The 72,089-nt window shown below is 43.6% G+C and overlaps 2 long non-coding RNA genes and 1 pseudogene across 2 annotated transcripts; all 3 read right to left on the bottom strand.

The window, feature by feature from the left end:
- Positions 1–12,222: 12,222 nt before the first annotated feature.
- On the bottom strand, positions 12,223–19,513 carry Gm31501. Its single transcript, XR_386194.2, has 3 exons — positions 16,712–19,513; positions 14,423–14,535; positions 12,223–12,356 (listed from the first exon to the last, which is right to left on the bottom strand). It is a non-coding gene; the product is annotated as a predicted gene, 31501 (long non-coding RNA).
- Positions 27,260–27,818, bottom strand: Gm16415 (predicted pseudogene 16415; annotated as a pseudogene).
- Positions 34,976–70,398, bottom strand: Gm31438. Its single transcript, XR_386193.3, has 3 exons — positions 70,330–70,398; positions 42,297–42,412; positions 34,976–36,221 (listed from the first exon to the last, which is right to left on the bottom strand). It is a non-coding gene; the product is annotated as a predicted gene, 31438 (long non-coding RNA).
- Positions 70,399–72,089: the final 1,691 nt, after the last annotated feature.

The following is a 72,089-nucleotide window of genomic DNA, read 5'->3' as shown; positions in this document are numbered from 1 at the left end:
ACTATCTGTGTATGCACACATACATGTATACATAGCACACACAATTCTTTTTTAAAACTGAAAATAGCCAGGTGGTGGTGGCACAAGCCTTTAAGGGATCTATCTCTGTGAGTTCAAGGTCAGCCTGGTCTACAGAGTGAGTTTCAGAACAGCCAGGCTTACATAGAGAAAGCCTGTATGGAAAAAACAAACAAAAATTTGAAAATATAGCAACCATTTGAAAGCTGTTTCTGAATAAAAGAAATTTATCCAGAATAAAATCCACGTGTGCGGTAAACCTTCCGTGATGGCTGGGACCCTGTTCTCTTCTTCCTGGTCTTTTGTTTGTTTTTTGTTTTGTTTTGTTTTTGTTTTTTGTTTTTCGAGACGGGGTTTCTCTGTATAGCCCTGGCTGTCCTGGAACTCACTTTGTAGACCAGGCTGGCCTCGAACTCAGAAATCCACCTGCCTCTGCCTCCCGAGTGCTGGCATTAAAGGCATGCGCCACCACTGCCCGGCTGGTCTTTCTTTCTTATTACTCTTGGCTCCCATTCTGAGTTCAGGGACCACTATGTTCTTTTCTGTCTCTGGAGTCCCTGGGCACTACTCTAACTCCTGGAAAGCTCTTGGCCCAAGCTCAGAACACAGGGCTTTCTTCTACCCTGCCATTTAAGTAGATCCATCATAAGAAGCCCTATTCCCACTTCAGAGCACGCTAAACACCGTCAAAACGTCTCCTGCCTGCTTCCTGAGCTAGAATACGAGCTCCACCAGAAGAGAGACATCACGCACACTTTCAGCCCGTGGGCCCTGCCTCACACAGTACAAGCCATAATATTAAGCTCTGAACAAAAAGCCAACCCTTCTAGTAAACCACCTGAAGTTTTCATTTCTGTCAGTAGAGGGCAGCAAAGACCCTACGTTGTCTAATTTCTGGTATTGCTCTTAAAACTTTTCTAAATTGTTACATCTTGCTCCTTATCAAAGAAAAAGCTGGAGTTCGTCAGGACTTTAAGGAACATATTCGCCCATACAGACTCTTCCCTTTCCCTTATTCACGGAGCACTCTTCGCTCGGAGCACTCTTCGCTTGTGAACCAATTACAACGCGTTTTTGTTTGTTTTAAAATTCCAAGTTGCCAACGTATCCTTAAGAAACAACGGCAGATGTTATACAGCCTAAGCCAATAAGGAGCCCAAAGGCCTGAAGCCTGTACCTGCCTGCCCAACAAGCCGGGAATGGGAGGAGATACGCAGCACTTCACAGTCCCCAGCTGTTAGGATTTAGAGATTTACAGCTTTCCCTTATGGCGTGCGGGGCGGAGGGGGTGGGGTGGGGGTGGGGATGGGCTAGGGCTAGAGGGGAAGCAGGTCCCAGCTAGGCTGCTGCAGTTTGTGCTTCAGTTCCAGTAAGAACAAACTGTGCGTCTGCTTTGGTCTCTTCTCTGCATCTGTCTCTGCTTACCCCACCTTCCCTTTTTTATTAACGTCTTGAACACCCGACCCCTCAGGGCAAGAAAGGTCTAAGTCCCCTGCCTTTGTGGGCTGCTGGTGCACTATCAGTGACTTCAGACTGAACCTGGATCATCAGACATAGAATGCTTCCAATGCCTAACTCTACCTTCGATTCTAATAGGCCTCAGACATAGGTCAGTGTTCTGTCGTTTGGTTGAAACATCAATAAATATAATCAAAAAAACCAAGAGGAGCCAGGCTTTCTAGCTCAGTCCTTATAATTCCAGCAACTTGAGAGGCTGATGCAGGAGGATCAAAAATTCAATGCCTGCTTGAGCTACAGAGTCAGTTCAAGACCAAACTGGACAACTTAGTGAAGTTCTGTCTCAAAGGGAAAAATACAAAAAGGGCTGGTGGTGTAGCTTGGCATTAGGGCAATTGCTTAGTGTGCACAAGGTACCACGTTCAATCTAAGTACTGCTGATAAAGAATGGGCTGTGGGGATTGTCAACCTCAGCAGTGCTGACATTTGGGCTAGACATTTGGGAAACCCTGTCTCAAAATAAATAAATAAATAAATAAATAAATAAATAAACAAACAAACAAACTACCCTGTCTCTAAATAAATAAATAAATAAATGAACTACCCTGTCTCAAAATAAACAAACAAACAAATAAATAAATAATATAGGAGAACTCTAAATTGCTCGTGACATCCTGGGTTTCCACCAATAGTGTCTTAGTTAGGTTTACTATTGCTGTGATGAAACACCATGACCAAAAGCAAGCTGAGGAGGAAATGGTTTGTTTGGCTTACACTTCACATCACACAGTTCATCATCGAAGGAAGTAAGGACAGGAACTCAAACAGGGCGAGAACCCAGAGATAAGCACTGGTGCAGAGCCATGGAGGCGTGCTGCTTACTGGCTTGCTCTCAATGGCTTGCTTGGCCTGCTCCCTTATAGAACCCAGGACCACCAGCCTGGATGGCACCACCCACAATGAGCCGGGCGCTCTCATATCTATCATTAATTAAGAAAATGCCTCACAGCAGGATCTTATGGAGACATTTTCTTAAAAGAGGCTCCTTTCTCTCTAGTGACTCTAGATGGGGTCAAGTAGACATAAAAACTAGCTAGCTCAGACAGGCTGCAATAAACACAATGTCTCCAGATGTTGCCAACCATCCCCTGGAAGAAATTTTGTCTCCAACCCTTTGAACAGCTACTTTAAGGAGACTGTGCTAGAGCATTCAGGGATACTGTTGCAGCCTGGCATCAGGATCTTTGTGTCTAGTTATGCTCCCCTTACTCCATGTGTATCTGTTGTCACTTGAAGCCTCTGGACTTGGTGGACTGGACACCTGACCTCACCTCACCGCTCTGTTTCTCTCCCTTGGGAATTTGAAACTCATACTACATGGGGTCCTAGTGGAAGTCAAAACTTTAATGCAAATTCAGGAGATGGGAGGTGTTAACAGGGACGTGAAAACAGAGTCTCCCTCATGCAATTATAAAAATAAGAAAGAGGCAAAAGGCACAAAGTAGGCACCTGGTGTGAGCTCCAGCTGCCCCCAATACTACAAAGTGCAACTACACTTGAGACTTCGGAGGCTTAAGACATCCCTGTGCGTTTATAACTACTGCCTCTTTTGTGAGAAGATGGTGAATTTGGTTTTTTTTGTTTTGTTTTGTTTTTTTGTTTTTTAATATTTTCTGTTACTGGCCAATGTGGGGCTCTACTCGGTACATTCTATACGTGGCTTGGAACTGAAATTGCAAGCAGAAAACATCAAGGTACAAGTAGCTGATAGAGCCCATTCTTGGGTTTTGCCTGACCTGGCCTTGTAGCCTCTTATCATTGACTCAGAGCCAGCTTAGCTTACCTGCTGACAGCAACGGCCACTTGGGTTTCTTCCTGTAGATTCCTGAGCAGGTGAATCTGATGAGCGTATATACAAAGCATGGTCGGCTGCTCACCCAACAACCATCCGCCATTAGTTTTGTATTGGCAAATGTTCCCAGGTGGTGAGTGATAATTAAACTGTATGGGTGATGAGGGAAATCGTAGGCGGACAAGGTTTATGGGAAAGAATATCATTCATGATGCATGAGGATAAACCAGAGAGGGTTCTAACCCGTGCCCTTCCGATCTTCTTTGGGTATGTCATGTGAGGACACGATACATAAAGTTGGATGGATGTCTTGCAACAGAGGTAAAGCTGGAAGAAATACAGAAAACATGACAGAGGAGAGCTTTCTATCCCGGAGCTGGTGGATCAACACTCCTGGAGCTCTTTACCTTCGGACTTCTTAGTACATCAGGTGTCCTTACAGTTTCAGCTTCCTTGACTCAGATGTCTTGTTACTTGAAGCCCAGGCGATCCTGACCAATGCAGGTCAGCTCGTCTTTTCAGGCCAGGTCTCCTAGGTCCTAGGACAGACTCTGGCTGGTAGGTCTGTAAATAGAGGAAATTAGAGACTCAATGAAGCTTCACTGTGGAGTTCTTCTCCACATATTTCCTAAGAAACAAGGGCATCCTTTTATAGAACTGAATTATTCTTATCATCATCATTATTTTTACTATTATTATTGCTGTTACAGATTTAACACTGATTAAGCTCTTATATAATACAAAAATCTTAAACTCCAATTGTCGGGCTAAGGAGATAACTCAGTCAATATTGTGCTATTTTGCAAGCACAAGGACATAAGTTTGATCCCCAGAACCCACGTAAAGAGTCAGGGTTGGGCACACAGTCTTATAATCTCAGCCCAGGGAAGGAAGAGATGGACACCCGGAATTCACTCCCCAGACAGCGTAACTTAATGGGCAAGCTTCAGGCCAATGAAAGACACTGTCTCAAAAACACAGTAGATCATTCTTTTGAAAAATAGAACCTTAGGTTGTTCTTTGCCCTTCCTACCTATACGAACGCACTCACGCGTGTGGGTATACATGCTTATATACAAAGCAGCCTATATAAACTTACTGGAGGAAGAGAAAGCAAAGGGAAAACAAGTTGGCAGGCATCACAGATCATCACCTTGGCAGCATGGAGGTTGGCAGACATCATAGATCACCTTGGCAGCATGCAGGAGGCAGATGAAAAAGGTGTAGCTAGGCCTTTTGAGCTAAGGTCAGAAATGGAGGTCTACAAGCTGCTGTGGAGAGAAGGAGGGTCTTCAGAGAAAAGAGTGGGAAAAGCCCACAGTGTTGGCAAGCATACTCAGGTGGCACTGGGTAGACATCTAAAGAAGAGATAGAAGGGGAAGGTACGCTTGAGTTAGAACGCTTGAGAGCCCAGGGACTTAGTCATGCAGATCTGTGAGCAGCTGCCTGGAGTCCTTTTCAGTCTTCATTTTGTCTGATGACTGAGATGCCTTCCTTCGCCTTCTTTTTATATTAACTTTTCCTTATTTTAAATCCTTCTCCGCTGTGTCTATTCCCCCTTCTGTTCCTTCTCTTTGAGTCTTCACTTCTAAAATGATTACTATCAACTTGAATTGTACGTCTTACCTTCTGAGGTTTTTAATTCTGACTTGAATCATCCGCTCTTTCCTAGTGCTCCTCTACTCGATCATCTTGAAATAGCAAGTCACGTTTGTTCTCAGTCTTTGTAAGCATTTCATTCTGGTTTGTCTTCATTTTTTTTTTTTTTTTTTTTTTTTGGAATGCTATTCTGACCAGGGCTTCCTTTTCTTCTTATAACAAGTTGTTTGAGGGCTCTTTTGTCATTTTTATACAAACTTCAATTTTCCTTTACGATGAAAGATAGGTCAGAATAGCTTCTCTTATAATTCCCTCACTTCCTTTTTCAGTGTCCTTACAAGAACTTTAGGGTGTGTGCCCCTCACCTTTAACCTGGGTCTATTTCCTTTCATACTGTGGGTTCCTGTCTTAGAATTCGCTCTCTATGCAGAGTCTGCCTTTAGTGTGAAAGTTTTAGTATAAAGGAGTCTTTTAGTTTTGAAGGGCCACGGAGCCAAGACTGCCTCTTCTTCAGGCCTTCCCTTTGGCACACCCACATATCCACTGCAGTGTTCAGCCGTGTTTACAAACTGCCCTTCGCTGCTCTTCAGTGATGACTTATTTCCATTGCTGAGTTCTGTCTCAGCTCTGCCACCCATGTGTCTCCTTTCCTTGTTCTCTTCTGTGTACACAGACACAATATACATCTTTCGTTATCCTTGTTGGCTTTCTTAGGTCTCTTCTGATTTGGAGATATCTTATCTATTGAGATAGCTTTAAGCTGTTAACACTGGGCCATGGACATTGCTGTGTAATCTTTCCTTTAAATATATATTTATTTCATTTTATGTGTTTTGTCTGTATGTCTGTATGTGTACCACATGCATACCTGATACCCTCAGAAGCCAGGGGAGGATGTAAGGTTAACTGGAGTTGCAGTTGGTTGTTGTAGAGCCACCAACAAGGTGAATATTGGGAATGGAACCTGAGTCCACTGAGCCATCTCTCAAGCCCCTAATCTGTTCCCTTTTTTATGGGAAAAGAGGATTTGGAAGAATTTACAAGCCTTGCTGCCGCTGTTACTATGTTTCTCGACTGGCTTATTCCCTGACTCATTGTTTAAACACAAAATTTGTGGCCTGAATTGGAGCAGTTGGGCTTCCTCCGATTCTCTTGGTGCCATTAACTTTCAGAGTCTAGCTGATGGTTCAGCCCCAATTGCCACTGTGAGTCATTTAGGCCCGTACAAAACTGCCATCTGAACTGACCAAACACTTCCAGGACCCTTCTTCTAACTGCCTTTGTGGGCCCTAATAGATAGCCTGTGTTTTAATGCTATTATACAATATGATCATCTGCAACATTGTATAATAAATGCTGTTAGATGGGAAAGACTATAGATTACAATATAACCATGATACAAGCTACATTTTATGACTTCATTTATAATTAAGTCTTTTTAGGTATAACATTAAAGAGTTTGAGCAAATATATCCAGCTATATAATCACTAACATTAATGTAGAAAATTTCCATCACTGCAAAAAGAGTCCTGTGATATTTTCTATTCAATGTCCCTCCCAACCTCCAACAACCATTAATCTGGTTTTGTTTGTTTGGTTGGCTGGTTTTTGGTTTTTCAAGACAGGGTTTCTCTGTATAGCCCTGACTGTCCTGGGACTCACTTTGTAGACCAGGCTGGCCTCGAACTCAGAAATCTGCCTGCCTCTGCCTCCTGAGAGCTGGGATTAAAGGTGTGTGCCACCACACCCGGCTTCATTAATCTGTTTTTTAAAAATTATTTATTTTGGGGAGCTGGAGAGATGGCTCAGTGGTTAAGAGCACCGACTGCTCTTCTGAAGGTCCTGAGTTCAATTCCCAGCAACCACATGGTAGCTCACAATCATCTGTAATGGGATCTGAAGCCCTCTTCTAGTGTGTCTGAAGACAGCTACAATATATAAACAAAATAAATAATTTTTTAATATTTATTTATTATTATAATATCTAAGTACACTGTAGGTGTCTTCAGATGCACCAGAAGAGGGCGTCAGATCTCGTTACAGATGGTTGTGAGCCACCATGTGGTTGCTGGGATTTGAACTCAGGACCTGGGTGAGAGCAGCCAGTGCTCTTTACTACTGAGCCCCGACTAATCTGTTTTTAACCATGGCATTTTCCTTTTGCTTAGGATCATATAATCCAGTGGCTCTCACCTTCCTACTGCTTTAATCGTTTAATACAGTTCCTGATGTTGTGGTGACCATCCCCCAACATAAAATTACTTTGCTGCTACTTCATTGTTATGATTTTGCTACTTTTATGAATCATAATGTAGACATCTGATATGCACCCCCAAAGGGTCATGACCCACAGGTTGAGAACCATTGAAAATAGAGCCATATAACATAATAACCCTGTTTAGGCATCCTCCACCCAGCATAAGGGACTCAGCTATGTTGTAACACATATCAGAAGTTTGTTAGCTTTTTTTTTTTAAAACAGCTGTATTGTTTTAATGTATGATTGTACTACAACTTATGTATGTGGTCACTTGTAAGTGGACAAAAGGATAGTTTCTAGATTTTAGAGATAAGTCCGTGAACAAATCCGTGATGAACATCTGTCTGTTTACTGATTTTTCTGTAGGCATACTTGGTTTTTTCCGTAGGCAAACAAGTGAGGATGGGTTGTTGGGTTATGTGTTAAATGTTTGCGTAACTTCATAAGCAAGTACCAAGCTGTTTCCAAAGAGGCTATGGCATTTCATACTCCAACTCACTATGTAAAATAATATTTTTATTAATTTTTAAGATTTCACACATATTACATAAATCTATTTTTTAGCATTTAAGTAAGTTAAGAAATACACAAATGTCAAAAGCTCCCATTACCTTTTTCTTTAACTCCTCTCTACCCCTGAGACTCCTGGTTTTTGATGTATTTGCAGATTTGGTCCTATATTCAAATGACCCTTGAGGCCTCACTGAGTCCTAATTGCACATAGAATGTATGGTTTAGGGACACTGGGATCAGCCAAACCTGAATCTTCATCCTGGATTGGCTTCAATTTCCAAAGCACATATATGTTTCCAATCTTACTTATGTCTATATGGATTATATATGTAAGCATGTATACATAGTATAAAGATATTGTTATCTGTCTCAATATATAAGATACTTGAAATATTTATGTATGTAAATATGTATTTCCATGTAACATTTCTTATCAATCTGAATTTATAAATATTTTGGTAGCTAGCATTTTTTTCCTTTGGGAGTTAGTATTCATCTGCTTTGGGTATCAGACAGATTACCTAATGTAACGTTTTCATCTATAACTTAATTGTTCATAAAATTCTTCAGAAGATGAAAACTATGAGTAAGAACTAAGCAATTTTACAACATGCATATGTTGTATATATTTATATGTGTACATATGTATATATGTATATGTGTATATACATACATTATATATGCACACATGTACTGTATATAAGCATATACATAAATATATTCATTCATATTATATATAGATATAATATATATATTTAGGTCCTAATATTCATGCATTATTTAAAATTGGCCAAAAGCAGCCATGAGCTTAAACACAGAAAATAAGGTCATCTCCAAAGGATATTTGTCATATTATTTTTATAATGATAAACTTGAAGAAAAAAGTCAATCAAGAAGTAATGGTTGAAATCTTACTGATATAATAAGATAAAGTTAACAAATGTTTAGTAGCAATATGGATAGTGTTATGAAATGTTTTAAGTGGAAATGAAGCTCATCAAAGCTTTTATATAGTAATCTTCCTTGTCTATTTAAAACACACACACACACACACACACACACACACAAAGCTGGGCAGATGAAGGTAGATCCCTGAGTTTGAGGCCAGCCTGGTCTACAAAGCAAGTTCTAGGACAGCCAGGGATTTACAGAGAAACTTTGTCGTGGAAAAAAATATAATAATAAATACATAAAATAATGTGTGCATGCTAGTATCATTTTTATAGAAACACAAATGCCAAAAATGTTGATATCATAATTGATTTGGGTACTTGTGGGTGGGGTCCCTGTCTACTCTCCACATGGGGTTATCCTATTGGTGGTACTGGATTTATATCGAGCTTGGGACAGCCTTTAGACAGGACAAGAGGCTCTCCCCTGAACATTCTTCCTAGAGTCCAGCATCACAAACTCACAATGAAAGGCAAGTTTACTAAATAGCATGGGTGCCCTCTGAATGATGCAGCCATGGCCCCCAGTGTGTACCATCCAGGCCACTTCAAATGTACTTGCCTTCTTCCTTTTTCTTTCTTGCCTTTTGTCCTGGAAGCAGAAGGTGACTTTCTACAAATGTCATGAAGGTTGTGGCTTGTGTTGCTGCCAATGCCACGGAAGGACCATCCTAAGGAGGAGAATTTGAGCTGTGGCAGCATTTAGGCAGGAGAAAAGACAAATTAATTAACCTGTCAAATCCTTCCTCCCAGATGTCACGAATGCTATAGATTCCTGCATAATAAAGTATTGTTTCCCAGGGGTGATGAGCATCCACTTTCTTGCTTCTTCCAGTTCCAATTTGTGGACCCAAAAGCAGTCACAGACTAATGAGTGCAGTGTCTGCAACAGCTACACATGGTGGCCAAAGAACACTTTGCAATATTAAACATTTACTCTTAGTCTTTAGAGACAGTATAGACACAGCCTGCTGGAAGCATGGAGCAGAGCTGTCATAGCTTGCTTTCGATAACGGGGATTAAACACTTTGACCAGAGCAACTTGAAGAAGACAGAGTTTATTTCAGCTTACAACTTATAGTTCATCCAGGGAGTCAGAGCAGGAACTCACCCAACGTAGGAACCGGGAAGCAGAAACTGAAGCAGAGGACATGGAGGAAACTTGCTTACTGCCTTGCTCTTTATGTCTTGCTCAGCCTGCTTTCTTATACCACCCAGGACCATCTGCCCAGGAGCAGCACTGCCCACAGTGGGCTGGGTTCTTCCATATAAATCATTAATCAAGAAAATGTCCCACAGACTTGCCTACTGGCTGGCCAGTCTGGTAGGGGCATGTGGTGACTTGAATGAGAATGACCCCATAGGCTCATATAGTTGTTCTAAAATCGGTAGAACTCTCTGGGCGTGGTGGTGCACAACTTTAATCCTAGCACTCGGGAGGCAGAGGCAGGCGGATTTCTGAGTTTGAGGCCAGCCTGGTCTACAAAGTGAGTTCCGGGATTTCTGAGTTTGAGGCCAGCCTGGTCTACAAAGTGAGTTCCGGCACAGCCAGGGCTACACAGAGAAAACCTGTCTCGAAAAACCAAAATAAATAAATAAATAAATAAATAAATAAATTGGTAGAGCTGTTTGGGAGGGTTCCCTGGAGGAAGTAAGTAAGTCACTGGTAGACATGGGCTTTGAGATTTCAAAAACCCACACCATTTCCAGTTAGTGATTCTCTCTGTATCTCTTTGTATGTCTCTCTCTCTCTCTTTCCCTCATGGCCGTGTCTCAAGAATTAAGTTCTCAGCTACTTCTCTGGTGCCATGCCTGCTTGCATGCTGCCACACTCTCTGCCATGGTGGTCATGGACTCACCCTCTGAAACCACAAGCCCCCAATCAACTCTTTCTTCTCTAAGTGGCCTTGGTCATAGAATCTTAGCACAGCAATTAAAAAGTACCTAATACAAAAATGAGAAGTGGGTAGTTTCTCAAATGAGGCTCCCTCTTTCCAGATGACCCTCGCTTGTATCAAGTTGACAAAGAGCTAGCCAGCACAATGACATTATCGGTTTATATTTTTTACTTAGCAACTGATGTGTTTTGAGCATAAAAATTGCAAATAATTTATATTTATAAAAATATTTACTAAAATTTTATTTAGAACTAAACAATTACTCTTATTTAAAATTTTAATTTATGTAAAGATTCATTCATTACTACTTGTATTTTGCTATTATATACTAATTGAGAATTTTGATGTTTTAGAAGAAAAATAACCTTGATGTTCTAGTTAATGAAAATATGTTTAATTTTCTGATATCTCAGTATTTACTTCAAATACATTTTTGGTAGGGTATACTCAGCTTGGAGCCCTTTGAGTATTATCTTTTAATTGTGTGCGCATGTGGGCATGTGAGTGTCTGTGTGTGTGTCTGTGTGTGTGTCTATGTGTGTGTCTGTGGTTGCATACACCATGTGTGCATGCTCAGGAGCCAGAGGAGGATGCTGGGTACCCAGCTCTATCACTCTTTCCCTTGAGACAGGTCTGTCACTTAGTCTGTAACTTGGGCAGCAAGCCCCAAGGATTCCTCTGTCTCTTCCTCCCTCTGGTCTGGGTTATAGTCACATGCACAGTCACACCCGCCTTTTTATGTATGTGCTGGGATTTGAACTCATGTCCTCATGCTTTCACGGAAAGCACTGTTACCACTTAGCTATCTCCCCAGCACCTCTTTTATTCCTTTGTATCATTGAAAATGGAAACAAAGTGAGAAGGGGAAGGGGGACGCAGAATAATAAAGCCCGAAAGTGGAGCTCAAAATAAAGGCAGAAAAAGAAACAGAGTATGTTCAGAAATGTATCCCCTCACACTTGTACAGGGTAAACTATGGCAGAGAGTAGCCTTCTGCCTAGCCTAGCCGACCTAACAGTCACAAGGAAGTCTTATAAACTTTTTAGTGAGCAAAGTAATTAAAATAAGAGCAAATCCACAGGACAGATGAAAATCCCCTCTCGCCTTATATTCTTTACTAATGAATGTTTTTCTTCTGGATCCAAAAAAGGGTTTTTTTTTTAAAAGCATGTTTTCTTTGTATCTAATTCACAACTCAGAAGGAGCAGATCGGAGATAGATCTATTACCCAAAGACAAATTATAAGGAATCTCTTCGCTACCCAAAGATAAATTACAAGGGAAACTGGTGAATCTGGGAAGGAAGAAAAAAGCTCTCAATCTTTATAAATCCTCATCGGAAGGAGCCTGGTAACACATGGCTCAACCCTTCTGAACTCAGGAGCGTGTCTCCAGGACAGCAAGCTAAATTCAAACCATTGATTATTGATTTTTTTCATTGTAAAAAATGGCAGAAAATTAGCATTTTGTAGCATGGTGAAACAGTTTTTTAAAAAGGAGAAATTGTAGAAACTTTCTTATAGTCTGAAGTGAAAAGACAAAGCCTGCTGTTGCTGCTGTTGTTGCTGTTGCTGTTGTTACTGTTGCTGTTGCTGCTGCTGCTGCTGCTGCTGTTGCTGTTGCTGTTGTTACTGTTGCTGTTGCTGCTGCTGCTGCTGTTGCTGTTGCTGTTGCTGTTGTTACTGTTGCTGTTGCTGCTGCTGCTGCTGCTGCTGTTGCTGTTACTGCTGCTGTTGCTATGCCGTCCTCCATCCATCTTCACAGTTATTTTCCCCCAACAATGGCGTTCATAGACAGAAATACTTAGGCTTTTAATGAAAAGAAGCAAAAATGTTAGTTGCACTAAAAGGGGAGCAAGGGACAAATATGAGCAGAGAAAAGAAGTCTGAAATAATAGCAAACAGGGGCATTCAACAAGGAAACAAATGTATTTATGGTAGCTCCTACCATACAATAAAAGCCTCACAAAAATAACATTAGGCTAGCCCAGCTTTGTGTGATACAAACAGCACAATATTCACAGGGGACAATGGAAATTATCTAGTTTCTTAGGGAAAAAAATTAATATAAACTTTGTGCCAAAATGGTAAAGCATATAAAAGTCCTAAAAATTAGTGTAGAAAATAACATTTAAAGGTTTATTTTATTTTTAATTGTGTGTGTGTGTGTGTGTGTGTGTGTGTGCATGTATGTATGTATTAGGATATCCTGGAGCTGGAGTTACAACTGATTGTGAGCTGCCAATGTGTGTGGGTGCTGGGAACTGAACCCAGGTCCTTGATAAAGATAACAACTTTCTTAAGAAACATTTTTTTTTTTTAAAAAGGAGGGTCTTAAAAAAAAGATTCGTTTGTTTTATGTATATAGATACACTGTATCTGTCTTCAGAGACACCAGAAAAAGGCATCAGATCCCATTATTACAGATGGTAATGAGCCACAATTTGGTTTCTGGGAACTGAACTCAGGACCTCTGGAAGAGCAGTTAGTGCTCTTAACCACTGAGCCATCTCTCCAGCCCTAGAATTTTTTTTTTTAATTATTTACTTAGTGGAGACATAAAACACTAATTGTAGATTAATAAAGTACTGAAGTATTTCATACACAGTTACTTTGGGTCGACAGATCAAACACACACATCTTCATTTCTTTATGCCAGAAACAGTCAGAATCTATCCTTCTAGCTTCTTGTACGTAGAGCCATCCTCCTGTGTAGCTGCATAGCACAGCTGGGGCTTTGTAAAAAGATTTATTTTTGTATGTGTGAGTGTTTTTCACGCATGTATGTCTGTGTGCCATGTGTGTGCTTGATGTCAGCAAAGACCAGAATTGGGTATCAGATCCCCTGGAACTGGAGTTGCATATGGTTGTGAGTTGCCATGTGGGTGCTGGGAGTTGAACCCTGGTCCCCTAGAAGAGCAGCCAATGCTCTTAAATGCTTCGTTGTCTCTCCTTACTCCCCTCCCCCAGCTTCTTATTCATAGCCATTTGCAACATAGTATCCATGGGATCCTAGTTACCGCTCACCCCTACCTATTGTCCTTCACTTCTGTTGTCAACTTCTGTGAGCCTTTTTGTTTGTTTGTTAGTTAGTTAGTTAGTTAGTTAGTTAGTTAGTTAGTTTGCTTGTTTGATTGATAAGGGTTTCTCTGTGTAGTCCTGGCTGTCCTGGAACTGGTTCTTAGCTGAGGCTGGCCTCGAACTCAGAGACCCTCTACCTCCCAAGTGCTAAGATAGTTCACATATAACTTCTCTTTGTGTGACTTACTTAACTTCATGTTCTGCGTTTCTTCCATGTTGTTACAAATGATAAGATTTCATTCTTCTTAGAACAGACTAGTGTTCCATCACTCTGTGTGTGTGTGTGTGTGTGTGTGTGTGTGTGTGTGTATACGTATACAAATAGATGTATGATTAAACACACATCCTCCCTCCCTCTATGTCCACCACCTAAGTATTTAGGAACAATTGTGTTGCTTTTTCTAGAATCAACCATCTCCACCGAGGCAGAGAGAGAGAGAGAAATGGCCCATCTAGTTGTCTAAAACCTGTATCAGACACAGGGGCCAGACTACAGATTTCTCATGCAGATCTTGAGCTTACTCAATAATAAATATGCACAGCTGATTAACCAAGGGAAGGATGGCAGGAGTAGGGCTGGTGGGGAGGGATGTCGGGGTGTATTTGCTCCTTGGCTGTGAACACAAAGAGAAGAATGTGCTGCTACAGGGGAAGCAAGCTCCTCCGTACAGCCGTGGTTATAGTCCTCACAGTACAGAAAGCAGGGCCAATAATTCAGCCCACAAAATTGCCAATGGAAAAAAAAAACCCCAAAGCCTTTGAAGTAGTTAATGAATCCACTCTTTTTAACTTACTCGGGTCTCATTGCTGAGAGCTGTGCAGTTTTTGCTCCTGGGCAGAAGTTTCGCTAATGTAGGGATGTTGACTGGCCACGGCATCAAATATTTATCAAGTCACAGATGGGAATCTACAAAGAGTTTGCAGAGAGGTTTCGTGTCTCCCTTTGGTTCTAGGGGAAGCACATCAGCCCAGCAAAAAGCAAGGCCACAAACACACACTTTTAAGGTGATGAGTAGGGTTGCTGACCCATTTAAACAGGTTAAATGGGTCCAGCTTAAAGGCATCGCTTTTTTTCCCCCTTAAAGTAAAAGTGTACGCTTTCAGCATAGACATTTTAGAAAACAGCCTTGCAGTAAAAGAAGGAAACAGAGCTCACCCTTCATCGTTCAGCACCAGTTTTTACTGTGTACTGTATTAGCTTTTAAATAAAAATCAAGTCAGACTGTGTTGAATATATAGCCTTGCTTATCTCTTTAGGTTTTCTGCGAGAGTCCCTTTTCAAATCTTATTTTAATTATGGTGCATCTGTGTGTATGCATCTCTCTCTCTCTCTCTCTCTCTCTCTCTCTCTCTCTCTCTCTCTGTGTGTGTGTGTGTGTGTGTGTATACAACTGCACATGCTCATTTGTACCACAGGCTGCTTGTAGAGGCCAGCGGAAACTTCCAGTAGTCGGTTCTCTCTGACTACTGTGAGTCACACGGATTGTCAGGCTTCCATGGGGACGGTCATGGTGCACATCCAGAGAATGTGGCATCTGATGGAGGGATAAACATTGGCTGGGGTTTGCTCAGGTTCATCTGGAAAAATCCCTACTGAAGTTGGTTTAATAAATGGCTTTGATAAGAAAGTGGCTATCCAATGAGCCAACCTGCTGACCTGAACATTTTTTTTTTCTAGAAAAGGAATATTTTATTTGGCTCTTTTGCAACATCTTAATGGGAGGTTTACAATAATTTTGGCAAATAACTCAAAACTCAATGAACAAAATGCCCCCTGTTGACTCCTTTTATATAACCTTTTGAGATTATAATTGCATAACCTTCCCCTCCATTTTAACAATATATTTTTACATATTTGGTAATATTGGGTGCTTTTCTGCAATACTTTTTCTATGTTCTGCCTCTGTCTCTCTGTCTCTCTGCCTCTGTCTCTCACTCTGTCTTTCTGTCTCTGTCTCTCCCTATCTCTCTCTCTCTGGTTTTTCTCACAGGGTTTCTCTGTATAGTGCTGGCTTCCCTGGAACTTACTCTGTGTGCCAGACTGTCCTTGAACCAGAGATCTGTCTGCCTCTGCCTCCCAATTCCTGGACTAAAGGCATGCACCACTACTGCCTGGTTAGACTTGCTCTCTTGCTTGAAAAGACTACATACAGTTTGCATAGCCATTCCTTTGGTATTGGATGGTTCAGCTAAGTCTACCTTTCCTGCATATTAAGTGACATTTCTTTCTTTCTTTCTTCCTTTCTTTCTTTCTTTCTTTTAGGTTTATTTATTTTATGTATATGAGTACACAGTCACTGTCTTCAGACACACCAGAAGAGGGCATCAGATCCCATTACAGATGGTTGTAAGCTGCCATGTGGTTGCTGGTAATTGAGCTCAGGACCTCTAGAAGAGGTGTTAACCACACTGAGCCTACTCTCCAGCCCCTGAGTGGCATTTTGAGTGGGCATCCTTATAACTATCACTTATACCCTCATTCATTTCTATGGAGAGAATATGAGAGGGGCGGAGCTGTAATTTTGATGAGTTGTCAGCTCCCTCATCTTCAGAAAGATAGGCTGCGAAGGCACTGAGAGCCACATCTTTGCTGTAGGGGTTTGGGACTGCTGATTGGCCTGTTTGTTTTTGTAACGGCCTCTCTGTAACTTGAACGGTTTTCGTCTTTAATTTCACAGCTATCACGTTTCACGTATCTCCCATCTATTTAGTTACACTGGAGAGGAAGAAGGATCCCTCTGATGGTAAACAGCACGGCCTGAGCTCATGAGGATTTATGGCTTGCTGCTTTGCATTGTTAGTGACCACAATTCTAATGTGGGCTCTATCAATATCTCTTTCCTCTAGCGATAGAATGTGAGCTGTTTCCTGCAATTGAAGTCTCCTGGCACAGAGGTTCAATGGTATATGAAATAAAGCATAGAAGAGGGCATTGGTAAGACAAGGTCGCTGGCTCTTAGGTTTGGCAAATAGATGATAGTCATCTACTGCCATCAGCGAGGCACAGAAGAGTGAGCTCTATAACACACACAAACTCACACAAAATAACAAAGAATGAGAGTATAATTATGCAATTGCCTTACCTAAGGAATAATTGACAAGTCTGCATACTCTCTGTATTTTTCCTGCTCACATGGGATTGGGAGGCATCCTGTTGTTTGGTTTGAAGACGAGCATCATAGATGATTTTGACTGTGTCTGTCACACAGACAGGATGTAAGCCAATTTTCTTCTTCCCTAGATAAAAAGAAATGAGAAGATCCCTACACGCTCCCTCCAGGAGCCTATTCCTGGTGGCCTCATTGTTGAGTTCCTCCCAGACTGCAGTGAGGGTGGGTCCCATTTTCACAGTTTGTACATAGCCACATGTGACCTACAGATCAATGAGTTAGGATCCCATGTGTGTCTGTGGGAATGTCGGGTGCTGCTTGTAGCTTTTCTTTTGTTTCGGGGTTAGGGGTCAAGGTGATCGCTTTGCACATAGAAAGAAGGCAGGGATCTACCCCTGAACTATATCCCTAACCTTAACATTTGTTTGAAATCAACACTTTTTAAACATCAACAAATAAATTTAGTTCAAAGGAGACAAATTGGAGCCTAAATGGGCCACCCATATGCTTTTCATAAATGAACGAAAATAGTTATATTGGATTCCAGCCCTTGACTTATGTCTGCCACAGGTTCTGCCTGAGATCCGTGCTTTGCTGGCTTTTAAAAACAGAAAGAGGGAATGACATGAGTGGTGAAAGCTGTTAAAGATTAACGGTGGTGGGTGAGGCGCAGGTGAGTAAGGGAAAGGCCTTGTATGGCAAGGCCCTGAGTTCAATCCCCAGAGCTGAGAAATAAAAGTTTAAGTACAGGTGAAACGTTGCCCTTGACAGAAGCAGTGCTTCAGGGAGCTTTAAAGGGAACAGGCTTCCCAGCGTGAGAGGCCACATGTTTGATGCTTGTGTATCTCAGGGCTGGGGAGGCAAAGACAGGGGCACCCCTTGCTTGGGCTTGCTGGCCAGCCAGTCTAGCAGAATCAGTGAACTCCACGTTTAGTAAGACATCCTGTCTCAAAAATAAAATGAACAGCAATTGAGGAAGACACCCAACAAACATTGACTTCTGACTTCCATAACACCAGCACACACCTGGGCACATACATACATACATACAATACATACATACATACGGAGAGAGAGACACAGAAAGAGAGAGAGAGAGAGAGAGAGAGAGAGAGAAAGAGAGAGAGACTGAGGGGGGAGGGAGAGCAAGTGAGCAACTAAAGACTATACTAAAGTCCACCTGTGTGTGTGCACACACTTGCTCAGAAATCCACACTGTTATCTAAGATATCTCCGCAGGGCAGTTGTTTGAGAGATGGCAGGGCAGTTGTTTGAGAGATGGCACAGGCAGATGCAGGACGAAGTCTATAAGTCTCTCCTGAGCCCCCCAAACAGGACTGCCTGTGCTTGAAAGAGGCTCGGCAAGATCTCTGACTGACATCGGTCAGCAGATTTTGTCTTTGCTTCCAGCAGAGCACACGGGGCTTCTGAGACTTTCATCATTGCCGATGGAAGCACCCGAGGCAGCCTGTGCCCCGGGCACACTGGCCACCTTGGCAGATTTCCCTTTAAGCTTCATGTCGGCTTGTCAGCCTCATCATCGCGGGCGAGTTAAACAAACAATCTGTTAGACTCCCGGCCCCTCTGGACACTGTGACTTTTATTTAAGGGAGTGTTTCTGATTTTTACATTTTTCAACCGCACCCTAATTATTTCCTTTCCAGAGGAGAAAGGGTGCCTCTTTCGGCTTGAATAAGAAGTGTATTATATGGATGTGGACATGTGATCTGTACTCCAACTATGAATATTCATAGGCTCTCTTAGATACATCACATCCAATCTGTGTGCCCGCCTAAGTGTTTCACTCTAAAATCAAAGCTGAATGGGATGCTTTTAAATCTCATTCGCTTTTTATTATAAATGAATATATTTATGATAAATTTGTATTCCAATTAGATATAATTCACATATACATAATTAGATAACTTGCTTTCTTCCCTTAGTGATATTTCTTACAGATCTTTTTATGATCATTTAATTTTGAGTCTTTTGAAACAGATATGGATAGACACGTTGGCTTTCCCACTATATTGCTGCCTGCTCCATTTCAAAATGGCCATTCTAGATTCCATAACAACGAAAAGTGGCTTCCTTTCTCTCGGTTCTTTTTCAGTCATTCATCGGGAAAATGGGAGTTCCATTGTCCGATTAATTTTGTTTATTCAACAGTTTTAGAATTCACGTTTTACTCTGGTAACGTTCCATTTTTATTGTTCGTCATAAGAAACGGAGAAGGGCTACCAACAGGAGCCGTCATTTGCCGACTGCGCACTGCCTTGTGTACAGACTCACGTCAGAGAAAACAGTGTCTTCGGCCTCTCGCTTTACAGATGAAAGAAACCCAGAAAGTCCAGGGAGCCTTGATAAAAAGGAAAGGGAACCCCGTTATCAGCTGAGTGCCGGATTAACCTTAAATACACGTAACCTTCCTCCAACCCACAAATACACACCAAGCCCCTTCTAGGGAGGGTGCAGACACCACTCTAAACACTGCAGGGATGGGAGCAGCAGGCAGGCTAAGCCCTGGCTCCCAGAGCTCCCCACTAGTACTAAACAACAAACCATTCAGTGATTGCCATGGAAGGGCGTGTGCCTGTGAGCATCCCTGGATACCCTTGCTAGTCTGAAACTATTGCTGTGACCAGGCTGTCCTCAAACTCATAGAAATCTATCTGCCTTTGCTTCCCAAGTGCTGGGATTAAAGGTGTGTGCCACCACCGACCAGCAGTTGAGCAGTTCTCAGCTTTAGGTTTGGCTTTATTTCACTGACTAGTACGGTAAATGGATTCTTTTAAGTTGTTAATAAATACTTGTCAGTTATTGTTATTGCTCTTCTCTTTTCATTTAGGCCTCCAAAAGAGGACAAGATGAAGTTGCTTCAAATGAATAATACCTCATTTACAATGCCCCTTTAAAAGTGGTCCAAGGGCAATGAATAGCTCAGAGGCTAAAAGAGCTTGCCAAACAAGTCCCACAACTTAAATCTTAGCCCTGGAACCCACAGAAAGAACAGTCAAGGGTTTTCTGAGGCTGGAGAGATGGCTAGGTGGTTAAGACCACCGACTGCTCTTCCAGAGGTCCTGAGTTCGATTCCCAGCAACTACATGGTGGTTCACAACCATCTGTAATGGGATCTGATGCCCTCTTCTGGTGTGACTGAAGGCAGCTACAGTGTACTCATATACATAAAAGAAATAATTCTTTTAAAAAAAAGTTGTCTAATCTCCACATGCATGCTGTGGCACATGTGCACTTACACATACATAGATGCACACAATACATACATACCTAATTCATGACTTAAAAAATAGTTTTCCGGGTACAGCCTGGCTTTATATAGCAGACTATAATTCAGCTACTTGGGAGACTGAGGGAAAAGAATCAAAAGTTCAAACATAGCTGTGCTACAGGGACATCAAGGCTGGCCTGAATGAATTAGTGAGACCCTGTCTCAAAGTGTGTATGTATCTATGTATGTCTCCCAGAGTCCTGAGAAGGTGGGCTAGGGATGTAGAAGAGTACTTGCCTAGCATGTGCAAGGCCCCGAGTTTGATTCCTAGGGCCAGGGCAAAAAAAGAAAGACAAAAAATAAGTTTCAGGTTTGACCTGAATTTGTTCTCCTTCATTTGTACCAGAGGCAGGCACAGTTCCGAAGGTGGCTGAGGAGAGCCTCCCGTTTCACACTCCACAGAGCATTTCTACTCTACTCCCTTTTGTTCTTATTCTAAAGATTTGTTTATTATATGTAAGTACACTGTAGCTGTCTTCAGACACCCCAGAAGAGGGCGTCAGATCTCATTACGGATGGTTGTGAGCCACCATATTGCTGGAATTTGAATTCAGGACCTTCGGTAGAGCAGTCAGTGCTTTTACCTGCTGAGCCATCTCTCCAGCCCTCCTCCCTTTTTTTAAAAACCTTGGATCAAGGACTAGGGAAAGACCCATTATCCCCATTATCCCCTGCCCCCACTTCTGCAGGTTGCCAGTCAGGAAGTTAGGCTGTGGCAGCCCAAATAGATTTCCAGTTCCCATTCTTTCCTGTCTTAGGAGCCAGGCATGGAGGCTACACCTATAATCTTAGCACTCAAGAGGCAGAAAGATTGTGAGTCGTAAGCCAGCCTGAGCCACAAAAAATAAACAGGCAAAATCTGGGCAGAGACACTAAGGAGACATACACATAGACATACACACTGTAAATTTACACAAGCAGGAGGACTGGCACTCAGACCCATCTGAAAGGTGAAGAAAGGCAGGCAGTACATGCCTATAATCCCAGCACTAGAGAAGCAGGAACAGGCGAATTCCTGAAGCTCTCTGTCTAGCCAGCCTAGACAAATAGATGAGCTTCAGGTTCAAGGAATGACTGTCTCAAAAACAAACAAACAAACAAACAAACAAAGAGCAATTGAGGAAGCTATTCAGTGTGTCCGCTAGCCTCCACATGCAAGCATGCTCAAGTGCATACACATAGGAACATGAACACATGTGTATGCCGCAACACACACACACACACACACACACACACACACACATACACACACACACACCCCAAACCACCAGCAGGGGAGAACTGTGATTGCTGCCAGACACACAGCACCTGCCTCTCATCAATAAAAGCGGGGTTAGGAGTTAAAGCACCAGCCCTGCCCACCACCTTCTGCCTTTGCCAGAGCAGCTCCATCAGCCTCCAACACCAGACAGGGAACAAAATGCTACCCCAGACATGGTAGCTGAGGTCCTCCCCACGCTGAAGGACCTGTCTGTCTTCCACTGGATTCTTCATTCTTCATTCACATTCTTTTCTTTGGAGGTCTCTTCGGTAACTGATGAGTTCTGCAGGCAGCAGTCATGGCATCTGCACCACTGACCAGGAAGAGAAGGGAAGGATGGGGCAGAGAAACTGGCAGGGTCATGATGTCCCTGATCAGCTTCAATCCATGTCTCTGCCTACCCTCCTCAAACTCCCAAAACCTTGGGTTTTCACCAAAAGGCTTAGATACGGATTCTTGGGCAATGGATTAACTGAGGAAAAGCCCTCCGAGGAGGCCTGTGTTGAGGGGTGGGGATGGAGGCAGGAGATGGATCTGGGCAAAGGGGATTTAGGGAAAGTGTCATCTAGGCCTGGGCTTGCTGGAAGGTCTGCAGGCTTACTGCATCTGTATATGTATACTGTATATGTATACTGTATATGTATATGTATACTGTATATGTATACTGTATATGTATATGTATACTGTATATGTATACTGTATGCCGAACAAATGCTTTACCAGTTCAGCCACATTCCCTGCCCACCCTACCTCCTTTCATCTCTTCCATGGGAGGCATTCATCTGCTATGGGAAGGATATAGGCGATGTGACGTCTTTGTTTAATGTTAGGTAATTTGTGTTCGTTTTTAACTCATACAGCATTATCTCAGTTTGGGAATTAAGAAGCCCAAACACTGTATAATAAGATATTTATCTGCTACTACTTGAAAAGCTGTGATGTGTCCACCAGAGAAGACTACTCAGACATGGGTCCGAGCCTACAGAAAGTCTTTATTAGCATGCTGGTGACTACACTGATGTACAGGACCCCTGTGCAGTTTATTTATTTATTTATTTATTTATTTATTTATTTATTTATTTATTTAATGTATGTGAGTACACTGTAGCTTTATAGGTGGTTGGGAACCTTCATGTGGTTGTTGGGATTGAATTTAGGACCTCTGCTCACTCTCTGGTCAACTCCCCTCGCTCAGTCCCTGCTCGCTCCAGCCCAATGGTTTATTTTTATTATTATACATAAGTACAGTGTAAGCTGACTTCAGACGCACCAGAAGAGGGCATCAGATCTCATTATGGGTGGTTGTGAGCCACCATGTGGTTGCTGGGATTTGAACTCAGGACCTTCGGAAGAGCAGTAAGTGCTCTTACCCAATGAGCCATCTCTCCAGCTCCCTTGAGCCTTTTTCGAGGTGAGCTTTTATGCATAAAAACTACATCCTGGGTTGACACACTAAAGTTAATAAGAACAGTTAGCCCCAAGCTGAGCTACAGAAGCCAACGAGCAAGGTTTGTATGCATAGGGACTTTCCCATGTGGGCTTTGATGGAGAGGGTCTTCTTAGTCTCATTTTGGGAGGTGTTGTTACCTATGTGCTGGGTTCCAAGGTCTGAATGGTACTTCCATCATGGTATCCGTTGTGCTAAGGTTAAGGTCTGGGGGCCTCTAACAAAATGTTCATCCTTTCCCCTCTCTTGCTTTAGACCCGGAGGTGAAGAATGAGATGTCTACCCTTCCTATTTAAGGACTGTGCATCACTTCCTATTTAAGGAAGTATTTAACTGTGCCGCATCCTTAACTCTTCAGAAGCAAGGCGGGGCTCAGAGGCAGCAGCAATGTTCTTACCCCCTTGGTAGTGACTACCACTCTGAGCTGGGCAGAAACACAAAGATACTATTTTCTTTGGCTCTCAGGAGTTCCTTGGAGATATTCATAGCATAGGGTGCTGGCTTCAGATTCCCTGTCACAGGAAAGTGCGCTCTGATTCTAGCTGACTGCTGTTGGCTCCGCCCATGGCATCTTAGACTCAACTTCCAGTTTCCTACTTCCGAGGTTCCCTTGCTTTAGGATTGTCCTCCAAGACAACATCTAAACCAGCGCATATTGACTTGCCCTTGCATGTAGACTGCATCCAGCCAAGAGTCGCTGCTCTCCTGCTATGTTTATTTTGTTAAACTCCAGGATAGATAGCAGCCCGTTTCCAGAGTGCCAGCTCCCGGCCAGGGGCCAGACTCCTTCAGCTAGGCTCTCCCTCCTTGGCTGTCTAGAAACTGCCGTTCACACCAACGGACTCATTTTAAGCTGTTTGAGCAATCTCTTTGGAGTCACTGTCCTTAGCCTGGAGATGACCCGCCGTCCTTGTACTTCCCTCTGGTGTGAAGAAATCCTCATCCAAAGTCCTTGGGTTTCCATCCCGTGGCTCTTATAAAATGCTCCAGAGGTAGGCGAGGGGTGTCTCAGCCATCCACTCTGAAAGTGTTTGCGTTTTACTCTAGTGCCTCCCTTTAGAGCACACGCCTGCCAAAATTCCCCTTTTAATGTTCTGTTATACCCAGAACTCAATGAATGAGCTAATGACTCATTCTCCCTGGTGGCCAGTGGGAAGGCGCCCTTAAACAGCCATTACCAGCTCTTGGTCCTCTGTCCTGACCTCAGCCCAGTTTCTCCAGGTGACCTTGAGGCAGCCCTTTCATTGTTCCGGGGCTCCCAGTGAATTGAAAACCAGAGCCCTGTTCTGGCCCTCTCTCTCCGGGGAAGTATTGTGAGGAATGATAAGGCAGTGCCTCTAAAGTGGCCTAAGTACTTCGGGGAAAGACGTTGGCTAAATACCAAATGATAATAATAACACCGCCATCATTATCCACGTTATTATTCATGGTTGAGAGGAGAGAGCAGTTGCTGATGGTGTCTGAGCTCTGTGGGAAGGAGGACTGCAAGCCCCAGAATGTCCTATCAATAAGTCAAAACCAATAAATACTGAGCACTGGAAGGGGAAGCCACCCAGTCATAAAGGCTGGATGTACGTGCCCATTTGTATTTGAAATGACAGCAACTGACTCTGTTTCTCGTTTTTATTTTTATAGCTAGTTCTCAGAGCCGCTAGGCTTGAGGGAGAGTGTCTGCCTTTTCCTGGCCATGGGTAGTAAAGGGATTATTTTTAACCTCTCGGATTTTATTACTGTCTACTTGCTTCTTAGTGTGTCTCTTTTTCTACACTCCCTATGTTCCCTCCCTCGACTCTCCATGCCACTCATTCCATATCAGAGTTCTGATGAGTGGGTGGGAGACGAGAAGCTGAGGGTTTGGAAGTTGAGAACCAAACTCGGAACTTAAAAACTTAAGAAAGAGAGAGAAGCCCTTTCCTCCTGTCACTCCAGCCCAAACTCCCATTTACTCATCATAAAGAGGAGCTTATCACGTTGGACCCAGAGATAGGTGGCTAAACAACAAACAGACAGCTCCCTTTAAGATCCTACAAGCTCTTTGTTGGAAGACAAGCCACCCAGCATGCCTGTTGAGAGGGTGAGCCTTTTACTTGGCCGTGTGACTATCAGGGGCAATTACCCACAAATGATTTCAGATGTATGATTCTGGTGCTGGAGAAAACTTTGCCCCACATCCCACACAAGCACTGTTTATCGAGATTCATGAGATGACCCCATTGCTATGCATGCGAACAGACACGTGTCTCCATGTGCTATGGACTTTAAGTCTTCAGATAAGGTTGCCTTCCAAACCCACTACTTCGATTTCTCTGGGTCTATTTCTTTATGGGCAAGTTGAAAATAAAAACAACAGCTCCCTAAGCTTTCTAGAGATGCTGTAGAGGATAAAGATGTTGAGCTTAGAGGTTATTCTTCTGGAAGTTGTGACCCGCTTGGGGTCAAACTTTCGATAAGTGAACTACAGCTGGATCTCCCTAAGCTGGGCTTCCTGGGCAGGTTAGGGCTTCATGATTTCGGTTGTAGGGGTTAATTAGGTAATAAAAGAATAGGAAGCCAGTTTTCTTACCTTCATCATTGTGTTGCCATTGTCATCATCGTTGTCGTCATCGTCATCATCATCATTATCAGGTTTTTCAAGACAAGGTTTCTTAGTGCAGAAGTAGCTATTCTGGAATTCACTCTCTTGACCAGGCTGGCCTCAAACTCAGAGATACACCTGGCTCTGCCTCCCTAGTTCTGGGACTAAAGGTGTGTGCCACTACTGTCCAGCTACCTTTTTTTAATTTCAAGTTTTGTATACATACTCTTTTCCAGTCATAAAAATGTATGATCATTGCAAAAATAATTTAGACAATTATGAAAAATAAAATTTGAGCCTTCCAGACTAGTTGATGTGCATTCACACATATTCCTTGCCCACAGTGTCATTTTAAATACAGTATCTTTTGGAGTTAAGAATATCCATGAGCCATTTTTTCACCTGCCTTGTTTTTTGTTATAGCACTCTCTGGCTGGTTCTGAAGGTCTCCTTTTGAGATGTAGCATTCCCTGTTAGTTCTTGCAGCATCCTTTAGGGTCTCTTTGATGGGGCACGGTCATTCCCAGCGGCCACTGAAGGACAAGAAACTTCCCCAGCTCAAAGAAACCCAGACTGTACATTTACAAACCCCACTTGCTGGGTTCTGAGACATTGACATCTTGTCATTTCTCCCCCTCTTTTTAAAATTTCAAGCTGAAGTTTGATGTTGAATTTAAAATGTTGCCAGGGGCTGCCTGCAGGGCCCTCAGGCTAAAACAGTGGCAGCATCTGCCAGGGGAGACCCACAGGTCCTTCTTCGGACCATGGCAACGTACAGCTGGCATCTCAGCCCAGGAAAGAGGGGAGAGATGTGTACATAAGGGAAATTCAAGGACCAGGACTTTTTAAAACAAGAGATCGAGAAGCCCCCCTCGGCGAGTGTTGTCCATTTTATTTGGGTCTTATTACCAAATGCCCACGGGACCCTTTGTGTTCAGAATTTTCTGAGAGGATACAGGGGAAGCAGCAACTTGTGGGCAAAGTGCCAGGACTCATTAAATGTCTAGGGACCCGGGATGAGTGATGGAAAGTGGGCAAGTATAGAGCTGATCAACAAATTTCTTTCATGCAAGCTGGAGTTTTGCTCTGAGAATCAGAAGAGAAGAGGCAGGTGGATGTGTTCTGGGAACAGACGGGGCCTCAACAGCCAAAGTTCTAAATTTTCTATGTACCTGTGTGTGTGTGTGTGTGTGTGTGTGTGTGTGTGTGCAGAGCATTTATGTGAAGATTTTTGTGCATGTGTATGTGTGTGTGTGTGCATGCATGTGGAGGCCAGAGGTCAACCTTATTGAACGTCATACTTCAGGTGCTATCTACCTTGTCTTTTGAGACAGGGTTCCTCTTTGGGACCTGGGATTTGGTAATTCCACCAGCCTAGGTGGTCAACGAGCCCCAGGGATCTGTCTACATGTCCCCAGAACCATCATGTCCAGTTTCTTTATGTGGGCTCTAGGGATCAAACACATATTGTCATGCTTCCAGGGCAAGCGTTTTACCAACTCGCTATCCCCCCAGCCCCTCACTGTGTTCTCCTTTCCATTCAGAACTGGAAAGACTTGTGAAGCTGGCGACACCAAGTGCATGTAGAGAGAGACAGCAGGCAGCTGGTAAATTGGACAGAGGGGCTGACTGGCCTTTCACTCTAGATCTGTTAGTCAGTCCTACATTTTGTGCCATGCGGTGCCTTTTCTTCTGACAAAAAACAAACAAACAAACAAACAAACAGAAACTTTATTTCTTAGCTCAAAGAAATTTCGGATCTGCCCCTTCCAGCCTCCTGCCCCACCCCTACCCACGTGCATCATGCACCCCCCCGCCCCCCTTGGGAAATGAGTGCTTGGTGAGGATGGCCTTTCCTTACCCGCAAATCATTGCTAAAGCTTCCAAAATCCTCGTAGAACAGCAATGGCAGCCATGGTCTTTTCTTTTCTTTCTTTCTTTTTTTTTCCCTGGTGCTGGTATTTTATTTCTTTGTGTACATTAGGCCATGAATTCGTATGGAATGGGCTCCAACAGCTCAGGCTCTTTTCCGTTAGTCCTCACAAAGTGTGCTTCTCTGGGTGGCACAGGCTGGCGCTTCAGCTGCACCCAGGTGCCCTTCTCTTTAGCTTCCTTTTTCTTCTGGTCGTTCTCCTTCACCCGCTTCAGGAAGCTGTCCCTGCTCTTTGAGTGCTTGATGTGCTCAATCCGCACATTGATCCTCTTGGCCAGAATTTTGCCCTTAACCTGCTTGTTGACAATGATGCCCATGGCATGCTGGGTGACATTGTAGACTCTTCCGGTTTTGCCGTGGTAGCACTTATGGGGCATTCCTTTTTGAACAGTGCCCATTCCCATTCCCTTGATGTCTACAATATCACCCTTCTTGTAGATTCGCATGTATGTGGCCAAAGGAACAACGCCATGTTTCCTAAAAAGCCTAGAGAACATGTACCGGGTGCCTCTCTGCTTTCCCTTTGTGTTCGTCATTTTAGCGAGTTACTGGAAGATGGCTGCGGCGGCCGAAAGGAGCGCCATGGTCTTTTCTACAGAGCATTGTTTAATCATTGTGTTGTGGGGAGGAGGCTAGGTAGTGTGTCTGTGTTTGAACCCAAGACCTGACAGGTGCAAAGGACATGCTGTACCCACTAAACCATAACCCTTGTCTTAATCATCATTCTATATGGTTTGACTTGTTAGATACATGCTGATTGTACTAATAGAACCCTGATGACCTCAGGGGGCATGTACTGCTTCCAGTGAACGAGATGTGCTTTTGCGCAACATTGTGATTGTTACTGTATAGCTTATATGGTAGTCATTACATATAAATAATATTAAGAATATCAGGGGGCTGGTGAGATGGCTCAGTGGGTAAGAGCACCCGACTGCTCTTCCGAAGGTCCGAAGTTCAAATCCCAGCAACCACATGGTGGCTCACAACCATCTGTAATGAGATCTGACTCCCTCTTCTGGAGTGTCTGAAGACAGCTACAGTGTACTTACATGTAATAAATAAATAAATCTTTAAAAAAAAAAGAATATCAGACTTATTGATGCATCGTTTGAGCACACCCTCCATCTAGCTGCTGCCTTACACATTTATCAGCTTTATCACTCATGACAAGTTACTTAACCAAATGGTGTAAGAAGAAATACTATCCTTATTTAAATGGTATTTTTCTTACTAATGTCCTTGGAGAGAACCCAGTATAGACAACTCATCCTGACCCACAGGTACTTTGAGAGGGAATGATGGAATGGAAGTAATTTGGAAGACAGTTGTGCCACAGCTGGCGCAGCAGGGTCCTGGAAACCTGACTAGGAGCAAGGAGGGATAAGGGAAGAGACACAAGAAACACAAAGCAGGGACCAGATGGGCTGGAGACTCTACAGCTGGGGTACTCAGCCACATTGGTTACATGCAGTATGAATAAGGTGGCAGGTTAGTTAATCTCAGTAGAAGGGTCTGTGTAGGGAGCGGTCTCAGGGTGATGTTATGTTGAAGCCATCCCTGACAAGTAGCAAAAATACCATTTAAATAAGAACAATATTGCTTACACTATATCGTTAAATACTTTGCATAAACTGGGCATGGTGGCACACACCTTAATTCTACCTTTTCCAGGTACTGTTTTTAGCTAAATGTCAGTATCCAAACAAGGATTAGGGGAAGGCCTGGGTGTCTCCTGAACCTGACCCAAGGCATTGCCATTCCCATGAGTCTTAGGCACTGGAGCCCTTGATATATCTATGGTCATGCTTCGACAGCTCATTCATACAGGGCAACTCACTCCCAATATACCTGTTGTCAGGACCTAAAAATATGGTTGAACCAACCCACATAAGTCTTAGGAGAGAGGCCTTTCTAAGCAGCCTCTGGGTACGGCTTTATCCCATCGCTTAACTTTATTTTGCTGCCCTTATTTTCATGCCTTTCTTGCCACATGTTGTCACCACAGAGAAAGCCTGTGCAGCCCCCGAGAGCCAGTGGTCTCCTCCCTTTCTCAGTTGAAAGGTACTCCTGGTGGTGACTGTGATAAATTATGAATGCTGGGAGAATACAGAAGACACAAATGTACCTATAAATGTTGGAAGAATACAGATGAAGTAAGTGTACCTATGAATAGCTCATTCTACTTTCTTTCTTCTAAGAAATAATCATTAAATGTCTTCTTGTGTCAAGCACTCTTCTAAAACAGTTATTTTCAACTGAGAACTACTTGCATCCACAGGGGTCATTGAGCAAAGTCCAAAAGTATTTTTTTTTTGATGTCACAAAACTATGATACTATGATACTATGACACTAAACACCCTACAACATATACATCAGGACCCACCACAAGGAATTATATAGGCCAAAGGTCAGTAGTGCCAAAGATGAAAAAGGCTATTCTAAAGGCTTGGAGAATTTGCATCCCCAATACACGAAGACTCCAGCTGTTGTAGAATAGGAAAGCTATAAGAAATTAAAGGTAGACTGTGAAAATAATGAATATATTAGACAATAGTAGGTACTCTCTCTCTCTTTTTTTTAACGGAAAAGTTGAGTAACGTAAGAGATCAGCAATCTAGATCATGTAGGATCAGATGGGTTACTGGAAAGACTTCAGTATTTAAAGCTAGGTATGTCCAGGCATGCCTGCAATCTCAGCACTTGGCAGGCAGAAGGATTCTATGTTTCAGAAAAATCTGAGACACATAGGGGAGACCTTATCTCTAGGGAGAGAACCTTCAGTATTTACCCTGAGAACTAGTTTTGAGCATAAAGACGACACAAGCTGGCTTCCACAGTTTCGGCTGCTTTACTGTGAGGTGGCCAAAGAGGGGCAAGGCAGAAAGAATCATGAGACCCCCGTTACGGGTGGGAAGAAGTGGGCAGGCATGCTTGAAGGGAAAAGCTAACAGGATTCATGATGGTTAAAGCATGATTCTAAAGTTCTGAATTCAAGAAGCCATCCTGATTGATAGTATAAGACACCATATAAGTATTGATAGTATAAGATAGTATAAGAGGATGGCTGGTCCAAGATGGCTTTAGTGATAAATAATGGGTCAGCCTCGGACCTAAGCTGTGTCAGTTAGAAGTCTGAATGGAGCAGTCAGGTCAGCAGTTCGATATACACCACCGTGAGTTCCAGAGAGAGAAGTGAGCCTGTTAACAGCACTGAGGAGAGGAGCATGAGATGGCTATCCGATTGTAGATGGGAGGTGGAGAGGGACAAAGGGAGAGCCTGGGATGCTACAGCTTGGGGAGGAAGGGAGGGACCAGTAGGAGCCTGTGAGGGCAGAATCAGTGACAAAGAAGAGAAACAAGAAAATATGCCTTCGCAAGCAAACCAGGGGCCAGTCTAGGTGGCCCACACCTTTAATCGCAGTACTTGGGAGGGAGAGGTGAGCAGATCTCTGTGAGTTTGAGACCAGCTTGCTCTACAATGTGAGTTATAGGCCCTCTGGGACTACATAATGAGACCCTGTCTAAAAGGAAAAACAATAATAATAATCACCGTATTAGAAGACGGCTCAGCTCTTGCAGAAGACCTAAGTTCAGTTCCCACATGACTCACAACCAACTCTGGTTCCAAAGCGACCTCATACCCTCTTCTGATCTCCTTGGGTACCAAGGACACGCATACATATATGCAGAGGAAACACACATACACATTCAAAGGCAAAGACTATGATTGTGTGGTGGCATCAGGGAAGAGGGCTTCCATCATCCTTTTAAATTGAGACCTGCCATTGTTGGTGTGAAGGTTGTCCAGCACTCTCAGCTGTGTGGATCCAGCTCAGAGTAAGTGGGGTTAGACTGAGCTGCAACTCTCATGGAGTGTGACAAAAAGAAGGAAGGACCCTGTCCTTGAATACATATGCCAAGGGTTATAATGACTGGCCAAACTTAAATCACTCATCTTTCCATAATGTGCATTTTTACCATCCAGACATACTCTTGCATAAGTAGATCAAAAGCATGTTGCTGAGTTGGCCATATTGCAAACTTGGCAAAGTTGGTGTGGATTCATAGGCCAACATAGGTCTACAGACTTCTCCTTGTCTCCTCTGCCTGCTTTCCTTGTAAGTAAGATTCTCATATTTAATATCTCCCAAGAGATACTGTGACTCCACGGAGACAGGCCTCCCAATATTTACTAACCAAAACACAGAAATGCTTCACAAATAGCTTAATCAAATTTCCCATGCTCCGACTTAAGTATTTCCTCTTTGAACTTTTGATAGGAATAAAGAGTAATTTGCCAAGTTTTTAATGTGCTTTTATGTTACTAACTAATATGAATCCAATAAATATATGAACACCTCAGGACCAGATATACAGCAGTAGGCAAGCATGTTCTTTTCTCTCCCTACTTTTGCAAGCATGTGGAGTCAATGTGTTATAATAGAGGCTATGCTAGAATCTCATGTGAACACAGAACAGGGGCACTAAAACAGCTGAGTAAGAGAAACATGCATGAACATCTTCAGAAAGAGAAGAGAGAGAGTAGATGAGGAGGCATCTGAGGGGTAAATGTGTTCCTGGCAGTGAGTATGTGTGTGAAAGCCTGCTAGAGAGAGTAGGGTATGAGAAGGTGATAATTCTTGGAGTACAAGAGGCAGAGAACCAACATGGGACCTCAGAGGCCAGTAGGCATTAGGAAGGCTCAGCCAGTCTAAGAATGGGGGTTTCACTACAAAGGCACTGGCACCTTCGGCTTGTGACTTGCAAGGTTCATTCTGGCTGCCTGGCACAGGTAAAGAATTGGAAGAAGGCAGCACATTGAGAGGTTGAAAAATGAGTTTAAAGTTAAGGGCAGTCATTGGGGAGTCAATAGTATCTTTAACTAGGCATGGACAGTGGAGATAAGTGGGTAGTTTCAAAAATGGTTGGAGTAGTTGAATTGATAGGTCTTTGTGGTTTACTGGTTTGACAAAGTCAAGGAAAGACAGGTGTCTAAAGGGATGTAATCAGAGGCATCTTTGTTGGTGGTGGTGGGGCTGTACTGGATCTGAAGTGTTGTGACATATCCAGAGGATTATTCTAAAACACAGTTACACATAGAATCTTATACTCAGAGACGAGGAATGCACATTTAATAAATATCTGTAAATATAAGGTAACAGAAGCTTTGGGGCTGGAGTACACAAGCCGCCAGCTGCACAGTGTGAAGAAAGAAAGGGCGAAGTCAGAGCTTTGAAGAACACCAGCATGTGAAGGAAGGGCAGACGGAGGGGCTTCTGGGTGCTAAGATCAACCAGGGAGGTAGGAGGCAGAAGTCAAAGTGACTGGAGCTCTGTAAGTGAGTGGTCAATGATGTCCCATATTGCCAAAGGACAAATACCAGGAGATGGATGCATTGGATGCATTGGATCTGAGCGTGGCAGCTGTGAAGCTGGAGTCCAGACCATGGTGAACTGAGAAGTGGACAGGAACCGGAAGTTTTTAGAAGATGAATGTGAACACTTTTAGGAAGTCTCTGGTACCTACATGTGACGGGGAGAACACGGGAAGCTGGAAGCAAGTCTTCACATGAATATTCTCCTAAGTGACACACTGATCCATTTACACATGCATTTTCAAGATAATGACTTCAATTCTCCATCTTGTTTGAGGGCACAGCCTCAGCCAGTGACAGGCGTTCTAACTCATCACAAATTTCCTTTCTTGAAGCAAAATTGTATCTCTTTAATGAGGCTCTGCAACTCTATCACCCTCTAATTATTTTTGTGACTGTCCTCAGAATGGTTTCCAAACTCTTTGAGTTTCTCTTTAATCACTGAAGCATCAGGAAGTAGAAACCCAGCAACACAAAATACAGTAGGGACTCATCTAGTAAGTGACAGAAATTGACCAGCTACACAAAGAAACAACCGCTCCCCAAAAGGGGTAGATCCAAAAGCTATGAGGGAGCAATCACAAACAAAAAACACAGGACAGGAAGGGCAGGAACCAGGACAGTTGGGTATCTTCGTGGCTGGAAATGGGGAAAAACCTATGAGACTAGGTGGGGTAGATTTTTCACCAAGGTATAGATGCCTAAAGGGGAAATATAGGCAGAGCCCATAGGAGGCTCAGGTAATACAGTTAAGATTCAAGGGTATTTGTCTAACTGCATGCAAGGTCTCCTGCTGAGCCCTGGACAAGAAAAGACTCAGAAGACTTTCCTCCTGTGTACGTTCTCTGCTGCTGACATTCCTTCTGCGACTCATCTCTATCTGTGTCTTCACTCTCCATCTCATTGCTGGGCTTAAATAGTGAGTTGAATCTTCACTTGTTGAGGAAGAGAGCACATTGTTGTCGTTTCTCTGGCCAAGCTTCCTCCTTGCTCTGAATTAAAGTTCAAATCCCAGAATTCATCCTGGGACATTGATGGATGGAGCATCCACAGTGGGTACCTCTCTTACCTGCCTCATCCGACTATTACGGACAGCTGGAATGGAAAATTCAGACCCCTGAGTATGTTCTGAGTCTAATGGTTCCATTTGGCTGGATCCCCAGACAGAGGAACTGGAGAGCAGTCAAATACCCACTCCTTTTTTTGCACTGGGCACATGCAGGCAGCTGAGAACCTTAATGCCCTTATAGTTAAATAACTTCACTAACATCATTGCTGCCCCAGACTAGACTTTTCCCTAAGCATCTCGGCCAACATTAAATTTTATGCAAAAAGAACTGTGGAGAGCTTTCTCTTTTTAACTCATTTGTGGAGAAACTATTGGAAAGTTTGTAGGTAAATAAGTGTCTTTTTAAAACAGGCATGCATTGCTTTGCAAAACATGTGTGTTTATGGAAAGTCATAGGCAAATAATTTAGAGATTTTTGTTGCTGTTAAATTAATCTGTATTCATCTTCCCATGCTTTCATAAGTGAAGAATATGACCATTCCTGCCTAAGCTTTAGTCTTTGCAAGTATAATAATATGTCAGCAAAGTTCTCTGATGTCTCAGACAGCTAGTCTGAACTCAAATCCAGCTCCACGTCTTAATAGCTTTATTCCGTTGCACACATTGCCTAGTGTTTTAGAAACCCATTTTCCATCTTTGTAAAAGGTAGTTTATGTCTTATCAAGTAGCAGGCTTAGCAGAAACTAAACACTCAGTAAATTTTAATTGCTGTTATTACTTCTAGATCTTTAAATTTTCTGTACCCATCATCTATGTTATGAGCACAGATACTCTTAAATTGTATTGGTTGGTGTTTTTCATTGCTGTGACCAAAATACTCTGAAACTCATGGTTTCGGAGGGCAGTCCTCTGGCACAGCGTCACAATGGCAGCAGGAAACCGTGATGAACCCTCTACATGGGGCAGAGGTAGAGGAATGCCTAGTGACCTATTTGTGTCAGCTGTGCCCTACCTCCTAAAAGCTCTGCAACTTTCAATGTTGTGTCACAAGCTCAGAATCAGGCATTCAAAACATGAGCCCATGGCAGACATTGCAATTCAAACCATTATATGAACTTCTCATGAGGTGACACACCAGTAAATCCCTGGTAGGTTATAGATATGATAATCCTAAAATGCTTTACTATCTTAACCTGCCCCATAAACACCATAGCTTAGCAGCTCAGCACACTGTGAAGTTGTTGTGTGACACTATTCCTGGGATGGCACAAATAAATATCTGTGTACCCCAGATAGGCAACTGAAGACAGACTAAAGTACAGCCACCACTAAGGTCCAACATGGTCAATCAATTAATCTTTGTGGGGACTACTTACAGGAATATGGGGGAGGGGAAAAATGACTTACAGAGAGCTGTATGACCAAAGGCTACCCCATCATGGTTGACAGCTTGCAAGACCTGGAGACCTGGAGCTCACGGCACAACTGTGGGCAACTCAACAGGACCTTTGCAGGTGGCTCAGTGGATCCGAACCTCTTCCAGGTACCTAGGCTGGTCTTTGTTTCTTCTATACAGTTGAGCCAGTCTCTGTCTCCTCCACGCTGATCCTCTGGTCTAGGGTCTTCTAGGACATTCTGCACACCTGAGAGTGTCTTCAGCAATCATTACCACTTACATAGGTGTAGTGAGGGAGAGACCTGGTGAATCCAGTTCTTTTCAGGAACTTCCTTGCTGGGCCTCGCTCAACGAAGTGAAGATCAGCGAAGGCAAAGATGAAGATGGGAAACCAACGAAGCCTTGCAAGGCTAGCTGTGCAAGCGCACAGTCACTGTCCGGTTGAGTCCTATTTATAGTTTCTTCAAACATCACATGGCCTCAGGAAAACACCAGGAGAGTTGGCCTCACCATTTGAGTCTGCATCACTTGACCCAACCAGAAACTTCCACTCCATTTCTTGAAGTCCTTGGGTTGTTTACTCCCAGAGTTTAACAAGCTTCCCTGAACACAAAATGCTTCACCTCCACTTTGAACAGCCTCTTACTACACCTCCTTTTTAATCTCCCATGACTTAACGTGTTTCCCTCCAAAATAAAAGGAAACTGCTGTCCCCCAGGTCCTGTGCCTGACTGGATGTCCAGGTCACTGCTGTTACAAGAGGGAATCACACCAAATATGACTAGCTTGGAGAAATATTGAAACTCCCTCCAGGGTGATATCTGCTGAATGAATGCCATTTTTCACACTATCATGAAGTCGAAAAATCCAGAGTCGAACCATTTTAAACTGAGAACCAAATTTTGTTTGATCTATAGATTAATTAATTAATTAGCCTCATATAGTATATAGGTAAATAGCAGAATTGATGCCAATTTGTTTAGAGAATAGACAGCCAGAAAAATATCCACATGTATGCAGGATAGCTGCGAGTTGTTCTAAAAATATTGGTTGAGAAGCCTTGGGTAGAAAGGACTGATGACAGTCACAATGTTGTTCAAAAGTCACCACTGTCATATTCCAGGGCTGGTTTTCTCTGAAGAGAAAAGGAAGAGGAGTGGATGGGGTTGGGAGGAAAAGGAGAGGCAGAGGAGGACTGAGAGGGGAGAAGGGAAGAGAAATTGTGTTAGGATGTAAAGAACATTAATTAACTGACTAATTAATTTTAAGAAATCAGCACTGTTTCATGAAGTTTCACCATTCCCTAAAACAAACTCCACGCTCACTAGTGAGCGCTCGCTGGTCCCTACTGTGCACAGCTCTGTGATCACTAATCTACTATCTGTCTGTATGAATGTGTCAACGGAAGCAGGAGCTATGTGCTCTTTCGTGCCTGTCTCATTGCCTTTAAGCATGTTGGTGTTTCCCACATTTATCCCCGGTATAGAACAGACCAGTACTTCATTCTTTTGAAAGGGTGAGTGGTACTCTGCTTTATGGATATAATACAACGTGTTTGTGCATATGGCTCATTGGATACATGTTTTGCATTGGATACATGTTTGTATTGAATGTGTTTTATATTGGATACATGTTTGTATTGGATACATGTTTGTATTGGATACCTATTTGTCCATATGGCTCACTGGATACATGTTTTGGCAGATTCCACTTTTATTTTGGCGATTATGGGTATTGCTGTTATAAACTCTCCTGTTTACATTTTCATGTAAACACGTTGAATCCTTTTAAAAACATGTTTTCCATAAAGCAGTGTAAATTTATTAACATATTTCACGTAAAGTAAAAAGCACAAAGATATAATATAACCAATGACCCGCTGCACAAAATTTAAAAATCAGTATTTTAAGAGATTTGCCCTATCAAGACCAAAACATTGTAGAAATGTAGCCTATAACCCACATTCCTTTCCAAGCATCTAGAGTAACTACTTGATGCAAACTAAGACGTTATTTCTGTTACATGAGTAACTTTAGAATAATGTGCTTTAAAATAACTTGCTTGCTGTAAACAGCTCAGGTGCACTCGCTCAGTTAGAGAAGCATGTAACATATTCATCCATTTCCCCTTTGCTGAGTTCTTGGTTGCTTCGTGGGTTTTGTTGACATAGGCAATGATTCAGAAATCAGATTTTCTTATTGAAGGCACATCTAGCTGGGTCAGTGTCACTTTACAACTGTAAAGTCCTTGACTGGAGGGTCTTTCTAGACTCTACCAGAGACTGGCAAAGAGTTTGGATTGGGCGTTGTAAAAAGCATTTTTCTTTTAAAGCTCACACTTCATACTGTGTTGTGTCTCTGAAAACGATGGTCCTAATTCTAGCATCTCTATATAAGCCTTAACTGTAAATAAGATCACCACAAATGATCAGGTTACAAGGATAGCATCCTTAGTAAAAGGAGAGAGGTAGACACAGAAGTGTGCACGGAGGTGTGTGCAGAGGCAGGGCAGAAACTGGCCTGCTGCACTCCAAACTAAAAAACACCAGAGATATCTAAGAAGACTGGATCAGGACTCCAGAGAGAGGCCTGTGGCAGGTTCTCCTTCAGAAGGCAATGTTGTCTTCAGTTGGCAATGTTGCCAACAGGGTGATGTCAGACTTGTGGGCTCCAGAACAGTCAGTTTCTGCTGTTAGTACCATCCACTGTACGGATGGTACGTTGTTACTGAAACCCTAACAAACTAATTAACACGCATTGCAACGAGTCCTCTTGGCATCCAAATGACAGAAAGACAGTGGGTATTGCAACTCAAATATGTCTGACACCGTTTCTCCCCCACCCCCACACCCTGTATTTGTCATGTTGAGCGACTTCTTTGTGCTGCTTGTTTGATTTCTTGGCTGCTTGTTTTCTCCTTAATTCTACACACTGAGCCCTCCTGTTCTCTTTCATCTTAAAACATTTGCAGTTCCTTTGAGACGATCTACCCTTCACTATAACCTACAACAGTCACTCCTGCAGCTAGATATGGGAGATTATCTCCCCCACTTTAGGGGTGCTTGCTTCTGGAGAGAAAGTACCAGGGGTAAGTGATAGTCTCTGAGTAATATTTTATTCCAAGGTGCCTCTGGTTCAGGCAGCTGCCACTGGGAAAAACTCGCTTGTAGAAAGTATAGCAGGAGACTCCTTTTCCTACTCCAAATGCCTATACGCTGATCCACTGAGCAAGATATTTCTGGGCCACGATGTAACTTTCATACTTGAAAACCAAGCGGAACAATCCACTAAGGAAAAAGGAGAGGGAAGCTGAAACACACTGGAACCTGAGTATCGGAACTAAAGCAGGAAAGCTTCGTCATTACTTTGAACAGCAATTGGAAAGTGGAAAGGTCAGGCATGGGACTCTACACGAGGCTCAACAATGATCCGAAGCTACATGCAGTGGCATGCCCAAATTGCAAAACTATGGATTTTTGTGACAATACTCACCATGAAAAAAATGTAATGTACGTGGGTAAAATACATGCCTTTTTTTGCAGTAATAGTTAAGTTCTGGGGGATGATAAATAGCAGAAAATGTAGGCGTGGCTGTGGAAGCCCTGAAATGTGATAGGCTCTGAGACCATGTAGGTAAGGGCTCAAGAATGGGTCTATTGTCCTAGTTGGACCTGACAGTGTTAAAAAAAAAGTCTGTGGACTTTGTCGCCAAAGCCTCAGAATACCATCAAAAGGTCGGTCGTCTATCACTGCCATTTCCTAGAGGAAACAGCACTGTTTAATCAGGGAACAAGTTCTCACAGTGGGGTCTACCCCACTGCAGAGCCTGTAATCTTAAAATCTTTACACACACACACATGCGCGCGCGCGCACACACACACACACACACACACACACACACACACACACCCTTTCTCTGTGCGTAATATACTAAAACTGCCGTGATACTGTCATGGCAAAAGAACAGCGGTTTCGGCCCTATAGCTAGAAACCTCTTTAAAAGAGCAAACAGCTAGAAGGATCAGATGCCCACTTGAACCTCAAAGATTGCATTTGGCTTGTAGGACAGCTAAGCTCTTCCCCAAAGCTCCAGGAGGAGGGGTAAATGGCAGCATTTAGCTTTTGTGACTGAACCATGGGGGCCTTGGAACCCTTCCACCCACTTGAAAAAACGGTCGCCCATCTGACATTAATAGAAAACGACCATTAAAAAGCTTTATGGCATTCTGTTCTCCTGCTTCTGGTCCCTGTTTGCCTTTGTTGCTGCTGGCATTTTATTAATTATGGATGCGCGTAGGTGCGGCTGTTCCCGCGTTTCCTCTGTAGTGCCGCTCGCTCCCCGCTCCTGCCTCGCATCCTTCCTCTGAGCAAAGGACCACGCGGCCCAGACCCCACATCAGTGTAATTAGCGCGTTGCACACAGCTCGAGTGTCAGGACTGCTTCCACTCACTGCCAACCTTCTGCCAGCCCCTGTCATTCATGCGGAAGTCTGCCAGGCAGCAGCAAGGCCAGCAAAGCAGGCCTCCACAGCAGGGAGGGGACACTCAAGGTGCAAACACTGGAACCGGTCCTCTGCTGCCAGCCTAGGTACAGGGACAGCATTGGGGTGTGACAGCTGCCTCACACAATGTCTGATCACAAAGTCAAACAATGCAGAAAAGCAGGACGGTTAATTTCTGCCCTTAAGACTGGCGACAGAGAATTGGAGGAGGAGGCAGATGGAAGTTGGTGGAAAATTCCCCTATGTTCCTGTAACTGACAATGGACAGGTGTGTGGTTTGGGTAGTATTGGAGAATAGTGGCTGTTGTATATTATTGAGAAATTCTTTATTTATTTAAATTACAAATTTTTGAAACAAGATATTACCCTCAAACAAGTGATATAGTTGAGGGTGACCTTGAACTTATGAACTTCCTGCTCCCCCCACCCCCCAGTGCTGGGATTACAGACATGTAGGATCACAACCAATTTATCTTATGGTGGCGATCAAACTCAGGGCTTCATACATGCTAGACAAACACTCTATCACCTTACCTCAGCACTTTTCATTAAACAAAACAAAACCAGGACCTGAATTACTTTAAATCATACATTATATATCTGTATTTTATACCACCAAATCCATAAATTTACGTATATGAAATAATGAGAGTAGCTGTGATCGTCACTCCAACTCGATTTTAAAGAGAAAATTACAATCAAATTCTGTACCAGTGACATATATAAAGACACACACAAGTAACAGGGATTTGGAGGGACTACAAGGGGACCAGGGACCGTCACTGTTGGAGTCTTGGGACTTTAAGTCTAAGACATTCATGAAAGTAGGGTTTCCCCCTCCAAAGTTACAATGGCTTCATGCATTCCAGGAAGACTGCTTCTTGGCTGCTGAGAGATATATAGAAACCAGATGAAGCTCCTCAGGGTCCCATGGGAGCAGGGACCTGGCTTTATTCACCCCTGTCCCCTGGACAGGAGATCCTTAAATCTTTTTTGTTCAAAAATCAATAAACTGTAATTCATATTCTCCTTTTCTTCTTTCAGAAGATGAAGCTGGGCTTGCAGATGTCAATAGATAACATCCAAAATGGCAAATGTAATGCCAGAGCCCATGCCTCCTGATTCCCAGCTCTTCCTGAGGTTTTCTTATCTATTCTCTAACCTTGAAATCACTGAACTGTTTCTTCTGTCTCTCATGGCATCCCCTACAAAGAGCCAGTACTTTGAGCTTCCAGAGATAGAAAAAAAAATTAAAAGAACATGAAAGGACAGAAGATGTCATTTGCCTCAGGTCCTCCTTTGTAACACTCCTGCCCAACCTTACCACAGACACCAGTGGAAAACCCATTTTGGACAGCAAAGGAGCTAGACTGAAGGCAGTAATTACTGATCAACTATCTCTGTCCCTTGTCAGTGACCACAGAGGGCAAAATGATGTCCATATAGACTGAATTTCCCTGGCATGTTCTACCTCATTCTTTTCTGGGTGTTTATGAGACACTCAAAGTTTACAGAGGGAAACCCGTTAATGCTCTATCTCTGGGGTTAATATTTAATTAGACAGTTTAAAATGCATATCATTACTGGGGAGCAGCCTCAGTGCTAGTCTCTTCCCTCTGGGATTCGGGGGTTAGACATAGAATTCTGAACCCTTCATGGTTCCCATGGAAACCTCATCACTGATGGCTCTAGGACGCACATGGGTCAGCAAAGGCACAATGAATACCCCAGTGTAGGATTCTGAGAGCACTCTTGAGCCATCTCCTCCAAGGGTTCAGCCAAAGGCTATCCAACAGTGGGCAATGTCACAGATGTCACTCTCCCAGGGGCAGCCCATCAATCCTGGACCACTTTGAGGGTACCAGAGACACTCTGTATATTAAAGTTGGATCATTAGCTTCTAGGCTTGAGTTTAATAACTTTGCTCATAGAGACCAATTTTAAGTTCTTTTTCTGAAAAGTCCCTCTTAAAAAAAAAAAAAGATCTTAGCTAGCATTCATTGAGCACCTATTAGATGTACTTGTCGCCCTCTGTCTGATAGGAAACTGTAAGACTGGCCAAAATTTCTATTGGAAATAGAAACTCAATGCTGCATATATTTTGCTGTGTGATTTTTTTTCAGTAAGTCATGTGCAACTTTTAAGAATGATGTATAAACGTTTAGCTTACATTCTTCTTTCTCGAAATCCACCCTTAATGTGTTTCGTCACTCCAGCCTCTTTCAGAAGTTGATACTCACTGAATTCATTTTCATTCCTAAATCTAGCCTGTCCCCAAATATGAGAATCCTGTCATTCAGTTTTCTGAATTGTTGACAAACCTTGAGCGGGAGAAATGGAGACGGAGCCATTAAACAGCAGGCATGTTTGGATGCTGCTTCGCCTTGTCTGTCCTTCTATCCCACCTGATGTCAGCATTTGGATGGCTCTGTGCTCAAGGGCAGCACCCCACTCTAGAACCCCCAACCCCATGTCTGCTAGTCTCTCCTGCCCTTCCTTCATAAACAAAGGACAGCCAGGGAACTGGGTAAGAACTAAAGCTTCAAGTAGCAGTTATTGCCTGATGGACATGGAATTCCACGGATAATACTCAGTTTTCCACAGGAAATTTCAGCCAAGGAACAGCCTCCAGAGAGTCCTCAAGGAGGCTAAATGCCACCCATGGTGCGCTCCACTCTGGGCTCTTCGTCTGTGTCTCCCTTTGCTCACTCTTTCTGTCAGGCTCTGTCGTGTTAAGTCCCAAGGAAAATACCTCTGTGTATCACTCACCAGAGAGGCTGTCAAGCTGCAGGCAGCAAGGAGATGAGAAGAGAACGTCTGATTGATCTCACAGCATCCTTAGAGGTAAATGTTGCTTTCAAAACTACACCACACTTAAGTTCTCACTAGGAAAAATGAAACACAGCAAGTAGAGAAAGCAGCCAGTCAGTGGTGGCCCACGCCTTTAGCTCCAGCACTCGGGAGGCAGAGGCAGGTGCACCTCTGAGTTCTAAGATAGCCTGATCTGCAGAACGAGTTCCAGGACAGCCAGGGCTACACAGAGCAACCCTGTCACACACACACACACACACACACACACACACACACACACACACAATTAGAGAAAGCTTGAGACACAGATAGCTGAAGAGAGACATGTAACTATAACCCTACCACTTTAACAAATATACTAGATGACATTTTTGTATACTATCAATTTTTTACTTGAACATACTTTATTTTTTAAGTTTTTAGATCCTTAAATTTTATTTTATGTATAGGAGTGTTTTACTTGCATGTATGTCTGTGTACCATATGTGTGCCGTGTGCCCAGGAAGGTTAGAAGTGGGTGTTGGATTGCCTAAGACTGGAATTATGGGTGGCTGTGAGCTGGGAATCAAACCCCGATCTGCAAGAACAACGTGCTCCTTACTGATGAGCGTTCTCTCTAGCATCGCTCGGGCATGTTCTAATGTCCAGGGAGCCGTACTGCATACCGCTCAATGTCTCCGTATCCCCTCAATGCAACAAATTTATATGAAAGCCATTCTTTTCAATAGTATTGCGTATTTAAGACATCTAAGCTTCCCCTGGATTCTTCATCTAGGTTTCTGTTAGCCATGTTACAAACTAGCAATCTGTTTCAGGTGAAAGGGCAGAGCAAATAACTCCAGACACATCACTTGCTCCACTGACTGGGCAAATTACAAAGAGCATCGTTCAACTCGGCTATACAAATCACATAAGTTCTCACTTGCTGGTTTTGTTGATTTTATTACCTTGAAGTTTGTTCCATCTTTTTTTTTTTTTTTTTTTTTTTTTTTTTTTTTTTTTTTTTTTTTGAGATGAGGTTTTTCTGTGTAACCCTGGCTATGTTGGAACTCCCTCTGTAGACTAGGCTAGACTTCAAGTCAGAGATCTGCCTGCCTTCTGAGTGCTGGGACGAAAGGTAAGCATCACCATGCCCAATTAAGGAATATACTTTCAATCCTGCTTCGGAAAATAGACTCCACAATGTCTCATTTATTCCCTTCCTGACATCACCTTATTTCCAACTGGCTTCCAAATACTGTGCCAATGAATTCACAATAGTTCCATAACCAAGTTATCTTTTGTTTTGAATGTAAAAAATGCCTTACATGTAATGTTCATAGGGTAATTCTCTAAGGTATCTGCCATTATTTTTCTTATTAAATAAATGTGAGAACTGTGAGAGGTTCAGTAATTTGCCCAAAATTACATAAAATACAAGCTCGTTTTATAGATTAAACTATTTTTTACTAAGAATTAAACATTAAGCTGTTGGGATTGTAGCTCATTTGATTAGAGTGTTTTGCTTGCCTGACATGCGCAAAGTCCTGGCTTTGATGCCCAGCATCAGGCGTGGTTCACATGAATATAATCCCAGGACCTAGAAGCTAGAACCAAAAGGAATAGAGGTTCAAAGCTGTCCTCAGCTAAAAATTGACTTTGAGGTCAGCCTGGGCTATGTGAGATCCTGAAGGTTTGTTTGTTTGTTTGTTTGTTTGTTTAAAAAGGAAAGATGGATTAAATATTAACTGCCAGGACTATTCTCTGAATAATCAGGGAAGTCCTTTGTTTGATATATCCTGTAGGAAGTTAACATATTATCTTGATGCTAAGGTTTTACCAGTTTGCCTCGCACTACTTTGAGGCCTTGGGAAGCATGGTGCCATTCTTTGACTCCGAGTTATGCATTAGCAGTACATAGTCCCTGCGAAAGAGGACTACCCACCCTAATGGGGCAGTTCCTTAAGGCATTCGATTCTGCTGACACGCCAGGCCTTGTTACGTTGTCAGTTTTGATCACCCCACGTGTCTCAGTACCAGCTGCAGCTATCATTCTGATTCCTGGCTAGCTTCTTCAACTCTCTGCCTCCTGAACTTCAACTACGCTCTTGAAATGCTGGTTCAGTTTGGCTGAGCTGAACTGAAGCCTGGGTAGCCAATGAGAAGCTTGGGAACGGATCACTTTATAAAAGCCTCACAAGAAGTAAAGTATTGGATAAGTAAACTTGGTTGTGACATTTGCTGTGCTCCCGGATAAAAGGGAAATTCTGAAACGTAACGCTTAAATGGGAAACTAGGCATGATGGGAAACTCCTGTAATTCCTGCCTGAAGAAGAGGAAACAAGGGGATAAGAGACTTTTTTTTTTTTAGATTTATTTTATTTATATGAGTACACCGTAGCTGTCTTCAGACACACCAGAAGAGTGCATCAGATCCCATTACAGAGGATGTGAGCCACCATGTGGTTGCTGGGAATTGAACTCAGGACCTCTGGAAGAGCAGTCAGTGCTCTTAACCGCTGAGCCATCTCAACAGCCCCACGGGGATAAGAAACTTAAGGTCACTCACTCTTGGGCATAGAAGTTTGAGGCCAGAGTAGGCTGCATGAGTATCCTGTTTCAAACAACCAACCAACAGACTTCAATGGGAAGTAGCCAGGAGCATCTGTGAAGAGGAGGGGCGGTAACTTTTTCCTATGAGCTCACCTAGACTAACTTGAGCTGCTAAGTCCCAGTCCTTTCTTTTGCCTTCTACTTAGAGTTTCCTTGCTGAATTCCTATCCTGCGAATCTTAGCCTCCATTCTAGTATAAAGACCCCCACATCAGGTAGCAGCGGCATAGATATGCAACTGGATCAAGCTAAGCAACCCGATTCTACTCAGGTGTGGCTACAAAGAGGGCAGATAGAGACTCAGAATCTGACCCAAAGCAACAGGTTGAGAATTGTAAAGTCCAAGATAAAGGGCAGGAGGTTTCTTGTAAAAAGGAAGGGGTGTGGCCTACAAAAGTTCCCTGAGGACAGGAACTAGTCCCACAAAAGCTTTTAAAATAGGCACCTCACTTCAGTCTTCATTCTTCTTGAGTTTCATGTGTTTAGCAAATTGTATCTTATATCTTGGGTATCCTAGGTTTGGGGCTAATATCCACTTATCAGTGAGTACATACTGAAGTGTGGACACTATGCCCCTCCTTAGAATTGGGAACAAAACACCCATGGAAGGAGTTACAGAGACAAAGTTTGGAGCTGAGATGAAAGGATGGACCATGTAGAGACTGCCATATCCAGGGATCCACCCCATAATCAGCATCCAAACGCTGACACCATTGCATACACTAGCAAGATTTTATTGAAAGAACCCAGATGTAGCTGTCTCTTGTGAGACTATGCCGGGGCCTAGCAAACACAGAAGTGGATGCTCACAGTCAGCTAATGGATGGATCACAGGGCTCCCAATGGAGGAGCTAGAGAAAGAACCCAAGGAGCTAAAGGGATCTGCAACCCTATAGGTGGAACAACATTATGAACTAACCAGTACCCCGGAGCTCTTGACTCTAGCTGCATATGTATCAAAAGATGGCCTAGTCGGCCATCACTGGAAAGAGAGGCCCATTGGACACACAAACTTTATATGCCCAAGTACAGGGGAACGCCAGGGCCAAAAAGGGGGAGTGGGTGGGTAGGGGAGTAGGGGTGGGTGGGTATGGGGGACTTTTGGTATAGCATTGGAAATGTAAATGAGCTAAATACCTAATAAAAATGGAAAATAAAAAAAAAATAAAATAGGCACCTCTGGCATTATTTTGGGTAAAGACAAGAGCCACGAAGGCTCTTTACTTTCTGGAATACTAAGTTGGCACTCACTTTCCTTTAGGAATCTCTCCATTTTCCAGAGGTGAGAAGGGTCAGGCCTTCCAGGACTCTCTTTGTAGCTAAGGTCTACACGTGCAATTGATAAATTCTATGAGGTCGAAATACCCTGGCAAATCTTGAAGGCAGAAATGAATGGAAGTGTCGTTTTCTGTTTTCAACTGGCAAGAATAAGTACAGAGAGACTAGTCCGGTAACTAGTCAACTTAAGAAGCAATGAAGGAATCCTGAAGTACAAATAGTAGCCAAATGATATATGTTCAAGTCCTTAGTCCACCAAGGCAGGTTGTTACTCTTTCACCATCTCTACCCTGACAAGTTATCACTTCTCTGACATTTTGCAGTACTTCATAAATTATTCCAAATGCCTAACCTAGAGCCCACATTTCAACCTTTCCAATAATTTTATGGGTACCTAATTTCTAATGTTAAATAATCCCCTGTGCTTCAAAATTACTACGGTGACTTCTGTTTCTAGTACAGAAACTACTTTCTTTATATATATATATATGAGTATATATATATACTTTATATATACATGTAAAGTATATAAAGTATATATATATATATTCATATATATATATATGAAGAAATGAGAGTCATAAAAAGACTAAGTAAAGATTACACAACCAATAAGATACAGACCCGGAATTCTGTGCTTCATTAGTCAAAAAGTGCTCCAGAATTAAGAAGAACTAGACGGAAGAATTCATGGACTGTATTTCCAATGCGTTTGACAAAGCAAAGCCAAGTTCACAGTACTCTCTTCCCACTTTTAAACCTATGAGTTGCACTTGTGATTGCGGTAAGTGCTTAACTTAATTGGTTTGCATCCATGCCGGGACCTCTGGGATGCCACGCACATAACTCATCCACAGGATTCTTCTGTCTTGCCAATGAAGTACTTGCAGAAGGCTCTCATTCAATAGCCACATTAAATGCAGAACTCCGGTTTCTGGAACTAGCTACGTACCCACTCTAAGTCTTGAGATCAAAGGATCTGAAGGCATAGGAATAGAAGTTGTGGGCTTCTATTGAAGCATGTGTCAGGCAGCATCCTGTCATTTTACCTTGTCTTCTGGTGTGACCCTCATGATGGCTCTGTAGGCAAGTACAATTATTATGCACAACTTAAAGATCAGGACCCAGAGGCACAAGATTAAGGCTTCTGCCCCAATTCATATAGGCCTGGCTGGTAGGGGCTGTATACAATTCTATGTGTTCTCCTATCTAAAATTCTCCACTGTAGTGGCTCTCAACTTGCAGGTGGCAATTCCTTCAGGAGAAAAAAAAAATGACCTTTTCAGAGGGGTCTTCAAAGACCATCAGAAAACACAGATATTTACATTATAATTCATAATAGTAGCAAAATTACAATCGTGAAGTAGCAACAAAAATAATTTTATGAGTGGGGGTCACCACAACACGAGGAACTGTATTAAAGGGTGGCAGCATTAGGAGGGTTGAGAAGCACTGCTCCACTATTTCCAGTAATACTCAGGATGTTTTATTTTAGCTTTACATACTGCGGTCAGCTGCATAAATTCTCTCTAGTAAGATCAAATAGAAAGTAGCAAACCGAAAATGATGAATGATGGCTTCCTTTCAGGTCAGTACTCCCGTGTTTTACCTCATGCTCTAGGTAACCTTAAGCAGATGCTTCTGACTCCATGATCTGAGGACCAGGGCAGGCTTAGTCCTACATGCTCTGTGTTAGCATCCCATCCTTTTTCTGGTTGGTATGCTGGAATCACCTCACATGAATGGCTCCCCTCCCATGGGAAAGAGGCATAAGGAAAGAAGGCATAGATAGGTATTCTCAGATAATACATGTGTGGGCACCGAGAAAGAAATCAAAGGTATTACTTGAAAACGGTTAGGTCTCACAGTCTCATGAAAATTTAAAATCCAAGTAAACACAAGGCTCTCTAATTAGACAGTCCTTTTCTCCTGACCAGCGCTTCTACCAACTCCCATTTCTCCTTAGAAACAGGTCTTCGTGGAGTCGAGCATCTTTTTAAGATTCTGCACTACAGAGAGCCAGACAAAGATGGTTCTGTCGAAATTACAAAACACTATACTTTCAAATAGCTGCTGAATTATTTAGTGACTTTACACTGTCCAAATGCTAGGCTCTTTGGGTAGACAATGTCTTGGTTTCCCTCCTAACTCTTTTGTTATGACATTCAGTAAATGGAGAGATATTGCTCTCCTTAATAATTTATAAAACAATAATCCACATTAAGGATCAAGCTTTCTGATAGGTTTGGGGTTTCAAATCAGGTTGTTGAGAGAGAGTGTGAAACTGATGCCTCCTTCAGCTAAGTGATCGGCCCTGCTGTACACACTGAACTTTTCGGCATTTGCTTCTTTCTGCCATTTCACCTTTTCTGCTTCCTATAGCTTCCTCTTGTGTGATCCCGTGAGTGGTAACCTGCACTTGTCACCACTCCTTGGTGGCTGCTGACCCTGATTCTGAGTGTCCCCTGGGAAGCAGAGCTACACTGGTTCCTGGCCTGCCCCTCAGAGCCCAATGTTTCCTCTTTGCTCCAGCAAAGCCAACTCTTCAGACCTATTCCAGGAAGGAAGGAAGGAAGGAAGGAAGGAAGGAAGGAAGGAAGGAAGGAAGGAAGGAAGGAAGGAAGGAGAGACCGACGGGGAAGGATGGATTTGGCATGTTCAAGGTAGAGTAGACTACTTGCTCAATGTGTCTAAGACCCTGGATTTAATCCTCAGCACCACAAAGGAAAGAAAGGTTGCTTAAAAAGAGAATGAGGTATGGTGGGAGCTGGAGAGATGATACTTGCTGTGCAAGCAGGAGAACCTAAGTTCAGATCCTAGCACCTACATTGAAAAAGCCAGGTGGTGGCACACACCCTTAGTCCCCAGCACTTGGGAGGAAGAAACAGGTGGATCTCTATGAATTCAAGGCCAGCCTGGTCTACAGAATGAGTTCCAAGACAGCCAGGGCTACACAGAGAAACCCTGTCTCAAAACACACAAACAAACACCAGCTGATGTGTAATAGCACATGGAGGCACCTATAACCCCAGCACTATAGGGTTTAGAGACACAAGGGTTTATGGGATTTTCTGGATATTAGCCTAGATTCTCCCCCACTCCCCTACCCGCCCCCATACACACACACACACACACACACACACACACACACACACACACACACACGGAAACAGGGGATGCTCGATAAATAAATCTTTCCTCTCTAGAGTGGAAATGCATTCTCCTACTTCTGTGTACACCAAATATCCAGTTGCATATGACAGTTACAGAAGTTATTAATATGAATCTTCGTTTGGAGAGCCAGAGTTCCAAAAAGCTCTCTAAGTTCCTGGAGGGATGGGAGCCAGCCTTTTACAGTATTCTTCTCCCAACAGTGTTCAGCACAGAACCTTGCAAATCATTCTAACAGATACTCAGTGCTTGCCATTCCCTCTGAGGATACAGGGAACGGAGGGTAACAGTGTGACACTCTGGTAAGCACTGTGGTAACCTTCCGTGCCCAGTACTGTGTGTATGTGTATGTGGGGAGGTGGTGGTCTACAGACTGACTCTACCAAGAGGGCACTGGAAGTGTCCCATACAAGGTGGCGTTTGAGTAAGGTCTGTCTGAAGGATATATGGAATTCTTCCAGACAGAGGACGAGCATGTGAATTACAACAACAGGCAAGATGGAAGAATGCAGACATGACGACACTCACCAGTATCTGGAGCAGGGAGCTCCTGCCAAGCCATAAGTTTAAGGGAAATGTCTACTTTCACAACTATACTCGAACAGTGAGAAAACAGCCTGGGATTCGGTGTGTTCCACAGAGTACACAGGGTGTCAGAGGACCCCAGGAAGCGTTAGGAAAAGGAGGAGGTTTAATGGGCAAATAAAGATGATACTGGGTTATGCGAAACTACACAGGTTCAGTATGGCAAAAGCCATACTGAAGCCTTCCTAAATGTGCTTCAGGAATGAAGAATAGCAGACACTCTCCCATAGATAACCAGGTGGGTGCATTTTTTTATGAAGCACAAACGGGTGCTTTCATTTTACTGGACATTTATCAAAAGTAAAAGCATGTATCCCCTTTATCCTGGCAATTACACCCGTAGGCACTTATTGTGTTGATGTACTGAGAAGTTATCTAATGCATGAGGCTCCTTAGCACAACATCCTCTTCAAAAGCAAAAGACTAGAGAAAAATTAAATGCCATCAATGGGGATTGGTTAAAAATTACGGCCCATTTGTAGAATGAAATAAGATGGACAGTTATTTAAAAAAACAAACAAAAAAAAATACAAACTTCCAAGCAATGGTGGCATACATCTTTATAAAATCCCAGCACTTGGGATGGAAAGGCAGCTGGATTTCTGTGAGTTCGAGGCCACCCTGGCCTACAGAGCTAGTTCCAGGCCAGCCACAGCTACACAAAGAGACCCAGTCTCAAAAGGAAAAACAAGCAAACAAACAAAAAAAAATAGCAAAGAAATTGATATGCTGATGGAATAAATACCAAGACATACTATGTATGATAAGTATAGAATAATATGCAGTTTGCTACCATATAGAGGGCACATGAAGACATCCATGTATAGATATATGTATGTACACACATACACACTTAAGCAAACATACATGCTTGCTATTAACAAACCGCCTTCAAGGAGGATATTTGGGCTGATGAGAAGAATAGGAGGGGCTCTGGCTGCATATCATTTGCGTAGGACATAATAGACATATTTTCCAGTAGAGTGGGGACCTTAGAAAACAATAAGCATGAAAAGAGAGGAGTCATGTGTCTCCAAGTGGAATCACCCAGAGTCCGGAAGTGATGGCCCGCAGAGGAAGCGTGGATACTGATGTCATTTGTGGGTGATTTTACCTGCTTTAGTTTGACTGTTTGCTATATTAAATGCCCAGAATTTTAGACACACCAACTCATCTAACTCTTCTCAGCAGGCTAAGAGTTTGCATGTACCCCTTTTGACAAAAGAGGAAAGAAGAGTCACTGAGAACCAGGACTCAGACTCCCTTCTCAGTGCCACACTGGAGGCTCCTGTAGTGACTGTGCAGCCTGCTGAGTTTCCATAGATAGAGAACCGCAGAAAAGCTTGGAAGTTATTTTGGCAGCCCTGAAAAGCCGGGAGTTGCTCAGGTCACAGACGGCCCAGAGAGAAGCGAGAAGCTGGGATGGAAAATGAGGGCATCCCCGGAGGGTACAGATGACCTAAGGCAGACCAAGAATACGAGAGTACAGAGAGAGAGAGAGAGAGAGAGAGAGAGAGAGAGAGAGAGAGAGAGAGAGAGAGAGAGAGAGAATAGAACGCTCCCTCTCTAGGACTCTGGGAAGCCAAATGTCTGGGATTCAACTCTGTCTCCTCCCCTCCAGGGACTTCCCACTCTGGCTCCAGAGGTCCCCAGGGCAAGCCGGGCCTCTCCCTCCCCAGAAGGAAGTACTGAAAGGGGTTCCCTGAGGTGCCGTTTGGTTGGAACAGGCTCCTTATTTTCCTCCCCCATCTCCCTGCAGTATCAAGTGTGTGACTATTGATTTCTTCCCTGCATTTGTTTTTGTTATCCATTATTTATGGGATCATTTTTCCATCCTTCGTGCATGAAGGCAAATTTTGTGTAAAAATCAATCGAGTGAGAGCCGCCGATGGCTTGTTGCGTTTTCTGGGCTTTCATCTCCAAGGAACGGGTTCTTGGGAGAAGCGGGGTAGGATCCTGGGGAGCGTGCCAAAAGGTGGAGGACAAGTGAAGGGGCCTGCAGAGTCAAACACCTGCCAAAGATACCTCGCCACCGGAATGGCTTTTGGTCCCTGGTGAACTCTCCTGGAAGTCGGGGCAGGGATTAAGATCCTTACTCTGGCCGAGCCCTGTTTCCACGCCCACTTGAGGGCTGGGTGGAGGAAGGGGTGGGGTCACCGATGAAGAGCTTCTCCGTTGCACACCTTTCTTCTGCGCCCACCTCCAGGACTCTGCAGGATGCGGCAGAGTGCTCTCTGGAGTCTTACTCTAGTGGAGTCATCCCAGAAGGACCAGTTACTGGGGAGCAGAACTGAGGGCAAGGCTGGCTGGCCCCTTGCTCTTGCTAAGTTCCTGTTGTTTGTGGGCTCGACCGGCATAGGGATTTTTATTTAAGGTTCAGTACAGCTTGTGAGGTAATAAGCTGGGTGAAAAAGAAGATGCCAGAGCCTGCTGCAGAGATGGCCCAACCAGTAAAGCCGCAGTAAAGCAGTTGGCGCAGATTTGAGCCACAAACCCACGTAAAGGTGGAAGGAGATCACTGACTGCACAAAGCCGTCCTCTGACCCACACACACACACACACACACACAGGACACAGACCTAAAATAAAAATCACACATAAACATACAACAATAAAAACTAATAGAAATAATAGCAAATACATGTATATTTATATATAAACTTACATATTTATTTTATATAGCTATATATTCATATTTATTTACATGTATTTATCTTTTATATATGTTTATATATAGTGTTTATATATGTAGTGATATATAGATATAGATAGACATAGACATAAACATAGACATAGACATAGGTAGTGTTTTCTTCTGGCTAGAGCTTCTACTTGAACCCTCCTAACCTGTGTGTCCTTGGGTAATATACTTAACATCTCTGCCACAGCCCTGTAACAATAGTGCTGGTTTTAAATGAGGTCCTGCATTTAATGGTAGGTGCTTGGCTTGCTCATAAGGACTCAGTTAAGATTGTGCCTGTTCCTTTCTAACCTCACTGAAGTGCTCACTCCCAGCCCCTACAGTCGGTCCTCCTGTCCTGCCATCCACTGCCTTTCTATGTTATACAGCTGAACCTCCCTCCACCCCAGTCTCTGCCAGCCCCAGTTAAAACCTCCAGTTCCTGGGGGCAGGAACTATGGGTGTCTAAGTCAAATCCTCACATGTGCCAGATAGAAATGACTATAAGTTATTGTTCCAGCCAGGCAGTGGTGGCGTAAACCTATAATCCCAGCACTTGGGAGGCAGAGGCAGGCAGATTTCTGAGTTCGAGGTCAGCCTGCTCTACACAGTGAGTTCCAGGACAGCCAGGGATACACAGAGAAACCCTGTCTCAAAAAACAAAGAAGAGGAAGAGGAAGAGGAAGAGGAAGAGGAAGAGGAAGAAGAAGAAGAAGAAGAAGAAGAAGAAGAAGAAGAAGAAGAAGAAGAAGAAGAAGAAGAAGAAGAAGAAGAAGAAGAAGAAGAAGAAGAAAGTTATTGTTCCCATCCCTAACCCATTTCCCAGATAACAGTGGTGAGGCCCAAGGTCACATCGCTGGCCAGTGCCCAACTGACATTCTTACCAAATTCTTACTTTCAAACTTTCAGGTTGCCATGAGAACAAACCAGGCATGCCCTGTGCCTCTGCTCCCTCCTCTCCTAGTCTACCCTCTGTGGTAGCTCCAAGGTGGCTGCCAGTCAGTCCTCCAGACAAGAGTCACCTACCTCTACTTTCCAGGCTCCTGTAGCTACCTAGAGTCTCCACTGCTCCCCACACTGGCTTCACACCAGGTTCCACTGAGGAACTGTGTTATCAGAAGATAACTCCTCACAAGCATGGTGTCACAGGGACAGCTAAGCGCCCCCAACCCTCCCCCATGCCTTTAGGCTGACTGGTAGTGGTCAGGGGTTGGCGGTTGTAAATTTTGACAGGAGGAGGCTTTTTGTAAATTTTGACCCAGTTTTCAACTTTTCCTATACCAGGTTAGCTGGGCTATGAAGCGGATTTCTCCATCACCCAGAACTTGGCCAGATCTTGCCCTGATCTTCTGTGTAAAAGGAAAATGTGTGTGTTGGGGACGGGTGGCTTTCTGCAGTCTGAAGCATGCTGCTTGCAAAGCAGGCTCTGTGAGCTGGAGCATGGTTTTGTGGTTTGGAGGTTTTTCCTTTGGTCTCTTTTAATATGTCCCACATAAAGGGCTGGGGGTCAATGTTATTCTTTAAAGTGAACATTCAGGAAAACAAGGAAGAAAGTTGACATTGTCATTGGCCAGGGCTGAGGTCCTGCCCCAAATCACTCGTGTGTCAAACTGCTAGGAGAGAAAAAAGCCCTCAAGGAAGCTTCTGAAAAGCTTCAGAAAAGCCACCAAGCATCTAAGACGGAGAGATATGGAATAAAAAAGATCCAGAGAAAGATGTGGGTGACTCGATGGAAGATGCCAACACTATGGGGTCGAGACCTCCAGCTGCCCACTTCCACAGAATCAGGATTACAGGCACAACGTCTGCCCGTGCTCATGCTCTGCCTGCAGCTGCTGTGGACAGGAATCTGTCTCACCATGGATGAGATACCAGCTGAAGTATGTGCCACTGGGCTCTGAGTAGCTGGGCCCTGAGAAACATCAGCTTCCTCAAAACAATGGTGGCACTAGGAGAAAGGGGAGAAAGGGTCAGGCTTTGGTCACATGGGCCTAAGGATTGTTATATTTTATACTTATTTGTATCTAATTTGTAAAAGACTAAAAAGTTCCAAGTTCTGGGATCAAAACAAATAGCCATGCTAATGGAACAGCCTTCAAAGTTTTTTAACCTTACCTTAAAGTCTGTGGAACACTGGTGGCTGAGCCACCAGTGATGGGGTGACCATAATTTCATAACTAACTATATAGCTGGTAGTTCCAAAATGCCAGTCATTCTGTGATTCTTTTGTGTGCTATACGCATGCACCCACACACCATTTATTGAATGTATTTACTAAAAAAGTTTAGTAAGTGTGTTTCTTTAAACTCACTCCATTTGAAAACTTGTTCTCAGCCAGCTATGGTGCATACAACTATAATCCCATGGCTTGGGAGGTGCAGGCAGAAGGACCAAAAGTTCAAAGCCAGCCTCAGGTACATAGTGACTTCAAGACCAGACTGGGTTACTGCAGATATGCTCTAAGCAAACACACTCACTCATTCTCAGTCAGACAGCCTCAGAAATCCTGGAAGTCAGAGAAAACGTGTGCACATACATGTATGAATATAGACCTCAAGATACAGCTATAGAATAGATGATTTCCTATGTCTCTACTATCACATACCTCCCAAGAAGTATGGTAAGGAGACACTGTCCAATATAGTAGCTACCTGCTATCGTGGTTGTTAAATTAAATTAAACGAGGGCTGGAGAGATGGCTCAGCGGTTAAGAGCACTGACTGCTCTTCCAGAGATCCCAGTTCAGTTCCCAGCAACCACATGGTGGTTCACAACCATCTGTAATGGGATCTGATGCCCTTTTCTGGTGTGTATCTGAGAACAGCTACAGTGTACTCATATAAATAAAAAAGAGAGTTAACTTCCATATACAACTTGCGTGACCTTTCACTTGGCTGCAGATGCAGGAGGAATGCATGCTGAGGTTTTTGTTTGTTTTTTGGGTTTTGTTTTTTGTTTTTTGTTTTTCGAGAGAGGGTTTCTTTGTGTAGCCCTGGCTGTCCTGGAACTCACTTTGTAGACCAGGCTGGCCTCAAACTCAGAAATCCGCCTGCCTCTGCCTCCCAAGTGCTGGGATTAAAGGTGTGTGCCATCACCGCCGGCTTTTTTCTTTCTTTCTTCCTTTCTTTCTTTCTTTCTTTCTTTCTTTCTTTCTTTCTTTCTTTCTTTCTTTCTTTCTTTTTTTTAAATGAAACCAAAAATTAGTCTCTTGGTTGCTCTGGCCACATTATAAGCACTTCACAGCCACATATGGATATGAGTACCATGCGAGCAGTGGCAATAAGGGATATTTCTGCATCCTGTAATCCCAGCACTGAGACAAGAGGATTGGCCATTCTGGGCCAGCCTAGGCTACACGGTGAGACCTTCCTAGGGAAACAAAAGAACATTTCTATAATCTCAGGAAGGTTTATGTGACAACGCTGACCTTCTAGAACCCTTTAAATCTGTTTAATGTTGTTGTCCCTTCCTTTCTACTCTACCATATTTTTTTAATAACTCTCCCAGAAAATTCTGAGTGTCCAGTGAACAGAACTGAAGTTGGAACTGTTTCTTCATTTCATGTCTTTAAGAATCTACTATACATCAAAAACTCCCTTTCTCTGCCCTATGTCCCATACACACACTCACACACACACACACACACACACACACACACACACACACACACCACAAATACATAATGGATTCAGAGACCCAAAAGCTTGCCCAGAACTTTCCATACTGGGCAAGGATAGCATTTAGAATATCCTCATTCTGGGATGTGGGCTTCCAGTATTGCCCCCCCCCCAAAATGATGGCTTACATAAGATATCACCCATTAGTGGGCTGTGAACTCAGTCTGGCGTATAGATAAGTTAGGCTTATTCCATATGGTTTTAAATGTTCATTTATTTTATGATAAGAGACAAAAGGAGATATTGTATTTTTGAAATCTATTTTCTGTCTTTTCTAGGGGAGTGAGAAGACCTCCTTACACTGCTTCCATTAACACACAGCAGTCTTAGGTAGATGGATACTGGGAAGCCCTTCCTTCCCCTTTAAGCCAGGCACCGTACTGCTCTGTGGTTTAAGACAAGGCCTCTGGCAACTGAGCTCATTACTGTGCACCTGTCACAAGTTTCATCAGTTAGTTTCCACCTCACATTTCAACATGTGTGTGCTCTGTCCTTTAGGAAAACAAAATTTCTTTGAAGCCAAATAAGAACTATAACATCTAGTGCCCTCGCTACAACTGACTCTGATATCAAGATCTGTTTTAACCCCGTTGCCAGCACCCTCATCTCTTAGCAGGCTTTTATAAAGCAAGGCAGCCACACACACATAGGGCCTCTTGAGAAACGCTGCTCAGCTGTGGAGGCAGCTCCAGAATCTTCTGAGAATTCAATATATGACATAGACTTAGCAAGGGTGAGAATGCAACAGACATGACTATCCACGCCTTTTCAAGGGATATACAGATCATAGTGTGCCTTTCTGACCCTCTCTGAAGTGCTCAGCCCTCTCCTAAAATCCTCTCTCTGGAGCCTTGCAGCTTCAGTGTCAGACTGAATGCTTCAACTCCACTGTCTCCCAAACCCTAAGCTTGTAGTAAGCATTAGCAATACATAAAACACGGACCTATAGGTGACATATAAGCACCCTGAAATGCACAGCAAATTCCGTTGTTGCCTTGTGAAGTAGGCGAGGATCCTGTGCCTCAGAAAGGGGATTAGTCATAGACTCAGTTGGAATAGCTCAGTGTTTTTAAGAAGCAGTTGCTCATGCGCACTGTCTCCCTAGTGGATCCCCTTCCACTTGGCCCAGTGGACCAATAACTTTCTCCAAATCGCCAGAATGCTAGACTTTTATTCATTGGAACATGTTTTCTAAAGGCATTTCTGATTCAGACAGTAAGGACAGTTTAAGGATCATGTGAAGGTGTGTGTTGACTGCGAACCTCACAGGGTCTAGAATCACCTTAGAGACAACTGTCTGTGAAGGAAGTTGCAGGTATGATAGATGGAGGAAGGAACGCCCACCATTCCAGGGGTTGAGGTCCTAGCCAGCTAGCTACCTCATGCTCCAATCACCTCTCTTGGCCAGCTATGATGGAAGACCATACTCTCACATGGTAAAGCAGAATCAACCTTTTGTTCTCCGAGGAGCCCTGGCTGTCCTGGAACTCACTGTGTAGACCAGGTTGACCTCAAACTCAGAGATCCACCTGCCTCTGCCTCCTGAATGCTGGGACTAACGGCGTGCACCACTGAGGCTGGGCTAACCTTTCTTCAAGTTGCTTTCATCAAGTCTTTTCGTTGCAGCAATGATGAAAGTAACTTATAAGGGTAAGAAATCAGCTAGAAAACAGAGATATTAATAAAATTGTAAATTTCAAATGCTGACAATTCCACTCCCTTTTCTACTTTTTCATCCATGCAGTAACTTGAATGTGAACACTCAGACATAAACCCTCCAGACTGGAAATGGTGAGTCCTCTCTGGGAATCTAGCCTATACAAAAAAAAAAAAAAAAAAAAAAAAAAAAAAAAAGAAAAGAAAAAAGAAAGAAAGAAAGAAAGAAAGAAAGAAAGAAAGAAAGAAAGATCACTACTTTATGAAAGCAAGGAGACAGTAAAGTCAGAGCACCCTAAATTAGTAGTTCTCAACTTGTGGGTTGAGACCCTTGCAGCAAACCTCTATCTCCAAAGATTTACATTATGATTCATAACAGTAGCAAAAATTCAGTTATGAAGTAGCAGCAAAAATAATTTTATGGCCGGGGGCCACCACAATCTAAGAAACTGTTTTAAAGGGTCACAGCATTAGGAAGGCTGAGAGCAAGTAGAAAAACAGAAGAAAAGAAGAAAAAAAAAAAACACAACTTAAGAAGTATTCTTTTAGACAGGACTTTCCTCCATAGCCTAGGCTAGCCTCAAATTCCCAATCCTCATTACTCTGTCTCCCACATTCTGGGATTACTGATGTGTGCCACTACACCTAGTACCAGCAAACATTTTTCCTTAGTTAATTCAATAGTTGTCAACAGGGGACAGAGATGAAGAAAGACACGTTTGAAAGAAATTGTTGGTGATAATCTTACACATAACACTGACAGGATAGCATCAAGAAGAAGAAGGAAGAGGAGGAGGAGGAGGAGAAGAAGAAAAAGAAGAAGAAGAAGAAGAAGAAGAAGAAGAAGAAGAAGAAGAAGAAGAAGAAGAAGAAGAAGAGGAAGAAGAGGAAGAAGAAGAGGAAGAAAGCATTGCTGTTGTTGAGACCATTTTCCCTGTGTAGCCCTGGTTGCTCCAGAACTTGCTGGGTAGCTATATAAACCAAGCTGGCCTTGAACTCATGGAGATCCACCTTTCTCTGCTTTCTAAGTGCTTTGATTAAAAGAACTATGACACCTCTTTCTTTCTTTTAACATTTTTAAAAATATTTTTAAAGATTTATTTTACTATGTGCACGAGTCGTTGGCCTGCAAGTACGTCTGTGAACCACAGGCATAGCACCTTCCTGAGGAGGCTATGAGCCTCCCTGTGGATGCTGGGTGTCAAACCCAGGTCCTTTGTGAGAACAAACGCCCTTAACCTCTGAGGCAACTCTCCAGCCCCCAGTCTCGTTCTTTTTCTTTCTATTATTTTACTCTAACTTTTCCCCCAGCAAAATTTCTTTCTTTTAATTATTTTTAGATTTATTTTATCTTCTGTGCATAACTGTTTTTGCCTACATGAATATCTGTGCACTATATGTGACCCTGTGCCTGAGGGGTTAGAAGAAGGTATCAGATGCCTAGAAATTTTGTTATGATTTGTTGTGAGCCACTCTGTAGGTGCTAGGAATTAAACCAGAATCCTCTGTAAGAAAAACCTGTGCTGTTAACTGCTGAGCCATCTCTCCAGCCTCACAAATTTTTAACATTAAAAGCAAAAAGCAAAACAAAAAAATTTTTTTTCTAAAAGTCAAATCTTTAAATGTTCATAGAGTATATACTCAATAAAAGGGCTGGAAGATAGCATTCAGGAAGCCAGGGAGATGTGGCTTCCCTAGGATAGTGCAGTGGCCTTGAGCCTGGGGGGGAGGGGGGACAGTGTGACAACAGATTCAGATTTGGGGTTCTCACTGGTCTAGTGTGCATCATCACTGGGCCATTTCTTAATGCTGTGACCCTGGGAAAGTCACAACACTAGGCTATATCTTTGCCGATGGCTTTTATTTTGAAGAGAAACCTGGAGCAGGGCTCTCTAGTTTAGATCCCACTGGGCCTGCACCACTCACCACTGAAGAGCTCCTTGGAAAGGGCAGCCCAAGGTTTTCAGTGTCTGACGTTCCTGAAGAATCCCTATTTGAGTAAAAATAAAATAAATGATTGTGGATGCAGGAACTATGCGTTTGTTGGTTTAACTTAACTTAATTTTTGCATCCCTATTTACTTAGTACTTTCTACACTGCCTGCAGACTCTGGAACACTCCCTTGCCCAAATGAACATGCCACAGGTACGGAGTCTCCCAAGCATCCAATCTGATCAGGGGAAAGGAGAAACGGCACTAGGGAAGCAGAAACAGGTGGATCTCTAGAGTCCAGCCTGGCCTACAGAGTGAATTTCAGGCTGGTCAGGGCTACACAGTGAGACCCTGTGTCAAAAACAAACAAACAAACAGAAAGAACTAAGGAGACATGAGAAGGAAGGCCTTAAAAACCGGGCTAAGGGAAGTGCTTGGATTACAAGCAAGGCCTCTCCATGATAGCCAAATGCACAACCACTCGCTACCTTACAACTCTTGTTTTTACAATTTTTTTTTAGAGATAAAATCTCTATAAGTTGTCCAGGCTAGCCTTGAGCTCATTTTCCCAGCCAAAGAGACCTTAAACTTTTGATTCTTTTGTCTTAGGTCCTTATGTAGCATGTCTCTATTTTGTTTTCTAAAGGAGAAATTAGAAGAGAGTAAAATATCTTATCAGGAAACAACAGCAAGAAAGAAATCCAGTTTACTCTTCACAGACTTTTGAATGGCAGCCCCATGGCTTCCTGTACTAACAAACACTACAATTAGACAAGAATCCTGGAGTTTTTTAATCTACTAAATTACTAGAGAACCAAGCCTAATGCTTTATCAGTAGAACTTTGATATTCTAAAAACAAATGCAAAGAACAACAATACTTAGCTAATGTTTGTCTTCCTTAGTACTCAGGAAGTTGTATGCACTTTTGTCTCAGCAACACCCTTACACTTCCACCAGGAGAAACTGTGGATGACCTGTTGAAAACTCAGCTCTCAGGACAAGAGGGGCCATCTCATCCAGCCTCCATACACCTGACATCTTCCCCTCCACTCCTAGAACTCACCGGACTCTCTACTCCAGTGCTCTGATCGGATGGGGTCATAGCTCAGCTTTGATGCCTTCCAGGACTTTGTTCCATGGCTGCAGTTGTAGTCCTTTCTCTGTGTAACTTTTAGTTCCCATCTAGTTATGCCTTGCAGGACCCCACTGCATAAGAGTAAGCCTTCTTTCCCAGAAAAACCCTTCAGAGCTCACCTTTGAAAGCAGTTATTTTCTTCCGGAGGAGCAAACCTAGCACGGTGGCAAGCCCAGAAAACCACAGGAAGATAGAAGAGTTAGTTCACTGACTTAGTTTCAAATATTTGTTAAATATCAAGTCTTCCAAAGTGATCACTAGGAAGATGTTGGTTTAAAAACACACACACACACACACACACACACACACACACACACACACAAGCAGTAGATTTTCCGTACCCATGGGGCTTGAATTCACAGATATAAAAGAGAAAGTACTATATGTGAACTGGGCATGCGCGTAACTTGTCCTTTCATTTTCTTTGTAGAATACAGGTAAGGGAAGATGGCTCAGTGGATAAAGCGTGTACCATGCAATCGTGAAGACCAGAGATCGGATCTCCAGCACCCACATAAAAGCCAGTGGGTATGGCTGGTGGTCCATCTATAATCCCAGTACTCAGGAGACAGAGACAAGGAATCCCTGGGCAAGCTGGTGAGCTAGCCCAGCTGAATCATCAAGCTCTAGGCTTATCAAGAAATCATGCTTCAATAACTATAAAGTGATGGAAGGAGATGCTCAAAGACAACCTCTGGCTTCCATCTGTGCTCTCTCACCCTTGAACACACATGCCTACACCACAAACATATATGATTTCACACACACACACGCACACACACACGCACACACACACACACACACACACTTGTCTTCGTGGGGGAGTGTGGGGAGGGGAGCTGTCTCAATCACAGGATTGCCCAGACTAGATTGGCTCATGGTTATGTCTGTGAGAAATTGTGTTCATTGATGATTTATGTAGTAGAGCTCAGAACACTGTGGGAGGCACCATTCCCTAGACAGATGGATTTGGGCCTTGTAAGAAAGCTGACTGAATAGGAGGCATGGAGAACAAGGCGGTAAGCAACATCCCTCCATGGTCTTTGCTTCAGTTCCTGCATCCGGGTTCCTGCCCTGTCTTTCCTCGGTGTGCTACTTGGAAGTGTAAGCTGGAATAAGTCTTTTCTTCTCTAAGTCCCTAATTTCAGGGCAGGATATTTATTACAGCCACAGGAACTAGGACAACAACACAATAACCATTTGCAGAGTGTGATGGTTTGTATATGCTCAGCCTGGGAGTGGCACTATTAGAGTGTGTGGCCCTGTGGGTGTGAGTTTTAAGACTCTCATCCTAGCTACCATCTCTTCTACTAGCAGCCTTCAGATGAAGATATAGAAATCTCAGCTCCTCCTGCACCATGCCTGCCTGGATGCTGCCATGTTCCCCGCCTTGATGATAACGGACTGAACCTCTGAACCTGTAAGCCAGCCCCAATTAAATGTTATCCTTGTAAGAGTTGCTTTGGTCATGGTGTCTGTTCACAGCAGTAAAGCCCTAACTCAGACAGACAATAAGCATGACTTTGTCTCATTGTCTAGAGAATTCTCACTATTTCAAAAATATTCAAGCTGTTTAAAATAAAAAGAACCAGTCACTGTTTACTTTGCTCCAGAAATAGCTAAAACCTGCCACTTTACTGTTTTTGAACCAATGTCTCATATCCTTTCATGAATCAGCTAAACTTAACCAAAACCCCTACTTTGACAAACTATTAATGAGCTAAAACAGTCACCACACATGGTATTTATACTGTACTATGGATTCTATGTAATCTAGAGATAATGTAAGGTACAAAGGATGATATGTGTAGAGTCATGTAAATACTGTTGGGCTTTAAATAAATGATGTGAGTACCTGCAAATTTTAGTATCTTCAAGATGTTGTGTAATTCATTCCCAGCTATTCTGGGAGAGGATGATTTAAATCTATGTTTGAATCAAATTGTTTCCCTAAAACAAAAAAGTTTACATAATATTTTGTTCTTGTAGGCCACATGTTAGTGTATAGGCTACCATATCAACCCACTCTATTGACACACAGTAGCTTTAAGCTATAAACTGAATATTGTGACACCTCAGTCTTTAAGCTGAAGCCTTAATCTCCAACTTGGGGGCATCTGTAGCTGGGCCTTAAGGAGGTAATTAGGTCAGGAGAATGGCGTTCAGGTTGTTATTAGTACCTTCTATAAGATGAGGCATATGGAGTCTGGGGAAATAGCCAGAGGCTAAGAGCACTTGTTCTTCAGAAGACCTAGGTTTGGTTCCCAGCACCCACATTGTGCTGCTCACGAACATCTGTAACTCCAGGTCCACTCCCTGTGGCCTCTAAGGACAACTGCACACATGTGGTACATAAACATACACTCAGCACCCAAGGAAGGAAAAGAAGGGAGGGAAGGGAAAGGGGTGGGTAGGTTATGTCTCTACCACATGGTCCCAGAAGTCTGAGAACTAGAACCCAGGACATGGCACACTTGGTAGCCCTTTCTTTTAGATCCGATTTGTTTTTTGAGATGACTAGGATTTGACCACTTGACTATGAAAACAGTTTCCTTCACGGAGGTCTCACTGGGGAAAGTAACTATTCTTAGGTGGAGGCAGCATGCCCGGGGGCACATGGTCAGCAGAAAGGAATTCACGGAAATCCTATGAGGTTTCTTGTCATTACGTCATGTCAGAGCTTTTTCTGTTATATTTTCTTCTTTAATTTTATCTTTTTTTTTAAATTACTTATGTAATTTTTTTCTTCTCTGTTTTTACCCCACAGCTCCTTTGCATATAGATCATGGCTTCCAGTTCTGTTTCTATGGGATTCCTAAGAGAGTGTATGTGGTCTCTGTTTCTTGTGCCTTCTCATGGGATCTTTTTCTTCTGTTTACTTAGGTGTGTTCAATTATAATGTGTTCGTTTTGTTCTGTCTTATTATATTTCATTACAATGTATATTATCTTATAACTATCTCATAGAAGCCTGTTCATTTTCTAGTGAAAGATAGAGAGGCAGTGAATCTGGATGAGAAGAGAGGTGGAGAGGGTCTAGGGAGTGTAGAGGGAGGAGAAGGCATAGTCAGGACATGTTATGTGAAAAAAAAATGTTTCCAGTAAAAAAAAAAAATTCGGTTTGGGGGAGCAGAGCCTAAGAGATGGCTCAGTTCATAAGAATACTTGTTGCTCTTCTAGAGGAACTAAGTTCAGTTCCTAGCACCCAGGTCAGGCAGCTCACAACTGCCTGTAACTCTAGTTCCAAAGGGGATTCACTACCTCTATACTCACACACACACACACACACACACACACACACACACACACACACACACACACAAATCTTTTTTTAAAACATATTTTTTTTTTTTAAAGATGGGAGCCAATAATTCTCGGGCTGAAACAATCCTCCTGCCTCATCCTCCCGAGGAGTGGATTAAAGGTCACCAGCCCGATTGTAATTGTACTGCTATGCTCTAAGGAAAAAAGAAAAAGGAGCCAAATACAAGTCAAAACCCAAATATTCCAAACCACAAACACAGCAAGCACCATGATACATTGGCTGCTTAACAGGGGAGGGCCACAGCAAGGCTGAAATCTCTGCTGACAGCGAAGATCTTGGGCCTTTCCTCTGCCCTGACAATTCATTTTGCACTTCGAGGCTTTGCTGGAACTCACTCTGTCCAGCCAGAACCTTGTTTTTGTCTTCCGTGAGCTTCTTTCCAGTTTGCAGTGTTACTTAGATAGTCACATACAAAGAGATAGAACTCACCTCATCTAAGGTTCTAAGCTGGTGCGTGAGAAAAGGAAATAGAAAAAGAAAGGACACGACTACTTCAACGTATAGAGGAGGAAAGGGTTTATTGTAGATAAAAGAGGGAGCACAGATAGCCAGAAGCAGTGAGGTCTGCAAGAGTCCAGAATGAACACAACCCTGAGCTGGGCGGGGGGGGGGGGGGGGGGGGGGGGGGGGGGCATGGATGGGGGGAGGGAGGAGGAGCCAGACCAAGAGACCAGGAAAGTAAATAAACGGGAAGATGAAGGAAAGACCAGGTAATCAAAATGGCCTAGTTATATAGGGAAGGGCAGGTGGAGGAAGGGCAGCCCCGCCCTGAACTGGAGAAGTTTAGAATAGGGAGTCATGCCAGCCATGCCCTGTAACAGGTAGGACTGAGGGATGCTGGGAAAACTTGGAGGCCAGGCCCACTTTGGTATGTTAAATAGGAACCTCAGTCATTGGTTCAGAGTTTGAGACCTAACTCTGGACCTGAGACCATGAGTCCTGGAGATTCACGTTGAACTTCAAGAAACGGGCAAATTAGTTGAGTTTGCAAAAGGTATCTTTTAAAAATCTGGAAGAGAGAGCATTTTCCTCACTATCTAAAGGGAGCCCACGAGTCTTTACAAAACTTAACAATTGCCTGGTTCAAATTCTTCAAGTTAAAGCCCTAGGGAAACTGAGGCATTGGGACTTCAATAGACTTGTCTGGGTCAAAGTGAAGAGAGTAAGTCTGGAGCTCAGCTCTTTTCGAGTAACCCCAGGCTCTTTTGCACTCTGCCAATACCTGTGTAGTGTAGTGGGTTTGCTAGTGATGATTCTGATTCCCTTTGTTTCTGTCATTTAACTCTCTGCTGGGAGATGCTCAGGGTGCCATTTGGGGTTTTGGCCAACCAAGGATGGATGGAAACCTTTGCAACCAAAAGTTAAACACTTTCCCTTTTAAGCTGGTTTCCTGAAGTATTTGTCATTGTAAAGAAAAAACAACCCCAAAGACACTCTAAATATCTCTCAGCAGAAAAGCCACACCACCACTTTAGAGTCCCCTCCAATTCCTTCATGCCTCTGTGTTCCCCAGACCCATAATAGCTGTGTACATCAAGGAAAAACTCATCTTAGTGGAGAAATGGGCTCATTTGGAGGGGGCAAAACAAAGATGTAATAAATTTTAATTCTGACGTGTGTGGTGGCTCATACCCGTAGTCCCAGCAATTAGGAGGTGAAGGGGGTAGAAAGATCAGAAATCCAAGATCAGTCAACTACTTACCAAGTTGTTAGCCTGGGCTACATGGGTGTGGGGTGGGAATGAAGATTGACGTCCGGAATGGAAAAGGGGGAAGGGAGAGGTAGAAAGGGGAGGGGAAGGGAGAGAAGGGGAGAGGAAAGGGGCAGAGGGAAGAGGAGGGGAGGGGAGGGAAAGGGAAGGGAGGGGAAGGGAGGGGAGGGGGAAAGGATCGCTTCAACCTATCTCAAATGCCTAGAGTGGAAGAGACAGCCTCCTACCGTGGTACATCAGAGTCTAACACTTAGGTTGCTTAGTGTGTGCCTCTAGCCAGGGCTTTTCCTTCAGTAGATAGGAATTCTTGGTGTGACTTCTGTCTCAATGTCTGCTAATTGCTATTGTTGTTGTTAGATCCAGACATTTTTAGCATATTTGAATAAAACTGACCTCTCCTCCTTCTGATCTTCTGTGCTAATAATCGTACCCTTTTTTATTCATTCAATTACAAGCAAATTGACAGGAGACATTTATATGAGGCAGCTTAAACCCCAGCTAATGGAGTACCTAATGACTAATTGATCAGATCCCAGCCCAGAGAGCAACTCTGAGTGGCCTAAAGGAATTTATGCAATTAGTTTAGGTTTGGTAGAAATTGAGTGCATGCGAAAGTAAGCTTTTTATGGTTCTGATTTATGAGAGCGAGACACCAACTCGATCTGCCCAGAGCTGGACCGCCTGGCAAAGCCTCGGGCAAGGGGAGCGGTAGGGAGTGGAGCCGGACTGACTGAAGTTAGTCTTTACAGTGAGCAGTTAGGGAAAGAGAAGGTGAGATTCCGGGTGGGATAGGGTGGGATATCACCAGACCGTAAAACTATGGAGGGGCGGTGCCTCCTGCTAGTAATTCAAAATAAATAGACACTAAGACCCAAAGAAACCCAACAGAAAATTGGGTTACCCCGGATGAACGGTTGGCATTCTTGTGCTTGAAATCCTAGAGGGAAAAAAACAAAAACAAAAAACGAGAGCTAGCTAGGTGTTTGTCTGATTTCACCTATACAGACCAGAAGGCAGCTGAGCTGAGGCTGGGGACTGCTTTCGGGACCGAGCGGCTGCGGGGTCTCGGTGAGAGGGCTAAGAAAGACCACAGGAGATCTGCAGCCCAGGGGCTCCGCGCAGCCTAGGGGAAGCCCCTCCGGAGGTGCCCATGACCCTCGACCCCGAGGGGAGCCCGGGGAGCCGGGCTGCCGGGGAAGCAGCGTCCAGGGCGGAGGGAAACCTGACCTGATCGGAAAGTAGCGATCGAACCGGAGGCTAATTCGCCCGCGGGGCCCTTGCGGGCTCTGACTGCCGCCCAGGCTGGTGCTCCGCGGCGCCCGGGGGATCTGGCCCTGGGCGGTCTCCGGCTGGTGCCTGCGGGGCTGGGGGAGGATCAACAAGGAGGCAGAAGGACTGCACAGAGACCACCGACGGTCTATTGAAGGTGAAAGGTGGCGGTGTGGGGCGGGCGCAGCTGGGCCAAGACTATGGACCACTGCTGTCTCGCTCTACACCACCTCTTTGTGCTGCCTTCATCCCAGGCGGCTCTCCTTCCCTGCTCTAGCCTGGGTTGCCCCACACTCCCCGCACAGGGGAAAAAATTGGTCAAAGAAATTTACCTAGATCTTCTTAACTGCTGTATTCACTTTGTCGTGAACACCCTCTCTATGGAATTTAAATTACACTGAGGACTGCACTTAATCCTTCTGGCCTTTGGAAGGCTGAAAGAGGAGGAAAGTTCGAAGCCAGTCTGATCAACACAGCCACTTTCGGGTAACCCGGAGCTACAGCAAGACCCTGCCTTCAAAAGGGAGGAGGCACCCATGACTCCATCATCAATCAGTCCATTCACCCATCATCCATCATTCTCCTCACTATATGTAGGAATTGCAAAATGACTGCTGGTAAAGTACATAAATCGGTCAGGTATACAGGAAACCCTCTAAACATTTTAGATATAATTATTGTTCAGTGAACTAAGAAGCATCTGTGTGAGAGGCTCGCTGTTTGAGAGCCCCCAGAGAAGCATTCTGGGAAGCCGATGTTTAGCGGGCGGAGCTCTCCCGGAGCTCACCTCGCTTACCGCTGTGTAAATAAACAAGGTGCTATCTGGGAGTATCCGGGAGCACAGGCGGTGAGGTGGAGGTGCGAACTAGGGAGTTCAAGAGCACCCTGGGATATAGGATACCCCATCTCAAAAACAAAACAAAACAAAAACAAAAAAGCAACAAACAAAAAACCCAAGAAGGACCAAACCAAGACCTTGAAAAGTAAAAATAAGGAGGCGGTTCCAGGAGCTATATCCTAGGCTCCTGCATCCTGGTTCAGGGCAAAATATGGAAGCAGTGGGAGGAGTCAACGACTCTAAAATTCCATTCCTCGCCGTCCTTTTTGGGAAAGTTCAAACACCTGATGGGATAAGTCAAGGGACTAGGGACCAGGTTCCACCAATGGAAAAAAAAAATTCTCAGGAGATTCCCAGAGGGTAAAGTTATCCTCTCTGTGTAGCTTCCATCCACTGGATGCAAAGCTATTTAATGTACACTTTCCAAGTTGTAAAGCAGCGAGTTCAGAGGCACAACCATCTTCACTTTTATACAGAGCCAGACTGTGGCTCTCAACCGGACAGTGGTAGGCAGGTCAGTCTAGTTCACAGTTAAGCCTTGAACTTACCCCATGACACTCCCACTTTCCTGTTTTGAAGGGGGGAGGAGGGGGAGTATTTCTCCTCGTCTGCCAAGAGTTACGACCCTGCTTTGTGTAATGGGATCCCATTTAATCATCTGAGCCATCCTGGGAGATAGTTTTTCTTTTCTTATGTTCTGTCTTTCAGTTTATCAGACAAAGGCACAGGAAAAGCACCTTTAGTAAAAGGAGAAAGAATTCCTCTGCCCTTGATCTGCGCAGAGCAAATTCTCGGCAGGATGTCAGGAATCTCAGCTTAAATGCAAGCCTCAGGATGGCCAGGCACACACAGCAAGGGGGATGTAACTCGTTACTCTCTGCTCCTTTTCTATGACCCCCTCACCATTCCAGGGCTCTATGTCACAGGCGCACCACATTGTAGTCATGGTCATCAATGGGTAAGGCACAGCCTCATCCATTTTAGGAGGAAGGAAGGAACCTGGCCACCTTTGAATAGACACAGCACAAACCACCCGTCCCCTGACCTGGGTGTCCATGTGTAGTAGTCTGTTTTCCTGTGTACTCTGTTTTAACCTGAGTTGTTTTCACTTTACAAGGTTGACATTTCATACATTCAACAGATGTCCGTAGTCTACTCCAGGTCATAATCAGAGCTGAACATTGGATAAGAAACACTGAAGAAAGCAGTCACTCTCAGGCACACAGACAGAGAGAACGTCATTGGCCAGAGACCACACTTAAGGAACCCAGGACTCCTGCCTTCCGATTCTGCCAGTCGGTCTCGTCTGCCTGACTCATGCCACTTAAGGCCCCTTGTCAAGATAGGCAAGGGTCTAGACTCCTTTTTCCTTATCCCAGAGGGCACCCAAAGCCCTCCACCTTCAGAGGTCCACAGCAGCTTTCTATACACACAGCCCAACCCATTGGCCTCACTTTCCCCTGATACCGGCCAAAGAACTCTAGCTAGGGCTTGAATGGTGAATGTTGCAAGCTGGTGGGAATTAAAACAGACAAATCTGCTCCAGAAGCTCTTGAAATGAACACTCAGATTACTTTTCAAATTAGTTAGATGCCATTATAGGCAAAAGCTGAGGTGATGTGACTTTCCGGGGTCACGGTGTTAGGAAATGTCCCACTGATGCAAACTATGCCAGTGAGAACCCCAATCGGCTGTCACCCTCTCCCCGCAAGATCTGTGCCTCCTCCGCCGGACAGCGTCAAAGGCCACTGTACTATCCTGGGGAAACCACATCTCCCCTAGCTTTCTGGTCAAGCCAAAGGGGAGAGAGAGCAGCGCCTGTTGGGAGCACTCAGAGGGAGGGAGAGGGTGGGGCGCTTTGCAGACTGGGCCTCTGCTCCCGCCCGCTGGTAGAAGTTGGTCAAGGTACTCCAACCAAGCGGGGCACTGCAACACCGAGAGGAGTAGAACGAAGCTGTTCGAACTCTTAACCCAGTGAGTTCCAGACAGGCAACTTCCCTCTACCTCTCCAAAAAATCTCGCAAACTTTTGCGCTGGTTACTCTTTTAAAAGTTAACTAAGTAACAGCAGGGAACGTTCGAAAAGTTGATACAGATGAATATCTGTATCTTTCCTGAGCGACAAAAAGTCTGAGAGCTCTTACCTGCAGGAAACCCAGCAGCCGGCAAAGGCGCGCCCGTCTGGAGCGCTTCGCTTCGGCGCGGGACGTTCTCGGCCGCCTCGTCTGCAGCCCGGCTGGGCTCCGGCCCTGTGTTTTATACCACTATAGGCAATTAATATTGCATCAGCCGTATTTTAAATTTTCAAAACCCACAATATAATGTAATGGCATAAGGGCATTTATTATTAAAGGACACCGATGGAGAGGGAGGTGGAGGAATTGCTGGGATGGTTGCGCAAGTCGGGTGCGAGGGGCTGAGGCCTGGGGAACTGGGGGCTATCCACAAGTTTGCTTTTACAGAGGTTGGGGGGGGGGGTGACTGCGCGGGAACAGGACGCAGAACCGAAGCCTGCTTTACTCTGAACTTAGGCCAGAGGCAGAGGAGCCAGAGCTCTTTGAAGATGCACCCGGGAAATGTGCAGACGACTCCTGGTTCTGTAGCATTAATTTTTAAACCGCAAACGTGTTTCTAAGACTCACACGCATTCGAAAAGTTTCCGCTCGAATAGAGTGCAAAGAGAGAAAGGCACTGCATTTGTTGGCATGTGTTGGGTGCAAAGCACTGATAAGTATTTTGCAACAGGCCTCTCAATCTCTCTGCCAAGACACACTGTTCTGTGATGATTTTTGGATGACAATTTCAAATGAAGAAAATTGGAAGAGGTTCCGGATATTCTGTCCGAGCAAATTTTTTCTCCCTCTTTGCCTCCATTTCCTCATCTCTCCATCTGTTGAATCTTTAGAAATAGTATTTTCTTATAAAGTACCACGTACCACCTACCAGACACCTTCAATAGTCTTACCCAGTCTTGAGCATAGCAGTGAGAGTTGGGTAATAGGTATTCCTTCTGTAGACCAACAATATTGGTCAGGAGACAGAGAAAAGTTAGGAAACTAGCCCCAAGGTGATTTGGTTTTTGAGTGGCAGGATTGGAGTTTGAACTCCCCATCAGCCAGGCTTCCAAGTATCCAAGTTAAGAGAGTAATGTGACAGTTTGGCATCAGGAAGTGGAGGGGATTGCCTTTGAAGACATTTGAGATCCAGGGATAGCCTTGAGTTTGTAGTAAGGGTGTGAGAGTGCCTGAGAAGGAAATGGGGAAGAGAGACAAGTTTTCAAGTCGAGCTACCTTTAGCACCAGGAAAGGAAAACGACTACAATTCAGGTTGAAAAATAAAGCATTTATTTTAGAAGTATTATAAGGGATAAAGAGAAGAGATGCAATGTTTTATTTGTATCTATTCCAGAAACCAAAGGTCACACGGCAACACACAAACTACATGAAGCAACGGAAAATAAAATTCGCGGGAACTGTGGCCACAGAGGAAAAGGGTCCAGTTCTGTGGTCCTGCTCTTGCCGCTGCTCAAAAGTATATGGGAACTTCCACAAGAGACACACATAGCGGGACAGGGAAACGCAGAGTTAAATAAGTAACAAGAACTAGCTATGCCGGCAGCCACAGTTATAAAAGTGCAACAGTTAGGTTAGATGTGTAGGAAGGATTTGCATATGATTCCTGAAGTTACAGTCACTTGCGAACACTGGGCGGACATTCTGACCAGAGCAGTGAGCTGAGATGAGGGACACTTCTTCATCTGGTCTGATCTGAAACCACCAACCTCGCCCCTCCAAAAGGCAAATAAATACTCAGTTTCCGGAAGGTCGATGAAGATAACCTGAGCTAGCGCTGGCTTCTGCTCACCAACAGTCAAGAAGACATCGCAAGTATTTTCAGTCTGGGT

The sequence above is a fragment of the Mus musculus genome, chromosome 18 (assembly GCF_000001635.26).
Source record: "Mus musculus strain C57BL/6J chromosome 18, GRCm38.p6 C57BL/6J".
Taxonomy (NCBI): domain Eukaryota; kingdom Metazoa; phylum Chordata; class Mammalia; order Rodentia; family Muridae; genus Mus; species Mus musculus.
This window is presented reverse-complemented; position numbering and strand designations above follow the sequence as displayed.